Genomic DNA, 72,089 nt, shown 5'->3' with positions numbered 1-72,089 from the left:
TTGTCTAATTTATTAGCAAATGCTTGTTCATATTCTCTTGCACTCATTTGTACTTCTGTGGTGTTGTTATTTCTCCTCTTTCATTTGCGATTTTGTTTGAGTCTTCTCTCTCCCTCCTTCTCTTTCTGTCTCTCTCTCTCTCTCTTGCTGATGAGTCTAATTAGAAGTTTATCAATTTTGTTAACTTTTTCTTTTTTTTTAATTTTTTTAACATTTATTTACTTTTGAGACAGAGAGAGACAGAGCATGAACAGGGGAGGGGCAGAGAGAGAGGGAGACACAGAATCTGAAACAGGCTCCAGGCTCTGAGCTGTCAGCACAGAGCCCGACGCGGGGCTCGAACTCACAGACCGTGAGATCATGACCTGAGCCGAAGTCGGACGCTTAACCGACCAAGCCACCCAGGCGCCCCTCAATTTTGTTAACTTTTTCAAAGAACGTGCTCCTGGTTTCATCGATCTGTTATACTGCTTTTTAGTTTCTATATCTTTATTATTAATAAATCTAAACAAATAATTTCTAATCTTTATTATTTCCTTCTGTTGTTTTTTGGGTTTTGTTTCTTTTTCTAGCTCCTTTAGGTGTAAGGTTAGGTTATTTATTTGGAATTTTTCTTGCTTCTTTTTTTTTAAATCTGATATTTTAGATTTACTTATTTATTTACTTACTTTATTTATTTATTTATTTAAATTCAAGTTAGTTAACATACAGTGTAGTATTGGTTTCAGGAGCAGATCCCAGTGATTCATCACTTACATATAACACACAGTGCTCATCCCAACAAGTGCCCTCCTTAATGCCCATCACCCATTTAGCCCATTCCCCCCCACACCTCCCCTCCAGGAACCCTCAGTTAGTTCTTTGTATTTAAGAGTCTCTTATGGCTTCCACCCCTCTCTGTTTTTATCTTATTTTTTCTGCCCTTACCCTAGGTTCATCTGTTGTGTTTCTTAAATTCCACATATGAGTGAAATAATATGATATTTGTCTTTCTCTGACTGACTTATTTCGCTTAGCTTAATACATTCTAGTTCCAACCATTTTGTTGCAAATGGCAAGATTTCATTCTTGTTGGTTGCCAAGTAATATCATATATATATATATATATATATGCGCCAAGTAATATCATATATATATATATGTATATGCGCCAAGTAATATCATATATATATATATATATATATATATATATATATATATGACATCTTCTTTATCCATTCATCAGTAGACGGACATTTGGGCTATTTCCATAATTTGGCTATTGTTGATAGTGCTGCTATAAACATTGGGGCACATGTGCCCCTTCCAATCAGCATTTTTGTATCCTTTGGATAAACACCTAGTAGTACAATTACTGGGTCGTAAGGTAGTTCTGACATAAGCCTGTATTGCTATAAACTTTCCTCTTGGAACCATTTTTGCTGAATCCCAAAGGTTTTGGACTGTTGTGTTTTCATTTTTGTTTGTTTCCGTGTACTTTTTGATTTCTTCCTTGATTTCTTGGTTGACTCATTCATTGTTTAGTAGCATGCTATTTAACCTCCATGTATTTGTGGTCTTTCCAGATTTTTTCTTGTGGTTGACTTAGTTTCATAGCATTGCAGTCAGAAAAGATGCATGGTATGACTTCAATCTTTTGTGAGCTAATATGTGATCTATTCTGGAACATGTTCCATGTGCACTTGAAAGGAATGTGTATTCTGCTGTTTTAGAATGGAATGTTCTGAATATATGTGTTAAATCCATCTGGTCCAGTGTGCTGTGTAAAGCCACTGCTTCCTTGTTGACTTTTTGTTTGGATGACTTGTCCACTGATGTAAGCGGGGTGTTAATGTTATTATATCACTATTGATTAGTATCTTTACCTTTATTATTAACAGTTTTATGTATTTTGGTGCTTTCATGTTGGGTGCATAAATATTTATGATTGTTACATCTTCTTGGTGGATAGTCCCCTTTATCATATAGTGTCCTTTGTGTCTTTTACAGTCTTTGTTTTATGTCTCTTTTGTCTGATATAAGTATTGCTACTCTGGCTTTATTTTCAAATCCATTTGCATGGCAAATATATCTCTATCCCCTCACTTTCAATGTGCAGGTGTCTTTAAGTCTGAAATGCATCTATTGTAGGCTGGATACCAATGACTCTTGTTTCTTTATCCACTCTGTCACCCTGTGTCTTTTGATTGGAGCATTTACTCTATTTACACTCAAAGTAATTATTGATAGATATATTTATTGTCATCTTGTTACTTGTTTTTTGTTTGTTCTGTGATCCTTTCTTCTCTTTCTTTCATGGTTTGTTAGTTTTCTTTAGTGATATACTTGGATTCCTTTTTCTTTATTCTTTGCCTATCTACTAATGGTTTTTGATTTGTGGTTACTATTAAGTTTGCATATAAAATCTGTATATAGAAGTCTATATTAAGTTGATGGTTGCTTAAGTTCAAACCTCTTCTTTTCTCCTCTCTCCCCCCAAAAAAATTTAGGTATATGGTGTTATATTTTACAAACTTTTATTTTGTGAATCCCTTGAATTATTTTTGTAGAAATACCTATTTTTGTTGATTTTGTGTTTTCTACTTTTCATACTCTGACTTATGGCCTTTCTTTTCCACTCAAAGTGTCCCCTTTAATATTTTTATAGGGGTGGTTTAATGGTCATGAACTATAGTTTTTGTTTATCTGGGAAACTCTTATCTCCCCTTCTATTCTGAATGATAACCTTGCTGGATAGAGCATTCTTGGCTACAGATTTTTTTTCTTTTCAGCACTTTGAATACATCATGCCACTTCTTTCTTGACTGAAAACTTTCTGCTGAAAAATTAGAAACAAGTGTTTGCCTTGTGTATAACTGTCATCTTATCTCTTGCTACTTAAATTACTATGTATCTTGGTGTGGACCTCCTGGGGTTGGTTTTGTTGGGGGATCCCTGTTCCTCCTGGATCTGGATATCTGTTTCCTTCCAAAAACTAGATACATTTTCAGCTATTATTTCTTCAAATAAATTTTGGGCTCCCTTTTCTCTCTTCTTCTTCTGGGATCCCTAAATGTGAACATTATTATGTTTAATGGAATCACTGAGTTAATAGTCCTTAAGTCTATTATCATTTTGCATAATTTTTTTTCTCTCACCTGCTCAGCTTGATTACTTTCCATGAGTCTGTCTTCCAGGTCACTAATTCATTCCTCTGCTTCCTCTAACTTGCTATTTATTCCATCCAATGTATTTTTAATTTCATTTATTGTGCTTTTCATCTCTAATTTGTTCTTTTTGTCTCTTTGTTAAGAGTCTCACTGATGTCCTCCATTTTTTTCCCAAGTCCAGTGAGTGTCTTTATGATCATTGTTTTAAATTCTCTATCAGGCATGTTACTAATATCCATTTCACTTAGGTCTCTTGCTGTGGTTTTGTCCTGTTCTTTCATTTGTGGCATATTCTTCTGTCTCCTCAGTTTGCCTAACTCTCTGTGTTTGTTTCTCAGTATTAGAAAAGGCAGTTCTGTCTCTTGCTTTTGAAAGTAGTGGGCAGAACCTGCACTTTTAATTAGGTGGCACTTGTTCTTCTCCACAGGAAACATGTAGCTCTCAGGGAGACCTGGGCAAGCTTGGGCCACTCCACAAAGCAAGCACAGGTGGGCAGGTGGGAGCATGGTGCTGTAAGCTGTGCATACCAGTACTCCTCTACCAGGGATGCACAGCTGCTGTGAAGACCAGGGTGGTAGAATGAAGCTATTTTAGAGAAAATCTTTCCTGGAGAAAAGTTTTAATGAGTGACTGTATTAAAAGGGAATTCAAACACTTGATCTAGTCTATTCAGTACACACGCGCACACACACACACACCAGATGTCAAACTAAATTCTCAGACCCTTCTTGTAGGATAAAATCTTCTACAATCATGTTAAGTAGATCTATTAATCTACCTATCTAATCTATCTATATATGTAGAGAGAAAGGGAGAGAGAGAGAGAGAGAGAGCGAGCAAGTAGGGGAGAGGGGCAGAGGGAGAGAGAGAATCTTAAGCATTAAACAGACCCCATGCTCAGAATGGGGCCCAATATGGGGCTCAATCCTACTACCCTGAGATCATGACTGGAGCCAAAATCAAAATCAAGAGTCAAACACTCAACTAACTGAGCCACCTAAGTGATATGTGTGTGTGTGTGTGTGTGTGTGTGTGTGTGTGTGTGTATAATATCACATTATTATATATTATATCATTATATTATTATTATATATTTTATTTTATAGAGAGAGAACAAGTAAGGAAGAAGGCTAAATTTTTCTTTTAAATGCTTGTGTGAAGTAGTACTCTTTAGCAATAAAATAAAATGGCTACAGTGACATTTATTCTCACATTCTTTACATCCAGAAAATAATTATTAGCTGGGTGGTAAGATTAGTTCTAAAAGTTAAAAATCTTCTAATGCACACTGTTACTTGTGCAATTACATTTATTTAACTTCATTGTCACTTGAGTGGAGAGAATAGTCTCTAGCTGAAAGAACTCTAGATGAGACCTAAGCTGATATTTCTTAAAGTAAGAGCTACATGGTGCTGTAAAGAGAATGGACAGAACAAAATATAAAAATCAGAGATCAGGAAGACACATGAAACAAGAGGGAATGAGGTGTGGAAATTGTTCCATGACTCCAAACTCCATTGGGTGATTGAGTGATGAATACCAAAATTTGTTCTTCCTTCAACTAATCATAGAAATTAAATTTATGTTATGGAAAACACTTTCCTATAGTTCTCAAGCATTGAGAACCTTCTGAAACTTTCTAGATATTTATGTAGCATAGGAATCATTAAGAGTAATTTTGGCAGAGGTCTGGATACTAAATTATATGGTAGGATGTTGCCTTCAGACGCTCTGTAGACCAAAAAGAAAAGTTGTGTGTGTGTGTGTGTGTGTGTGTGTGTGTGTGTGTGTGATGGTGGTGGGGAGCAGAGAACAAGAAAGAGAATATATGAAGGTGTATACTGAAACAAATATTAGTCATACACAGATATTTTCTGTAAAAGCTTTGTATAGCCTCCTTTCACTTAACTATATATTTGGCAACTTTTCATGTCGATACAAATTTACTTCTATAACATCAATTCCCAATTGATACATTCTATGCTATCATAATGTTATCTATAACTTTTACTGCTTAAACAATTAAGAAATATGTGAATTGTCTTATATTTTAGTTGTAACCCTGATTTGCTATACACTCTGTACTCAGTATTTTTATATATTCTCCACATATATTTTATGTTTGTATATAATTCAAATGCTATATCTATATGTTTATTTTTATGTATTTATTTATTTTTACTTGATCAGGCCTGAGACGGAGACCACAGTAATGTCTTTTTATTTATTTATTTATTTATTTATTTTTATTTATTTATAATATGAAATTTATTGTCAAATTGGTTTCCATACAACACCCAGTGTTCATCCCAACAGGTGCCGTCCTCAATACCCATCACCCACACACCCCTCCCTCCCACCCCCCATAAACCCTCAGTTTGTTCTCAGTTTGTAGGAGTCTCTTATGTTTTGGCTCCCTCCCTCTCTAACCATTATATTTATATGTATATATTTTTATTTAAAACTAAGTCTACTTAGATTCATTTTTATGCCAGTTACATTACTTATATGCCACTAAATTATGTTTTAATGTTCTGATGGCTTTAAGTATATTGTGTTTGATGATAAAATTTTAATTCCCCCATATTATTCTCCCAAAAAGCATATTATATTTCACTGTAAATATAATGAAAGGACCACTGGTAGGCCTTTTTTTTTAAGCATATTTATTTATTTTGAGAGAGACAGAGACAGGACAAGTGGGGGAAGGGCAGAAATAGAAGAGAGAGTGAGAATTCCAAGCAGGCTTTGTGCTGCCAGCACAGAGCCTGATGCGGGGCTCAAACCCACGAAGCCACAAGACCATGACCTGAGCTGAAAGAGTCAGACGCTTAACTGACTGAGTCACCCAGGCACACTGGTATGCTTTTTTTTAAGCTGATTTCTCAGATATGCAAAGATATATTCCTTTGTTTCTTTTTGGCATCTCTGAACTCCCCCTTAGACCTTTTCCACATGCCCCCACCTGCATCTTCTTTCTATTATTTGGGGAGTTGGTAGTTAAAACTTAGTTGAGGCAATAGTGTCCTCCCTGTGGCCAAGTGATTGAAACGCATCATTTCAATCAGTAAAGTAAAAACAATGGAATAGTTAATTACATTAGTGAGGTTCAGTTTACATTTTTTAAATGTGATTAATGAGCCCAATATAACATCACTGGTGTGAGAAGATGAAAATTATGGAAAATGTCTAGCCTACAGCAGGCTTTCATCAATTGTTACTCTGTCATATCCCACCTCCTCTCTCCTGTGAAATAAATTACTTTGGCACTCACTTAGCATTACTGTCATAGAGAGCAATGGTAAGAGTTGGAAAGGAAAGTGCGCGCTCATTGTCATAATGTATGACTGAGATTTGGTGGAATTTTTTGTATTATGACATGTCACCAAATGGAGTTGGGGAATGGGGAAAAAAATTTTTTTTTTCTTACTAGCATTTTTAATTCATACAACCAGGGATACCTTATGTTGATCCTGCTATCAACATAATCCTTGTCTATTTCTTTTTTTTTTTTTTAATATATGAAATTTACTGTCAAATTGGTTTCCATACAACACCCAGTGCTCATCCCAAAAGGTGCCCTCCTCAATACCCATCACCCACCCTGCCCTCCCTCCCACCCCCCATCAACCCTCAGTTTGTTCTCAGTTTTTAACAGTCTCTTATGCTTTGGCTCTCTCCCACTCTAACCTCTTTTTTTTTTTCCTTCCCCTCCCCCATGGGTTTCTGTTACGTTTCTCAGGATCCACATAAGAGTGAAACCATATGGTATCTGTCTTTCTCTGTATGGCTTATTTCACTTAGCATAACACTCTCCAGTTCCATCCATGTTGCTACAAAAGGCCATATTTCATTTTTTCTCATTGCCACGTAGTATTCCATTGTGTATATAAACCACAATTTCTTTATCCATTCATCAGTTGATGGACATTTAGGCTCTTTCCATAATTTGGCTATTGTTGAGAGTGCTGCTATAAACATTGGGGTACAAGTGCCCCTATGCATCAGTACTCCTGTATCCCTTGGATAAATTCCTAGCAGTGCTATTGCTGGGTCATAGGGTAGGTCTATTTTTAATTTTCTGAGGAACCTCCACACCGCTTTCCAGAGCGGCTGCACCAATTTGCATTCCCACCAACAGTGCAAGAGGGTTCCTGTTTCTCCACATCCTCTCCAGCATCTATAGTCCCCTGATTTCTTCATTTTGGCCACTCTGACTGGCGTGAGGTGGTATCTGAGTGTGGTTTTGATTTGTATTTCCCTGATAAGGAGCGACGTTGAACATCTTTTCATGTGCCTGTTGGCCATCCGGATGTCTTCTTTAGAGAAGTGTCTATTCATGTTTTCTGCCCATTTCTTCACTGGGTTATTTGTTTTTTGGGTGTGGAGTTTGATGAGCTCTTTATAGATTTTGGATACTAGCCCTTTGTCCGATATGTCATTTGCAAATATCTTTTCCCATTCCGTTGGTTGCCTTTTAGTTTTGTTGGTTGTTTCCTTTGCTGTGCAGAAGCTTTTTATCTTCATAAGGTCCCAGTAATTCACTTTTGCTTTTAATTCCCTTGCCTTTGGGGATGTGCCGAGTAAGAGATTGCTACGGCTGAGGTCAGAGAGGTCTTTTCCTGCTTTCTCCTCTAGAGTTTTGATGGTTTCCTGTCTCACATTCAGGTCCTTTATCCATTTTGAGTTTATTTTTGTGAATGGTGTGAGAAAGTGGTCTAGTTTCAACCTTCTGCATGTTGCTGTCCAGTTCTCCCAGCACCATTTGTTAAAGAGACTGTCTTTTTTCCATTGGATGTTCTTTCCTGCTTTGTCAAAGATGAGTTGGCCATACGTTTGTGGGTCTAGTTCTGGGGTTTCTATTCTATTCCATTGGTCTATGTGTCTGTTTTTATGCCAATACCATGCTGTCTTGATGATGACAGCTTTGTAGTAGAGGCTAAAGTCTGGGATTGTGATGCCTCCTGCTTTGGTCTTCTTCTTCAAAATGACTTTGGCTATTCGGGGCCTTTTGTGGTTCCATATGAATTTTAGAATTGCTTGTTCTAGCTTCGAGAAGAATGCTGGTGCAATTTTGATTGGGATTGCATTGAATGTGTAGATAGCTTTGGGTAGTTTTGACATTTTGACAATATTTATTCTTCCAATCCATGAGCAGGGAATGTCTTTCCATTTCTTTATATCTTCTTCAATTACCTGCATAAGCTTTCTATAGTTTTCAGCATACAGATCTTTTACATCTTTGGTTAGATTTATTCCTAGGTATTTTATGCTTCCTGGTGCAATTGTGAATGGGATCAGTTTCTTCATTTGTCTTTCTGTTGCTTCATTGTTAGTGTATAAGAATGCAAATGATTTCTGCACATTGATTTTGTATCCTGCAACTTTTCTGAATTCATGTATCAGTTCTAGCAGACTTTTGGTGGAGTCTATCGGATTTTCCATGTATAATATCATGTCATCTGCAAAAAGCGAAAGCTTGACTTCATCTTTGCCAATTTGGATGCCTTTGATTTCCTTTTGTTGTCTGATTGCTGATGCTAGAACTTCCAGCACTATATTACACAACAGCGGTGACAGTGGGCATCCCTGTCGTGTTCCTGATCTCAGGGAAAAAGCTCTCAGTTTTTTCCCATTGAGGATGATGTTAGCTGTGGGCTTTTCATAAATGGCCTTTATGATCTTTAAGTATGTTCCTTCTATCCCGACTTTCTCAAGGGTTTTTATTAAGAAAGGGTGCTGGATTTTGTCAAAGGCCTTTTCTGCATCGATTGACAGGATCATATGGTTCTTCTCTTTTTTTTTGTTAATGTGATGTATCACGTTGATCGATTTGCGAATGTTGAACCAGCCCTGCATCCCAGGAATGAATCCCACTTGATCATGGTGAATAATTCTTTTTATATGCTGTTGAATTCGATTTGCTAGTATCTTATTGAGAATTTTTGCATCCATATTCATCAGAGATATTGGCCTGTAGTTCTCTTTTTTTACTGGGTCTCTGTCTGGTTTAGGAATCAAAGTCATACTGGCTTCATAGAATGAGTCTGGAAGTTTTCCTTCCCTTTCTATTTCTTGGAATAGCTTGAGAAGGATAGGTATTATCTCTGCTTTAAACGTCTGGTAGAACTCCCCTGGGAAGCCATCTGGTCCTGGACTCTTATTTGTTGGGAGATTTTTGATAACCGATTCAATAGCTTCGCTGGTTATGGGTCTGTTCAAGCTTTCTATTTCCTCCTGATTGAGTTTTGGAAGAGTGTGGGTGTTTAGGAATTTGTCCATTTCTTCCAGGTTGTCCAATTTGTTGGCATATAATTTTTCATAGTATTCCCTGATAATTGTTTGTATCTCTGAGGGATTGGTTGTAATAATTCCATTTTCATTCATGATTTTATCTATTTGGGTCATCTCCCTTTTCTTTTTGAGAAGCCTGGCTAGAGGTTTGTCAATTTTGTTTATTTTTTCAAAAAACCAACTCTTGGTTTCGTTGATCTGCTCTACCGTTTTTTTTAGATTCTATATTGTTTATTTCTGCTCTGATCTTTATTATTTCTCTTCTTCTGCTGGGTTTAGGCTGCCTTTGCTGTTCTGCTTCTGTTTCCTTAGGTGTGCTGTTAGATTTTGTATTTGGGATTTTTCTTGTTTCTTGAGATAGGCCTGGATTGCAATGTATTTTCCTCTCAGGACTGCCTTCGTTGCGTCCCAAAGCGTTTGGATTGTTGTATTTTCATTTTCGTTTGTTTCCATATATTTTTTAATTTCTTCTCTAATTGCCTGGTTGACCCACTCCTTCTATAGTAAGGTGTTCTTTAACCTCCATGCTTTTGGAGGTTTTCCAGACTTTTTCCTGTGGTTGATTTCAAGCTTCATAGCATTGTGGTCTGAAAGTATGCATGGTATAATTTCAATTCTTGTAAACTTATGAAGGGCTGTTTTGTGACCCAGTATGTGATCTATCTTGGAGAATGTTCCATGTGCACTCGAGAAGAAAGTATATTCTGTTGCTTTGGGATGCAGAGTTCTAAATATATCTGTCAAGTCCATCTGATCCAATGTATCATTCAGGGCCCTTGTTTCTTTATTGACTGTGTGTCTAGATGATCTATCCATTTCTGTAAGTGGGGTGTTAAAGTCCCCTGCAATGACCACATTCTTATCAATAAGGTTGCTTATGTTTATGAGTAATTGTTTTATATATCTGGGGGCTCCGGTATTCGGCGCATAGACATTTATAATAGTTAGCTCTTCCTGATGGATAGACCCTGTGATTATTATATAATGCCCTTCTTCATCTCTTGTTACAGCCTTTAATTTAAAGTCTAGTTTGTCTGATATAAGTATGGCTACTCCAGCTTTCTTTTGGCTTCCAGGAGCATGATAAATAGTTCTCCATCCCCTCACTCTCAATCTAAAGGTGTCCTCCGATCTAAAATGAGTCTCTTGTAGACAGCAAATAGATGGGTCTTGTTTTTGTATCCATTCTGATACCCTATGTCTTTTAGTTGGTGCATTTAATCCATTTACATTCAGTGTTATTATAGAAAGATACGGGTTTAGAGTAATTGTGATGTCTGTATGTTTTATGCTTGTAGCGATGTCTCTGGTACTTTGTCTCACAGGATCCCCCTCAGGATTTCTTGTAGGGCTGGTTTCGTGGTGACAAATTCCTTCAGTTTTTGTTTGTTTGGGAAGACCTTTATCTCTCCTTCTATTCTAAATGACAGACTTGCTGGATAAAGGATTCTCGGCTGCATATTTTTTCTGTTTAGCACACTGTAGATATCGTGCCAAGCCTTTCTGGCCTGCCAAGTTTCAAAGGAGAGATCAGTCACGAGTCTTATAGGTCTCCCTTTATATGTGAGGGCACGTTTATCCCTTGCTGCTTTCAGAATTTTCTCTTTATCCTTGTATTTTGCCAGTTTCACTATGATATGTCGTGCAGAAGATCGATTCAAGTTACGTCTGAAGGGAGTTCTCTGTGCCTCTTGGATTTCAATGCCTTTTTCCTTCCCCAGTTCAGGGAAGTTCTCAGCTATAATTTCTTCAAGTACCCCTTCAGCACCTTTCCCTCTCTCTTTCTCCTCTGGGATACCAATTATGCGTATATTATTTCTTTTTAGTGTATCACTTAGTTCTCTAATTTTCCCCTCATACTCGTGGATTTTTTTATCTCTCTTTCTTTCAGCTTCCTCTTTCTCCATAACTTTATCTTCTAGTTCGCCTATTCTCTCCTCTGCCTCTTCAAGCCGAGCTGTCGTGGTTTCCATTTTGTTTTGCATTTCGTTTAAAGCGTTTTTCAGCTCCTCGTGACTGGTCCTTAGTCCCTTGATCTCTGTAGCAAGAGATTCTCTGTTGTCTTCTATACTGTTTTCAAGCCCAGCGATTAATTTTATGACTATTATTCTAAATTCACTTTCTGTTATATTATTTAAATCCTTTTTGATCAGTTCATTCGCTGTTGTTATTTCCTGGAGATTCTTCTGAGGGGAATTCTTCCGTTTGTTCATTTTGGATAGTCCCTGGAGTGGTGAGGACCTGCAGGGCACTTCCCCTGTGCTGTGGTGTATAACTGGAGTTGGTGGGCGGGGCCGCAGTCCGACCTGATGTCTGCCCCCAGCCCACCCCTGGGGCCACAGTCAGACTGGTGTGTGCCTTCTCTTCCCCTCTCCTAGGGGCGGGATTCACTGTGGGGTGGCGTGGCCCGTCTGGGCTACTTGCACACTGCCAGGCTTGTGGTGCTGGGGATCTGGCGTATTAGCTGGGGTGGGTAGGCAAGGTGCATGGGGGCAGGAGGGGCAGGCTTAGCTCGCTTCTCCTTAGGTGATTCACTTCAGGAGGGGCCCTGTGGCAGCGGGAGGGAGTCAGATCCGCTGCCGGAGGTTTGGCTCCGCAGAAGCACAGAGTTTGGTGTTTGCCCTGCGCGAGCAAGTTCCCTGGCAGGAACTGGTTCCCTTTGGGATTTTGGCTGGGGGATGGGCGAGGGAGATGGCGCTGGTGAGCGCCTTTGTTCCCCGCCAAGCTGAGCTCTGCCGTCCATCCGGGGGCTCAGCAGCTCTCCCTCCCTTTGTCCTCCAGCCTTCCCGCTTTCTGAGCAGAGCTGTTAACTTATGACCTCCCAGACGCTAAGTCGCGCTTGCTGTCAGAACACAGTCCGTCCGGCCCCTCCGCTTTTGCCAGCCAGACTCGGGGGCTCCGCTTGGCCGGCGAGCCGCCCCTCCGCCCCGGCTCCCTCCCGCCAGTCCGTGGAGTGCGCACCGCCTCGCAGCCCTTCCTACCCTCTTCCGTGGGCCTCTCGTCTGCGCTTGGCTCCGGAGACTCCGTTCTGCTAATCCTCTGGCGGTTTTCTGGGTTCTTTAGGCAGGTGTAGGTGGAATCTAAGTGATCAGCAGGACGCGCGGTGAGCCCAGCATCCTCCTATGCCGCCATCTTCCCGGGGAATGGGGAAAAATTAACTAGCTACTTTTATTTCGTGCATTGTCCTCTCCCCTCTTTTTACTGTTTGATTGACACATAATTTTCCATGGAGCCTAAGAAGAAAGAATTAATTCCAAAATTTAATAAATATTTGTTAATGCACTGCTGGTGGGAATTCAAACTGGTGCAGACACTGTGGAAAGCAGTTTGGAGTTTCCTCAAAAAGTTAAAAATAGAACTACCTTATGATCCAGCAATTGCACTACTGGGTATTTACCCAAAGAATAAAGAGCACTAATTTAAAGTGATACATGCACCTGTATGTTTATAAGAGAATTATTTATAATAGCTAAATATGGAAGGAGCCCAAGTGTCCATTAATGGATGAATGGATAAAGAAGATATGGTAGAGGCACCTGGGTGGCTCAGTCAGTTAAGCATCAGGCTCTTGATTTCAGCTCAGGTCATGATTTCATGGTTTGTGAGTTTGAGTCCCACATTGGGTTCTGCAATGATAGTGCAGAGTCTTCTTGGGATTCACTCTCTCCCTCTCTCTCTCTCTCTGCCCTTCTTCCTCCTCTCTCTCTCTCTCTCTCTCTCTCCCTTTAGTTAAATAAGTAAACTTTAAAAATATGATATATATATATATATATATATATAGGGAGAGAGGGAGAGAGAATGGGAAACTATTTGGCCATAAAAAAGGATGATATCTTACAATTTACAAAGACATGGATGGAGCTAGAGAGTATAATGCTAAACTAAATAAGTCAGTACAATTCATACAATTTGAATTCACTAATATGTGGAATTTGTGACACAAAATAAAACAATAAAGAGAAAAAGAGAGAGAGAGAGAGAGAGAGAGAGAGAGATCAAGAAACAGACTGTTAACTATAGACAACAAACTGATGTCTACCAGAGGCAGATGGCTGGAGGGGATGGGTTAAATAGGTGATGGGGATTAAGGAGTGCACTTGTGATGAGCACAGGGTGATTTATGGAAGTGTTTGATCACTATATTGTACACCTGAAACTAATATAACACTGTAGGTTAACTAACTAGAATTACAATGAAAAATAAATATTTATTCAGTGCTGTAGTCCAAAGACAAGAAATTATAACTACCACGCAGAGGTCAGGGGGCTGCAGAAAACCATTGCTAATCTTACATGTCCTCAGAGCGTTTGGGTGCAAACTTGAGGAAGAATGCTAAAGCCACCACAGAAATTCATGTTTGATATCTTTTGGAATGCATATAAATAATGGGTTTTATCCCTATTTTATTTTGTTTTTTAATATAAACTTTAGTTAGCACACAATGCCATATTGGTTTCAGGAGCAGAATTCAGTGATTCATTACCTACATACAACACCCAGTGCTCATCAAAACAAAAGCCCACCTTTATACCCGTCACCTATCTAGCCCATCTCCCACCCATAACCCTCCCTCAACCCTCAGTTTGTTCTCTATTGTTAAAGAGTCTCTTGTGGTTTGTTTTCCTCTCTTCTCTTTTGTCTCCCCCCTTACCATATGTTCATCTGGTTTGTTTTTTAAATTTGACATATGAGTGAAATCACATGGTATTTGTCTTTCTCTGATTGACTTATCTCACTTAGCATAATACATTCTAGCTCCAACCACTTCATTGAAAATTGCACGGTTTCATTCTCTTTGATGGCTGAGTAATATTCCAGTGTGTGTGTGTGTGTGTGTGTGTGTGTGTGTGTGTGTATACTATATATCTTTTATATCCATTCATCAGTAGATGGACATTTGGGCTCTCTCCATAATTTGGCTATTATTGATAATACTACTATAAACTTTAGGGTGCGTGTACCCCTTCAAATCTGTGTTTTTTAATCATTTGGGTAAATACCTAATAGTACAATTGCTGTATCATGGGGTAGTTCTATTTTTAGTTTTTTGAAAAACCTCCATTCCTTCTCCAGAGGGGGTGCCTGTGTGGCTCAGTTGGTTAAGCATCTGACTCCTGATCTCAGCTCACGTCTTGATCTCAGCTTTGTCAGTTCAAACTCTGCATTGGGCTCCATGGTGGGCATGGAGCCTACTTAAAAATAAATATTTAATTAATTAATTAACTAATTAACTAAATAGAAACCTTTGAGGGAGAAGTAGGAGGACTCGTGGCTTTTCTCATCCCACTCTATTTTTAAATGTCATGCAAATGTGTATCACTGGTAGGACCTAAACCATATACAGATCTCGCTGGCCAAGAAACCTAAGAAATGTAATTGATGGGCTTCCAGCTTCTGCAACACAGGGGAGTGCATAGAAGTGCTAGCTGACAATATCTGGAAACATCCTCTGAGTTCTATTCTTCTAAACTTTCTGATTTTTTAAAACACCAGATTTCCTATATTAAATATTCTGTTTATTTTTTAATTTTTTTTAATGTTTATTTATTTTTGAGACAGGGAGAGACAGCATGAACGGGGGAGGGTCAGAGAGAGAGGCATACACAGAATCTAAAACAGGCTCCAGGCTCTGAGCCATCAGCCCAGAGCCCAACGCGGGGCTCGAACTCACGGACTGCGAGATCATGACCTGAGCTGAAGTCGGATGCTTAACTGACTGAGCCACCCAGGCGCCCCTAAATCTTCTGTTTAAAATACCTAGTGCAGTTTCTCTTTTGCTGTCTAAATCCTGAGTTATGTACACTCCTCAGAGATTCTGACTGAATAGTTCTTATAGAAGTGGACTGTGATCCATATTTTGAGAAGTAATGTTTTTGAGGGATTTCCTCCCCCCTACACACAGTATTGGAAGGAATAAAATTACACCCCCTCTTTATCCTTACCTTGTCCTATTGGCTATTTCAGTGGAACATTTCTTGTGTGTAATCTATCCAGTAATTTCTTTGGTAAGTAAACATTGCACTAACTTCCAGAAGAACAGGATAGAAAATTAGAGAAATAATCCAACAACTCAGGTAATCTTGGGTAAATTACTGAACCACAAAAACAACAAAGATATGTTCCTAAGAGCCCAGCATCCCAAGTCTCCAAATTTGCTATTCAGCTCCAACCAGTTGTTTCCAGTCAGGAATGTACAGCCAATACTACCAAATTTTCAAATGATTTTGAGAGATTTTTTTTGGGGGGGGGTATGAAATGACCTTTTCAAATACTGACAAGGAAGTAAATAAACAAAACATATCTGTGGGCCAGACCTAGGGACTTAAGGATCTAGCCCTAGGAACAACTAGTTTGTGACCTTGGCCATAGGACTAGAGCATGTGCTAGAGCATGAGGATTCAAAATGAAAAATGAAAAATTCAAAAATGAAACAAACTGTATTTTGTATCAAAATGGTCCCAAGCTATGGAGAAGAGAGGCACACAATACACATATGCACAAGATATGGGTGCATCACAGAGGAGGGTGGAATTAAGTCGAAGTTGGACAGAACAGGTCACTGGAGGAAGTGATGTATTATTATCTGGGTTTCAAAGAGTGTGTAAGAGCCCCTAATGTGGGGAAAGTGCATTTCAGGAAGAGGGAGCAATACATACAACATTGCATAATGAAATGACAGTCTTCATAGGAATCTGTAAGAAATTTAATATTGCTGAACCATAAAATAAGAGTGGTGAGGTAGGGGCAAGTGGAAGGGATTGAGATCAGAAGAAGGAAGACCCATAGATCAGAGGCCTTACTTCTAATGAGAGGTAATGAAGACTTGAAATTGGGAAATGGAAGTGAGACTGGAAAGGAGAGCATACACAAGCGAAAGTTTTGCACAGATGCACCAGGACACATATCCATCAACAGGGAAATGAATGGGATATTGCACAGCACTCAAAGTGAATGAACTACATCTACATGGATGAATTTTAGAAACAAATCATTTAGCGAAAGAAACAAGTCCCAAATTACTACATAGAAACAGATACAAAGTGCTGTGAAATTTGAAAACAAAACTAAAAAACATTGTTTAGGCATGCATGTATGTGATAAGAATATATGTAAAAAGATCATGGTAATAAACATAAATCAAGATAATGGTTTCTTCAGCAGGGCAGTTTGGGGAAAATGTTGAGATTTAAATTATCAGTGATATTCTAGTTCTTTGGCTGGGTACCAGATTCACAGGTTTCTACTGAACGAAAATGTCATGAACGAAATGTCATGATTACGTACTCTGCTTATTTCTGCTCTTTGTACTTAGGGCTATGAGAATTAGCATTTTGTAGGTGGAATCAATTGGTGTCCAGTCATTTTGTTTTTTACCTTAAATTGGTTTTAAATCAGTTCCTCTAAGGGAAGAGGCCTCACTATGTGAGGCCCACGTGCTTTTACATCCCGCTCTTTTTACCCTTTGCCCTTGGCCCTGCTTCCCCTCCAAAGGGAAGAGGATGACGCCAAGCAGTTGGTGAAGGGGGAGGGGCAGCCCGTGGATCTAAAGTGTTCCCATTGGTGTGGAGAAGGAGCGAGAACGAGGCTCCAGCTGTAGCGTGGAAAAGAGGGGCGAAGGGGGCGGGGCTAAGCGGGAGGCGGGGCTAAAAGAGCTTAACGGGAGCGAGGCGCAAGTGCAATTGTCCGCGCTTCGCTGCGATGGCGGCGGCGCCGAGCACAGTCACACTGCTGGCGGCGGAGTCTTCCCCTCAGGAAGCTACCGTCCCTGCCGCCTCCTCCTCCTACACCGCCTGCGCGGCGGCGGCGGCAGTGGCGGCAGTGATTGTGCCTGCCTCCTCAGCCACCTCCACCCCTGCCAGCCCGCCTGCCGGTGGCTGTGGCGACGGCGGCGGCGGCTTTGGCGGCTCCACTATGGCGGCGGCGGGGAGGGGGGGCAGTAGTTTTAAAGTAGACACCCGCCCTTGCCTCAGAGAAGGTGAGTTCCCGTCCCGGGGTGTGGGGGCGGCCCCATCTCCTTCGCTGCCTCTCCAGCCCGTCCGCGATCCGACTGGGCGCGGTTCACCACCGCCCCACCCCCCCCCCACCTGCTGTGGCGCAGTAAAGGCCAAGCTCGCCCCGCCCCGCCGTAGTAGCCCCGAGTGTGCAAGACGGACCGAAGCAGAGAGGGTCTTCCCTACTTCTCCCCACACCCCCGAAAAGGATGCGGGGGGGTCCCCAGGAAAAGGAGCTGCAGGTATTCACAAAGCAGGAGTTTGAAGGGAAGAAAAATACCACTTAGTTTCTCTCCCAACCAGGGCGCCTTAGTATGCTCTATAAAGTTGAGGTGTGATTTGGTAGAAGGGAGACAAGGTAGAGGTGCTGTGGAACTGGAGGGTCAGGGAAAGGGAAGGGGGACTGATGGAGAAAGGGGGCAGAGATAAAAGAGAAAACGCTGAAGAAATAAGAGGGGGGAAACCCCCTTTGGTGAAATTCAGCATCCTGCAGTGTAGAAACTTTGAATAGGATATTTAGAGAGGAGATTAGGAATTTGGGGAGGTTAGAGTGTATACATGAGCTTTAAAGTAGGAGCTGTTAGATTTTAGGGTCATAGGGTCCGATGGAGGGGGTTGTGCTAAGAAGAGAGTAAAGGAAGTGTGGGAGAAGCACAGATTTCAGATACCACATTGGAGAGTTTTCTTTGGCTATTTGAGGGTGTGACCTTGTAGAGCAAGGTTTAGGGACCCATCTTTGAGATGGTTTTGATTTTAATAAGTGCTGTTGTACCTACCAACACATACTACTCCTAACATAAAAAGGAGATTTCTTGACTATTTCAGTATAAATGCTATTTAGTTCACACAAATACTATATAGTAGTAAACAGCAAACTGTAAAATTTGCCATTGAGATGCATTTTAAAGCAGTGTTTGGAAATGCTTCTTAGGTAGTAGAGACCAATTCCACTACAGAAGATCTCAGTAAAGCATTTTTCCATCGTAAATTTTGTAATTAATTTCCATTATTTGTGTGTTACCTTATGTGCTAACTTGCCTCCAAAGTGAACGACGTGGGCACCAAAATGGAGTTTAAGTTCCTTTTCCTTAGAACACCCCATTAAAATTAGCCCATAAAAATGATTTTCTCTTCACATTCTTAAGTGATATATCCCTGTGTGCTATTTATTACCTTTCACACCTTTCACTTTGGGGGAATGGCAAAGCAGTAAAAAAATCCTTTACAATATTTGTCATAGACACATGACATAAATGCCACTTACTAAATATGGAAGTTAGAAATACACTGTGATATGGTGATGTCTTTGTATTTATTAACTCTCTTACTGAAGGCAACCTTGGAAAGATTCTACTGTCTTCAGTCAGCCTGGATTTGTACAGTTGTTTCGGGATGAAAATATGAAACCTGGATTTTTTTTTTGTTTGTTTCTGTACCAAACTTTCTGTGTAACCGGAAAGAACGAGAGAACAGTTTTATAGGTGGTCAAGATCACAATTCAGTCTGGCTCTCATGGCCTTTTCACAGTAAGGTTTAGGACCAGTGTCTCATGCAGCAAATGGCTTTTTGCCTGTCTCTGTGACTGGATTGGTTATAGTATTTTTTAATTTATGCAGGTATTAATGGCTTTAAGAGGTATAAATTCATAATGTAGCAACCATACCCTGTCTACACTATTACTAACTGACAAAACGAGGAGAGCTCTAGCATAGAAGTCTGGTGCAGTGAACTTAGGTTCTGTTGTTTATCCATTAGATTTTGTGACCCTGAACAGATCACAAACTTCCTGGGTTTGGGTTTTGACATTTCTGAAATAGAGGTATTGAACCAGCCAGACTCTTAAGATTGATTTCTGGTCTGACAGTATGAGCCATGATTTTGCAGTTCTGCATTGATACATACTCTTAATGACATTTCCATGGCTGCGCACTAGAACAGTAATTCATAAGCCATAAGAAACTTTGACCGTAGTTACCACTTGACATTCAGTGAGTAATTAAATCTGTGTTGTTAGTGTTGAGACAATTTACTAAGCTATGAAAAAAACAAATATAATTGCTACCTAAAAATTATCTCTTACTATTTCATTTTAGGTAAATATCCTTAATTACATGTTCACTCCAAACCAAAACGTTTACCTTTCCACTTAACGAAAGATAAATATGTAATATAGTACACTGTCCAAAGCACTATTACATCGTAAAATATTTTTGTTTGGATATTTCTAAAGACTATAAATGGTTGCCATTTATAAGATACTGGATAAAAGAGAAGAGAGAAAAATGTTTCTTGATGGTGTGCCAGTATCTTTTGCTTTTTTTTTTTTTTTTAAACCCTGGTTAGGAGATTACTCTAAAAGGTGACAAAGAATTGTCAAGATTCCAGTTGTTATAAGTATACTCCAGATAGAACCATTAAAAGTCGTTTAATAAAGCATTTGGTGATCTTTTTTCAACTATAGTCAACACTCCTAAGGATCTCATCTGTCTTGGGGTTGGTAATGAGCAAATGACAGTGGAGATTAAAAATTGCCAAGCAGGGAAGATTAGAAGTTTCAAAAGTTACAACTGGGAAATTGGGCAATAAACTTAAAAACAAAACAACAAACAAAACAAATGCCAGGTGAATGGATATGACAAAACATACCTGCCTAGAATTCATGGTAAAGGGAGTCATGAGATTTTGTAGGACACTTCATGTTTAATGGCTCAAAAAAGGAATTTTCACCCAATATTGATGTTCCAATGTTATCATAGTAAACATCAAAACAAAAATAAAAACCCTCTTGTTTGTTTACCTCTTCATTTAAAAAAATAAATTATTAAGTGAATTCTGTTTTAAATTGGAGGACATGCTGTCTTTTTATTTAGTTAATAATCCATTTGTACAGTAATTACCTAACAATTACCTTTGTCTCCATATTATTCAGTGAAGTTTCAAGTCCATCATAAGAAAACCTAGTTAATGGCCTTTCCTTCATTTATTGGAGAATTGTTTATTGAACTCCTGTGTGTGTGTCACTATGCTCAGTGATGAGGATACAGTTGAATTAGACACAGCTGTATTAAAGAACTCTAGATTAAAGAAGTCAATAGTATTGCTTGATAGTGAAATTATAAAATGAATAAATAAATAATTGGGGAAAATGCAATCTTAAATATCATTTGTCAGACTCTTAAACTATCAGGGCCCTCCCATTGTTTATTATAAATCTGCATTCTACCCATGGTGTCTTATATATTATAGGTACACTAAAACACATTATAAATCTAATGTTGGTATCTAGGAAGGAATAATTAGCAAACTGTTAGAATTAACATTTATTCTTTGCATTTGTTAGGGTAGGAATGTCTGGAGAGAGGTTAATGACCACTTGTTAGTTTCTGATCTTCTGTCTCTATGTGTCTTTAGGTGTCAATATGTGAAAATATTGACTGAGCCTGCCCCTTCATGTATTAATCACATATTTGTTTGGATATGAACCTTGATTCTTTTCCATGTGAAACCAATCTTGGAGATCCATTCACATTTACTAACCTATTGGAATGAATGGCATGGTGACTTTCTGATGCAATGTAGCTGTCATGAGATCAAGTAAATTAGTGGATTTACACAGGACTTGAATTCAGTTTGTAACTTCACAAGCAGGCAGGACTCCGGAGCTAACTAGCCACAGAGTGCTTATAATTATGAAGGTCATATATTTCGTTTAAAGACAAAGTAAATATTAAACTTATAACTACTATTCCCAGTTATTTTATTAATTACATTGCATTTTGTAATTATTAATATGTTATAGGAAATCCTTCATTATTTTTTATTGTGAGAATCTGTGTAAAACACCCAAAACTTGCTAAACTTATAGGTCAGGTACTAATCTTATAAACTGAGAAAATAAAGATACTAGATAGCATTATAACTGTGTGTTCATAATGCTTACAGGTACACATCTGCACTTCTAGCACAAATAATATTTCTGAAAACTCCTTAAATGGATTGTGACATTTAGGGGAAACAGTGTTAAAATACCTTGGCAAGGTTAACATGGTCCATTTTCCACTATAACTTAGTGTTGAGCTCTGTTCATCTTTCCTTTATATGAATGGTATTAAAAGATCACAAAGGTCGGAGCTCCTGGGTGGCTCAGTTGGTTAAGCGTCCAATTTGGGCTCAGGTCATGATCTCACAGCTTGTGGGTTCTAGCCCCGCGTCAGGCTGTGTGCTGACATCTTAGAGCCTGGAGCCTGCTTAGGATTCTGTGTCTCCCTTTATCTCTGCCCCTCTCTCTCTCTTAAAAATAAATAAAATGTTTTAAAAAGTTTAAAAAATTGCAAAGGTCAAGTCAGCTATTTAAAAAATTCTTTTAAATCAAGAACGCTTGAGGGAGGCTATCTCAAAAGGTGCAGTCATGGAGAATAAAGCACGTATGCTCTTTGCAGAATTAAAATGATGATTTCTTGGATTTATTAATAGCTGACTTTAAATCTGTGACTGAGTTTTATATTATTGCAGCCAACTCTTTTGAGTTTTTCATTCTTGTCACTTTATTAAAATAGTATGCAAAGACATGAGAAAATTAAATATGGCCTTTTGTAGCAACGTGGATGGAACTGGAAAGTGCTATGCTAAGTGAAATAAGTCATACAAAGAAAGACAGATACCATATGTTTTCACTCTTATGTGGATCCTGAGAAACTTAACAGAAGACCATGGGGGAGGGGAAGGAAAAAAGAAAAAGAGAGGGAGACAACAAAACCATAAGAGACTCTTAAAAACTGAGAATAAATTGAGGGTTGATGGGGGGTGGGAGGGAGGGGAGGGTGGGTGATGGGTATTGAGGAGGGCACCTGTTGGGATGAGCACTAGATGTTGTATGGAAACCAATTTGACAATAAATTTCATATTTAAAAAATAGGATGCAAAGAGTTTTTTACAATGTTAGATTTTTTTTTTGCATCAAGATCAGTTGGACTATGTAATTCCCACCTCAACAAAGCATTAAAGCAGTTAATAGCTAGTTATTGCCATAAACATCTGATGGGTTATCTTGAGGAATAAATTTGGTGTTTGGTACAACTAAATCTAATTGTCATGCAAGTAAGATTCATTTTATGAAATGTAGCCATTTATAGAGTGATCTAATTTTAATAAGCTTAAATTTATCAGGGTAACCAAGTAACATTTAATTCTAGTGAAAGCAAAGTTCTCTTACTTAGAACTGAAGGATGTTATAATTTTCCTTTCCTCAGAGATCCTGTGTGGTTTTTAATTTCATTAGCAAGGGTGGACCAAATTGTAGGCATAGACTCATCATTTTTGTCTGACTCAAGCCATAATTGTTTTTCTTTTATCACAAAAATGTATTTCATCCTAAGTTGTCTGGTGTTATCTAGTAGTATTAGGAAAAAGTTTCAAATAGGATAATTTTGATTTCACACTCAATTGCACTTTTGTATACAGAGGTTAATGGTATTTTATAAAACTTTAGCATAATAATGCAGCTATTTGGAGTAGACACAATCCAACAATGGGCTCCACGAAAATGAGTTTCTAGGAAGTAAATCCTCTTTGCTTTTTATATCATCAAAGGTAGGTACTCTGGAACAAGCTAAATTGAATATTTTTATATCAACATGGGGGATTTTAATCCATAGAATGTGAATTATTCATCCTTACATTTGTGTTTCACTTACTTAAAAACATCTCTCAGCTATTACTAATGCCTCTCCTCAAACTTCTGGAACTTTTTCATAGTCCAAATCTACCTGAATCTAGAATCATATATTTTAAATTTTAGCTTTCCCAATCCTTTATTTCCTATAATCTCTCTGGGCCTTAGCTTCCTTATTTTGAAATGAGGACATTAGACTAAATCAGCTATAAACTAGAGGCAGTTTTGCCCCACAAGGGATATGTGTTAATGTCTGGAGATATTTTTTGGTTTTGACAACTGGAAAATGCTGCCAATTTCTAGTTGGTAGAGGCTGGGGGATGCTGCTAAATGTCTTACAGTGAATGGAACAACCCCTCATAACAATGAATTATCTGGCCTAAAGTGACAGTAGTGCCAAGAGTGAGAAATGTTGGACTAGATTATCTCTAAAATTACTCTGATCTGAAATAAACTGACTATATATAATACTAAGTAAAAATTTCAGCTTCTGCATTAGTAAACGAGCATATTTTATCAAGTGACTTTGTGTGCCGAACATTTTTTTAAAATTTTTGTTTCATTTATTATTCACCACATCCTGGGAGAGACAGTATATTTATTTACTTTTTAGATGAAAAAACTGGCTCCAAGTGGTTAAATAATTTGCTGAAGGGTATATAGTTAGAGATCGAGATGGGATTTGGATATGTTTGACCAACTCAAAAGCTTATTTTTTTTCCCTACTACCCAGTATTATAGGTCATAGTTTTTCGCCCCATTCCAAATTATTACGAAAGCTTTGCTTTCTCAAGTCATGTAAACACTTCTTGTAGGAAGGAAATAAAAAGACTAAACACTTTCACTAATAGAAATTTAGTTGATTCTCTCACTAAAGGCTAAAGTCATGTATAAATATAGTAAAATTGTAAGAGCACCAAATACATGAACTTTCTTCTCAGATCCTGTTTATAATTTGTCACAAAACCATTCTTTGATTTAAAATAACCCTCATGGGGCGCCTGGGTGGCGCAGTCGGTTAAGCGTCCGACTTCAGCCAGGTCACGATCTCGCGGTCCGTGAGTTCGAGCCCCGCGTCAGGCTCTGGGCTGATGGCTCGGAGCCTGGAGCCTGTTTCGATTCTGTGTCTCCCTCTCTCTCTGCCCCTCCCCCGTTCATGCTCTGTCTCTCGCTGTCCCAAAAATAAATAAAAAACGTTGAAAAAAAAATTTAAAAAATAAATAAATAAATAAAATAACCCTCATAATTGTTATTCAAGAGAGGATCACTTACGTTATAGTAGCAAAACAAAGGTTTATTACTTACGCATTTTCCTCTGAGTGATGGGTTGACTCTGCAGGGGAACTCCCCTTCAGGGAGAAGAAGGTGCTTTTGTCTATTATTTTAACACTTTCAGTATTTTGTTTCTTATTAAACTGCCATTTTAAGCATTTTTAAGTGTGCAACTCAGTGCCATTAGGTACATCCACATTGTTAGGCAACCTTCACCCCTGCCCATCTCCAGAAATCTTTCATCATCCCAAACTAGAACTCTGTACCTGTAGGTTATAGTTTTGTTATATGACCATCTTTCTCCAATCTAAAGAACTTTATGAGGTGTCTAATTTCTGTAAAATAACATATTTATAAGCTATGCTTAATTTTTTAACAGTTGGCAACCTGAAGAAGTGTACCATTTATTGTGACCACAGCATTGCAAAGCAGTTTTACTCTCTTACACTTTGAATATATATTTTTTTTAATTTTTTTCAACGTTTTTTATTTATTTTTGGGACAGAGAGAGACAGAGCATGAACTGGGGAGGGGCAGAGAGAGAGGGAGACACAGAATCGGAAACAGGCTCCAGGCTCCGAGCCATCAGCCCAGAGCCTGACGCGGGGCTCGAACTCACGGACCGCGAGATTGTGACCTGGCTGAAGTCGGACGCTTAACCGACTGCGCCACCCAGGCGCCCCTACACTTTGAATATAAATGGAGCCATGCATTAAACATTGGTTTTATCTTTTCCATATCCTGTCGGTTTAAGCCTTTACTCCTTTATCAGCCTTAGGTTCTCTTCCCATTTTGAACTTAGTTTTTGATAGTACTTTCTTATTCCTCATGGCTTTTTTTTTTAATTTTTTTAACCTTTATTTATTTTTGAGACAGAGAGAGACAGAGCATGAATGGGGGAGGGTCAGAGAGAGGAAGACACAGAATCTGAAACAGGCTCCGGGCTCTGAGCTGGCAGCACAGAGCCCGATGCGGGGCTCGAACTCATGGACTGTGAGATCATGACCTGAGCTGAATGAAGTCAGACGCTTCACTGACTGAGCCACCCAGGCGCCCTCCTCATGGCTTTTTTTAATGTTAAAACACAAAGAAATGTTATCAGCATGAGAAGCTTCTGTATGTTTCAAAGACAGTATATCCCAGTCCATATTTGAGAGCACAGCATTGTATCATTAAGATCTCGCTATCAAGCTACCTAAACCAGGCTTTGATTCTGAGTATAAAATCTTGTTCCCCTATCCATATATTTTTTCCAAGTTTATGATGGCATAAAATCCAAATATGTCAGGTAATAAAGAACAAGTGAGAAGTACTATGCTAGGAATATTAGAACAACATGTCTATGATTAACTGGGAGGGATTTAAGTTCCCATGTTCAAAACTTTATTTGCTGCAGATGAGGGATGAAATCACACATCACAGCATTTAATTTTGTCATTTGATATTCGAATGTGTAATCTATGTTTTTAGCCATAGCTTTCCTAACTTATAACTAAATGAGATTGAAAGATGCAGGACCATTTGCCATGAATTTGTTGTATTCATTGTCAGGAAAGAAAACTGAGCCACTTATACCTATATTATAACAAAAATAATACTATAATTTGCTTAAAGCAATTTGACATTAGCTATGATGACTAAAACATTATATTTGGTAATAGAAATTCTGTGTATGTTTTTACAAAGAAATACTTTGGAGAGAACCAATTTTAGGGTTAGGACAAAGATAAGGAAATGCAGATAATGGAGGAGTAGGGGGAAAATATTAGGACCTTTTGAATTTTTAGGCCCTAAACTCTGTATAACTATGTAGCTGTTTAAAACTTCAAATCATCTTTTGTGTTTCCTGATAGACTTCTTATTTGGAAGCAGCTAAGATATTTGGACCCTTCTATAAAAATACCACCAAAATTTTGCTTCTCTCTGTATTTCTCTCTAAAATATAACATTTTTTTTTTTGGTGACTATCAACCCATATATGGTCAAGTACAAGAGAAACTTTAGAAATAGAAATCTGAAAGGTGGAATATGTTATTAATCATAAGCTAGTTAATAGCAGGGTAAAGACTGTCATGCAGTCTCTCTCATTCTGGTGCTTTTTAAAACTCTTACTGCTTTTGGAATTAAGAATCGGTGTGAAGCCCATATTTAACAACCAACCAATAAAAATATATTTGTTTCAAATTCTAAACAGTTTATGAAGAGAAAAGATGTGAAGAGAGTACAAAGAAGAAAAAAGAAAAAGGGGGAGATACAAATTGCCGAGTTTCTTCAGGTATTCATTCCTACCAGAACCAGTTCAAAAGACCCAGTTTTTTGTGAGAATACTTAACTTTAGTTCCTGGTATTCATTCCTACCAGAACCAGTTCAAAAGACCCAGTTTTTTGTGAGAATACTTAACTTTAGTTCCTGGCATATAGTGAGTACACAATAAGCATTAGTTCCTGTTCCAGTCATCTTCTTCACAGCCAACATCATTTGTTCACATGACTCCTAATTTAACATCTACTCCCTGATGTTTGCCTGCCTTCTAGGTCTTCCACCTAAGACAGGCTGAAAAACATCTGCACTATCTATAACCAGTTACCTCTCCCACTTTCAGAATTTGCTATAGACCATTTACTTCTGAGAGTCCAAAAATCATGTCTCAAAAGTGGGGATAGGGATAGAGCAGGGTCCAAAGGAACATTTATTTAGCATCTCTTGTGAAGTAGACCTGCATTTCTCATATATGCCAGACCTAGAGAGGAAGTTTCTCATCTAAGCTTTGGCCTTTTTAAAAACTAACTCTCCGGGATATCTTGGGCAGACTTAGATTGGAATCCTGGCTCTGATGCTTCCTGTGTAACTTTGGACAAATTGCTTGACCTTTCCAGGCCTCAGGTATTACCTTTAGAAAGTAGAGATCATCACATTCATATCAAATTTAGGGGAAATGCAGTTTGAAGAGAACTTGACAGTGTGGGATGCCCTCTGAAAAATAATATCCCATCATGTATAATTGTTGTCAGTAAGAAGCCACCTTCTACAAACCTCTTGTCTATAGATTCAGGATCTGAAAAGATCTTGAGAGGCCAGAATTATTGGTAGAATCTAACAAAGGAAACTCAAATGAGACAACTCTAAGTGTATATTGGGTCCGGTTGGGGATCCATAAAAATTTCTATCTATATAACTATGTCCTGGAGTGACAGTTTAACAGCTCCAGGTGAAAAAGAAGCTTGTATTTTTTTCTAAATTTTTTAATGCTTACTTATTTTTGAGAGAGAAAGAGAGACAGATTGAGAGTAAGGGAGGGGCAGAGAGAGAGGGAGACAGAATCGGAAGCAGGCTCCAGGCTTTGAGCTGTCAGCGCGGAGCCTGATGTGGGGTTCAAACCCACGAACTGTGAGATCATGACCTGAGCAGAAGTCAGATGCTTAACTGACTCTGCCACCCGGGTGCCCCAAGAAGCTTGTATCTTTTAAATTTTTTTCTTAAAACAATTATCTTTATTCAAGTTAAGCACAAATTTATTATCATTGTGGGGATGGCTTATTTTTATTTTATTTTTTACTTAAATTTTAGTGAACATTCAGTATAATATTGGTTTCAGGAGTAGAATTGTTATTCATCATTTACATACAACACCCAGTAGAAGCTTGTGTTTTACAAAAGTTAGCCTGTCATGAGTCAATAGTATGATGTGCCCACCAAAAAAATTGGTGAGGCTATCTTAGGCTATATTAATAGAAGAGAAATATTCAAAACAGAGAGGTGAATATACTTAACACTACTGAACTCTACACTTAAAAATGGTTACAGTGGTAAGTTTTATATTATGCATTTTTACTACAATAAAAAAATTAGGTGATGATCTCATTTTACTATTTTGTTATTGTGACCCCATTAGGGTGATTGTGCTTATGTTACACTTTATGAATTGCAGGGATTTAGGTAAACAGTGAGAGCACTGGACATTCAGCTGGATGACAGAGCTGGGATCAGTTCACTAAAAGGCTAAGGCGGGGAGCAATAAAGATGTAATGGTTCTACTAAAATATTTGAGGATTGCCATTTTAGAAGAGGGATTATATTTACCATGCCTTCAAGGAATAGAACCACGACTAGTAGAAGCACTAAGACAGCATGGTCTGAGTCTGATCCCTGGATGAATGTTGGAACAGTTTCACCTGTGAACTTGTAAAAAACTGTACATTCTTGGTCCCCAACCCCAGAACAACTGTATAAGAAGTTTGGGGATGGGACCCCAAAATTAATCTTTTAACAGGCTTTCCAGATGATGCTGATGCACACTAAAGTTTGAGACCCCTACTCTCCAGGAAAACAAATTTCCATTCAACGAAAAAACACATGAAAATTTGGCTAGCAGCGATTCTCAACCTTCACTGTGCAACAGAATCACCTGGGAAACTTTAAAAAACAAAACAAACAAGAAAGTATGATGGGAAACCACTCCCAGAGATTCTGGTTAATTGATCTGGAGTGGTGTCTGGGTATTGGTATGTTTTAAAAACAACCTAAGTGACTTTAATGTGTAGCCAGGGTTCAGAACTACCTTGTGGAAGGTTGAACAGGATCACTAGGTAGGCTGTTCAAGAGATTACTTGGGGACCCTACTTAAAATTCAGATTCTTGTGGCACCTGAGTAGCTCAGTCAGTTAAGCGTCCGACTTCGGCCCAGGTCATGATCTCACAGTTCATGGGTTCAAGCCCTGTGTCAGGCTCTGTGCTGACAGCTCAGAGACTGGAGCCTGCTTCAGGTTCTGTGTCTCCCTCTCTGCCCCTCCCCTGCTCATTCTCTGTCTCTCTCAGAAATAAATAAAAACACTAAAAAATAAATAAATAAAACTCAGATTCTTGGATTTCAACTCTGGAGATTTATATAGATAGTGCCAAGGAATACTTCTTTTCTTTCTTTTTTTCCTTTTTTTCCAAAATCTTTTCGGGTTAGACTAAAAGCAGTTAGCTTGATAAGTATCATTGTAGATGATCTGTATACCAATCAGCTTAGTCACCAAATAGGTATTGGACAGCCATTACGTGTAAGGATCTAGCCTGTACTGTAGAGCAGTGATTCCCAACATGACTGATTATCAGAATTATATGGATTGGACTACCCACAGAGATTTTTTAATCCAGCATGTATGATGTTGAAAAACTGTGCATGTGAATTTGATGTGATACCCTGATTGAGAATAATTTTTACATGAAGATTTGTTCCTGAAATTTTGAACGCAAATTTAATAGTATTGAATTGATTGGGAAAGCATGCTGTCTAAAGAAAATTAGCATAAATCCTCCTACGTACATTTTAATGTGCATCAACACACATCTTCTTTTTTAATTTCAGATTTTTCTGCATTTCAGTTTTGACTCACTGAAGTCAGAATATCAGCACACTCATATTACACTCGGAAATAATTTGCCATTGACAAGTAACTGTAGGTGAATTTATTGAATTTAATTAAGGCCAAAACTCCACTTCTTGCATCAGGAATAACATTGTATAAGCTTAAATGTGATAGATCTAAAAGCTTATCATATTCATAGCAAATTCTAATCTCAGGATTTAATGCCCTCTAGTTTTGACAGATATGCCTCTTACATCCATTCCTTCCTTTCTGTGCCTGCTGCCCCTCCTGAGGCTTCAAGCCTCAATGACCCATTCCTGCAACTGATTCCTAATTCATATGCCCATTGTGAGCCACTTCTTTTCCCTTTTTGAATGCAAAATTCAATCCAAATGCCCTAGTGAAGACAATTATGATTTGGCCTCATGGCAACCTTTCAATTACTGTCTTTCATATACTTGCCTCTCGCCAAGAACATTTATTCCAGTTTTTTTTTTACCTGAATTATATACACCTTTTAAATCTTAGTTCAGAACCTGTTCTCTAGAAAGCTTTTCCAAAAGTCCTCAGCAGGAACACACTGTACCTTGTGTTTTATATCACTTCTGACATTTCATATGGGGATCATAGTTTTTTCTATACACTGGCTATACACTTACTAAAATTACTAAATTGTAAATTCCTTGAGATTAGGAATTATTTACTTGCTGTGTCACTTCCAACATGTGGATAGTTATGTACATATAATAGAAAAATTCAAGAGAAACTTCCAGTTTTAGTTCCACCAAATAACAGATGTGACAAGTAATTTTGATTGTACTAAATCCCTATTTTCTAATCTTCAGAATATGTGAAATGCCACTTACCTCGCAGATTTGTTTTAAGGACTATAGGGGTAAGCTGTTGTTTTATTTGACACATAGAAGGCCTTCAATAGATGCTCAATCTTTTTTCTTATCTCTTTCCAGAATCTACCATAGTACTTTGAAACTAACTTCAATAAATATCACAAAGCTAGGGGCGCCTGGGTAGCTCAGTCGGTTAAGCGGCCAACTTCAGCTCAGGTCATGATCTCACAGTTTGTGAGTTCGAGCCCCATGTCAGGCACTGTGCTGACAGCTCAGAGCCTGGAGCCTGCTTCATTCAGATTCTGTGTCTCCCTTTCTCTCTGACCCTCCCCTGCTCACACTAGGTGTCTCTCTCTCTCAAAAATAAACAATCAAAAAATTATTTTAAATAAATAAATAAATAAATAAATATCACAAAGTTAAATGATGCCTAAAGGCACTGATGGCCTAATAAGGGTAGTGTTACGGGAAATGAAAAGGAAGAGATGAATATGAAATAATGTTATAAGCTAAAATTGATATGAAATAGTGTTTTTTTCTGGGGAGAAGAAAGGCTGAGATTTTAAGCCTGGAATATTGTGCCATTTAATAAAGAAAAACAGACCAAGAACTTGTTTGAGGAAATGAGTCAAAGGCAGTACATCTAGGCAATACCATTCTAAAGAAAAAGGTAAAGGGATGCCAGTAACTTCATGGGCTTCATGGAAATGATGTGGGGCACCAGTAATGAAAGTCTAGGTTAAAATACTCAGACTTGGTATTTCCAAATTTGAGTGTCTGTCAGTTTCGAACACTGAGTACTGAAACTTGGGGAAATATGGAATTAAATAGTTCCAGATTTAATTCCATATTTAGGAGAGAAATGAGTGTTAAACTTTAGGAATTATTGAACCTCTAAATTAGTAGTTTCCTTTTGTCTTCTTAAAGGATACATTCTCTCCATAATAAGTTATATTGCTGACAAATGAAATATTTACTAGTGAAAAATTTTAAAGGGAAATTTGAAATCTTACCAGCACACTCAGATTGCATATAATCGTTAATTCTGAAACACGGGAAGTCCTGAAATGCATCTTAACCTCTTTATCTTGCTGAGTTTAGAGTCAGAGTTAGATAAATCATATATATTCTAAAGCAACCTAAAAAATTAAACTCAGAGGGGATGCTATCTATATATTACAGGGATAAATATTTAACTGTCAAGGCATTTCTGACATGTTCCTAATTACAGTTATTCTTTATTTTTTAAAGTAAAATTAACATACAGTGTTATATTAGTTGTAGATGTACTATATAATGATACAACAATTCTTTATGTTTCTCAGTGCTCATCAAAACAAGTGTACTCTTAATGCTTTTTATCTATTTCACTCCTTCCCCCACCCACCTTTCCTCTGGAAACCACCAGTTTTTGAGCTGTATTTAAGTCTGTTTTTTGGTTTGTATCTTTTTTACTTTGTTCATTTGTTTTGTTTCTTAAATTCTATGTATGAGTGAAATGGTATGGTATTTGTCAGTCTCTGACTGACTTATTTAACTTAGCATTCTACTTTCTAGATCTATCCATGTTGTTGCAGATGGCAAGATTTCATTCTTTTTTATGACTGAGTAATATTCCACATTTGAGTAAGATATCACATCTTTTTTATCCACTCATCTATGGATGGACACTTGGGTTGTTTCTATATTTGACTGTTGTAAATAATGCTGCAGTAAACATAGGGGTGCATGTATCTTTTCAAATTAGTGTTTTTGTTTTCTTTGGGTAAATACCCAGTGGTGGAATTAGTAGATCATATGGTAATTGTATGTTTAATTTTTGAGGAAGCTCCATACTGTTTTCCACAGTGACTGCACCAATGTTGCATTCCCACTGATAGCATATGAGGGTTCCTTTTTCTCCACATCCTCACCAACGCTTGTGATTTTTTTGTGTTTTTTATTTTAGCCATTCTGACAGGTATAATGACACTCATTGTGGTTTTAATTTCCATTGCCCTAATGATTAGTGATGTTAATTACAGTTATTCTTATCTTGGACAGTTTTTTAAATAAGCCTTTTTAATGCATACAGTGATACTGAAAATTAAGCTTAGTTGAAGATATCCAAAATAACTGCTAAAATAAGTATATTTAAAAGCTTTTTTAAGTTTATTTATTTTGATAGAGAGAGAGAGAGAAAGAGAGAGAGAATGGGTGAGGGCCAGACAGAGAGGGAGAGAGAATCCCAAGCTGGCTCCATGCTGTCAGCACAGAGCCTGAGGCGGGGCCAATCCCATGAACCAGGAGATCATGACCTAAGCTGAAATCAAGAGCCATATGCTTAACTGACTGAAATAGAAAGGCTTACATGTATTTTGCAAAAATTAAAAGAAGATAATTGAAAAGAATAAAATGTTAAATTTTCTCCCTTTGTTCCTCTTCTAACCCCATTTCCCAAAATTAACAACTTTTAAATTTAATTTATAACTTCTCATATTTTTTTATGTGGTGTATATTTAATTTTTGTTAGTGTTGGGAATTTGATATATTTATTGTTCTACAATTTTTATCTATTTAATGTGTTATTGGCATTTCTCCATAAATATGTGGTATCAGCTTATTCATTTAAATGCCAAATAGCAAGCAAAATTTGATGTTTTGTGATTTATACCCTATAGATAAGCTAATAAACTTTGTCAGAATACATTGCAGCTGTTAAGAACTTTTGGTAGAAGTGTGAACCTCAAGTGTAAATGCAGAAAGTTTCAATATGTGTTATTAATACAGTGAGAAACACTATAGTATAATTTCTAGATGTTATTATATGTACATTATTTTATAGCTTTGAGGGGCTTGTGTGAGACATGTTTGGCCAGATGAACATGCTAGTTTAAAAAAAAAAAAACAATGGAGGATGTTTGCCTACCATCAGCAAAGTTAGTGGTTCCAAATTGTTTTTAGGTAACATTGGAGACATAGCTCTAGACAGGTGATAGTCTTAAAACAATGCTTTTCTAAGAATTATCTGCTGTAAAACAAAATTCCAAGGCTATTTTTTTTTAATCCTGCCTTTCATTATTGGTGCCCTAGATCATTCTACGAATTTCATGAAGTTACTGATACCCCACATAACATAACTTTCCTTTTGGAATGGTATTGCTTAGACTTATCATACTAAATAAGTAACTCTTGCTGTATCAGACATTGGAAGCATACTTAATATACACATTTTATTTAAATTGCATACTCGTTAAGCAAAAAGCTATTACTGTAGCCTCGTAAGTACTCAGATTTGAGGTGACATGTGAAATGAATGAAAATGATAACTTCTAAGTATTAATTAATGTGTCTCACTTCCCTTTATTTTATTCATAGATATGACTTGGAATGAACAGGAAAAGACTGAACTTTTTACAGATAACTTTTGTAATACATGTGGAGTGGTGCTACAGTTTGAATCACAAAGGATTTCACATTATGAGGTAGGTTAAAAATAATGGGAATAGAATCTAATGTAGTCTTTTAAATGTGGCAGATAAACTTCATATTTTATCGTTTTTGGCTCTTATGAAAATCCTGTGAAGTAGGTGGAATTATTTCCCTTTGATGGATGATGAGACGGGCTCAGAGAGGGACAGTAACTTTACTAGCTTAAGTTTGGGGAATTTGAGTTTAAAATCTTTTTGATTCCGAGCTTCTTTTCTTTTATTTACACCATTCTGCCTCCCTTTGTATTCATCAAACCACTGTCTCTTCAAGTGCTTGTAGTAAATATAAGGGAGGCATTTTAAAGCTTGAGTAGGTAACTATTAATGTTAATCAAGGCATATTATAAAACTCCAGAGTCTTTGTGTACAGTAAATGAAGGCTATAAAAACAAAATGAACCTGTCTTGCATTTGACTTAGCCAACAGTTTTTTTTTAATGTTTGTTTTTATTTATTTGAGAGAGATAGAGACAGAGCCCATGCACACACACATGCACACAAGCACAGAAGGGGCAGAGAGGGAGAGAGAGAATCCCAAACATGCTCTGTGCTGTCAGCGCAGAGCCCAACATAGGGCTCGGTCTCAAAGTATGAGATTATGAACTGAGCCAAAATCAAGAGTCAGATACTTAACCGACTAAGCTGCTCAGTTTCCTCTTAACCAACATGTTTTTAAGCACAGAACCATAAAATTCTAAAACTGGAAGAAGGAATGTTTAATGTTCTTACTCCTTTGGTTTACTGATTAGAAAACTGAGTACCAGAGGGATCATGATTTTTCATAGCATCATTGGCATGACTAAGCTTAAAAATGATTCCTTCTTTCATGTCCAGTGTTCTTTTCTCTAATTTGGTGTTACCTCTCATTTCTATACAGTGAGCTATTGGATTTATTTCATATCTAGGGTCTGGGTTACTAAAAGTACTAGATAAATTTACTCTAAAAAATATAATGGCAGCTTTACTTTTTAAAACACATCTTGTCTTAGGGACGCCTGGTTGGCTCAGTCAGTTGAGCGTCTGACTTTGGCCTAGGTCATGATCTTGCTGTTTCCGAATTTGAGCCCTGTGTTGGGCTCTGTGCTGACAGCTCAGAGCCTGGAGCCTGTTTCAAATTCTGTGTCTCCCTCTCTCTCTCTGCCCTTCCCCAACTCACGCTCTGTCTCTCTCTTCCTCAAAAATAAAAATAAACATTAATTTTTTTTTAAAAATGTCTCATTTTGTCCATTGCTAATATTATTGGTAGCTATATTTCCTTCTTACGTTGACTGGGATTCAATTACTGTAATGACAGGGAAATTTTGTTAGATGTGGATTGAGAGGACATACATTCAAGCTTTAACTCCATCACTGCTGTGTAACCCTGGGCAAGTCATTTTACCTCTCTGAGCATGTTCCTTGAACCTGCAAAATAGGAGTGGTAAAATCTCTCTTATTAAACGTGTGAGAATTAAATGAAATCAAATATGTGAAAGTGCCTAGTACATCTTCAGACCCCATAGTTCAAAGATTCAGAGTTAGTAAAGAGAGACACACAATCAAGGGGCTCTGTGATAACTGTGGTTAGAACCATTTGAATTTAAATGTGAAAAAAAACAGCTTTTTATGGGCTTACGAAGTACTATTCAGCGTAGAAAATACACAAAATCATGAGAAAATCACATTCAGTTATAATTCTGTCACTTGTAGGTAACCATCACTTAACTTTTCTTTTGCTGGTATGATTCCAGTATGCTTTCTGCACGTGCATACACACACACACACACACACACACACACACACACACATCTTAACAAAAGAGAATTGTATCTGTTGGTTTTTACTTGTTTTTTCATATAAGAGCATATTCTGGACAATCTGCCCTATCATTACATCTTTTTTATTTTTTCTGTAATATTTTCATGGTGATAAGGCATTATGTAATGTTGTGGCTTTTTTATTAACAAATATTTATTGAGAACTTCCAGTATTTCAGAGCTTGGATTGTTAGGGGGATTAAATTATAAATAATATACTTTCCTTATTTTCATAGACTCTACAAATAATGCAGTCAATAAAAATGCACTGTAAAAAAATGTATTATACTAAAAAGCAAACATAGATAAGTTTACACATTGTATGACTACAAAATGTTTGTTACTAGCCTATAATAAAAAGTTGGCACTTTATAAAATGAGATTGATATTTAAAACATTGCCAATTATAGTACTTTGAAAGTTTATATATTTTCAAAAAGACTGTTTTTTTTTAATAAAAACATTTTACAGAATTCTGAACCTTTGAAAAGCTATTCTACTCTGGAAAGTTTTGGGGAAAGCAAAGCTAAATTTCCTAAGAGCCAGGTTTGCTATTCACTATATTATGAAATAAGTACTTTTGAATGAATTGTTTTTCTTTAAAATTCCAAAATACATTTTTGAAACCCAATATGGTTTTAATAAGAATAGAAAATTGGCTATATATGTCTCTTAAAATTTCATTTATTATCATCAATTTTATTCTAGATTTTATAGGTTACAATTTTTTTCTTTTTTTCAAATTTTTGTTTAACATATAGTGTAGTATTAGTTTCAGGGATAGAATTTAGTGATTTAACATTTACATACAACATTTGGTTGTCATCACAACAAGTGCACGCCTCAGTCCCCATCACCTATTTAACCTGTCCTCAACCCACCTCCCCTCTGGTAACCATTAATTTGATCTCTATAGTTAAGAGATCTCTCTCTCTCTCTCTCTTTTTTCCTTTTGCTTGTTTGTTTTGTTTCTTAAATTCCATATATGAGTGAATTCATATGGTATTTGTCTTTCTCTGACTTACTTATTTCGTTTAAAATTATACTCTCCAGCTTCATCCATGTCATTTCAAATGGCAAGATTTCATTTTTTTAATGGCTGAGTAATATTCCATTGTATATATATACGACTTCTTTTTTATCCATTCATTAGTCAATGGATACTTGGGCTGTTTCCATAATTTAGCTGTTATAGATAATGCTGTTATAAACATCTGGGTGCAGGTATCCCTTTGAATTAGTATTTTTGTATTCTTTGGATATATACCACTAGTGCAATTGTCGGACCACAGGGTACTTCTGTTTTTAACTTTTTGAGGAACTTCCATACTGTTTTCCATAGTGGCTGCACTAATTTTCATTCCCACCAACAGTGCAAGAAGGGTTCCCCTTTCTTCACATCCTTACCAGCATCTATTGTTTCCTGTGCTGTTGATTTTAGCTATTCTGACAGGTGTGAGGTGATATCTCATTGTAGTTATGATTTGTATTTCCCTGATGATGAGTGATATTGAGCATCTTTTCATGTGTTTGCTGGCCATCTGGATATCTTCTTTGGAAAAAGTTCTATTCATGTCATCTGCCTATTTTTAAAAGAAAAGTTTTAATGTTTATTTTTGAGAGAGAGAGAGAGAGCGGGGGGAGGGGCAAAGAAGGAGACACAGAATCCAAAGCAAGCTCCAGGGTCTGAGCTGTCAGCACAGAATCCAACATGGGGCTCAGACTCACAAACTGTGAGATCACGACCTGAGCCGAAGTCAGATGGTTAATCCAACAGGCCACCGAGGCACCCCTCCTCTGCCCATTTTATAATTGAATTACTCATTTTGGGGTATTGAGTTTGATAAGTTCTTAATATATTTTGGATACAAACCATTTATCAGATATGTTATTTGCAAATATCTTCTCCCATTCTGCAGGTTGCCTGCATACTTTTTTTTTGTTGATTGTTGATTGTTTCCTTTGCTGTGCAGAAGCTTTCTGTTTTGATGAATTTCCAATTGTTTATTTTTGCTCTTGTTTACCTTGCCTCAGGAGACGTATCTAGAAAGAAGTAGCTACAGCCCATATCAAAGAGGTTACTGCCTATGTTCTCCTCTAGGATTTTTATGGTTTCAGGTCTCATATTTAGGTGTTTAATCCATTTTGAATTTATTTTTGTGTATCATGTAAGAAAGTGGTCCAGTTTCATTTGCATGTTGCTGTCCAGTTTTCCCAAAGGACTCCACCTAAAAAACTGCTGTAACTGATAAACAAATTCAGTAAAGTCACAGGATACATAATCAACATTCAGAAATCTGTTACTTTTTAAAATTTTTTTAATGTTTACTTATTTTTGAGAGACAGAGAGAGACAGAGTGTGTGCGGGGGAGGTGCAGAGAGAGAGAGAGAGAGACACAGAATCAGAAATAGGCTCCAGGCTCTGAGCTGTCAACACAGAGCCCAATGCAGGGCTCAAACCCACGAACCATGAGATCATGACCTGAGCTGAAGTCAGATGCTTAACTGACTGAGCCACCCAGGCGCCCCAAAATCTGTTACATTTCTATACACCAATAATGAAACAGCAGAAAGAGAAATTAAGGAATAAATTCATTTATAATTACACCAAAACCAGTAAGATACCTAGGAATTAATCTAACCAAAATGGGGAAAGACTTGTACTTTGAAAACTATAAAACACTGCTGAAATGAAGAGGACACAAAGAAATGGAAAGACATTCCATGTTCATGGATTTGAAGAACAAATATTGTTAAATGTCTATACTCCCCAAATCCATCTACACATTTAATGCAATCCTTATCAAAATACCAAAAACATTTTTCACAGAACTAGAACAAACAGTCCTAAAATTTATATGGAACCACAAGATACCTGGTGTGGTGAAAGCAATCTTGAAAAAGAAAAGCAAAGCTGGAGGTATCATCACTATTCCAGACTTCAAGTTATGTTACAAAGCTTTAGTGATCAAAACAGTACTGGGGCGCCTGGGTGGCTCAGTCGGTTAAGTCTCCGACTCTTGGTTTTGGCTCAGGTCATGATCTCACAGTTCATGAGTTTGAGCCCCACGTCAGGTTCTGCGCTGACAGCTGTAGAGCCTGCTTGGGATTCTCCGTCTCCCTCTCTCTTTGCCCCTCCCCTGCTCTCTATCTCTCTCTCAAAATAAATAAATAAATATTAAAAAAGAACAGTATGGTACTGGCACAAAAATGGACACATAGATCAATGGAACAGAATAGAAAACCCAGAAATAAATCTACAATTATACGGCCAACTAACCTTTGACAAAGAAGTTTTGAATTTTAATGATGTTGCAGTTATTAATATTTCCCTTTTTGTATATACTTATTTGTTTAAGCAACCATTTCTTGCACTTTTGTCATATAGATACTTCCCTCCATTTTCTTCTAATACCTTTAAAAGTTTTATTTAATATGTTAAAGTGTTAATCCATCTAGGATTGATTTTTGCATGTGGAGGAGGGTGTTGATGACATTTTTTCCATACAGAGAGCCAGGTGTCTCAGCACTGTTGATTTCACAGTCCATTCTTGCCCCATTGATTTGTAGTGACACTTCTTTCATATTCTAAATTTCATATATATGTTTGTTTTGTGGCTATTATTCTGTGTTATTGTATTGCTTTGTTTGCCTTTCTGTACAAGAGTTTTGCTTCATTGCTATAGCTTTAAAATAAAGATGTAGTCAGGAAAATTTATATGAAAAAAATCATAAAGGTAAAAAACAAATCACATATTGAGTGGTATTTATAGCCCATGTAGGTAACAAAAGATTATTGTCTAGAATATATAAAGGACTATATATCAGTTAGGACAAGAAACAACCCAATAGAAAAATGGGAAAGTAATATGAACAGGCTATAGAAGAGATACTCAGCTTCACTAGTGATCATACAGGAAATGTAAGTTAAAGTGATGAGCTGTGTTATCAAAATCATCATGTCAAAAATTAAAATCTAATAGCACATAACACTTCAGGAGAATATACAAAGACAGAAACCTTTAAATTCATTGCATTTGGAGTTGTGGGCTGCTGCAACATCTTTGGGGACAAATTTTATAATACATATTATAGTTAAAAATCCTCAAATCTTGTAAGTCAAGAGAATTCTACTTCTAGGTATCTACTTTAAAGAAAGCCTTGGACATGTATATTAAGAGATGTGTTTACATGTATTCAATGGAGAAATGCTTTTAATAGCAAAATAAACAAATATAACTGCCTTCAATATATGACTAAATGGGTAACATATAGAGTAGAATATTATGCAGCATGTAGCAGAAATGAATGAGAACTATCTGTACCAATATGGGTAAATCTTAAAAATATAATAGAGAGTTATAAAAAGCAAATTGAAAAGGATATGAATATAATGGTTCTATTTTCATAAAAATTTTAAATGATGATAGTATATAATACCATTTATGGGTACATGCATATGTGGTAAAAAAGGAAAAGCATGAAATAAAATGATATAGATCAACTCTAAGACAGTGGTTACTAATGGGGAGAGAGTGAGGAGGAAGAGATTGTGGGCATGAGGAAGTAGAACTACATATGTGGTGGGTATGGGCTTCAGCTATATTATTTCCTGTGCTTTTCTATAAGATGGATATATTTCATAATTTAAAATTCTGTAGTGATTGTCTCACAGCATGTGCTCAGGAATATTAGTTTCCCTTCTACCACAACACCAATACTTTTGTTATTCTTATATATTTTGTTACACATTTTTAGAGATTTTTCTAATCTCTAATGTGCTTAATTAACCTTGAAGGGTTAAAATCTTCACATAAAAGAATTTGAGAGGTAGCCAGTGCAAAGCTGATATGACAGTTCCATGACATCATCAGGGACCTAGGTATTTTCTGTCTTTCTGTTTTGATGAGCTAGCTTTTGTCCTCAAGATCCCCCATAGTCCCAGATGACTGTTTGAACTCTGACCTTTCCATCTTAATTCCAGAAACAGGAGGGAAGAAGGCTGGAAGACGGGCTCATCTCCCAGCCTGTTAAGGAGATTTCTCAGAAGTTCCACCGAAAAGTTCAGATTATATCTTTTTGGCCAGAATCTAGTCATATGGTTACATTTTGCTGAAAGGGAAGCTGAAACATGCAGTCTTTTATCTGGGTATGTTGCCCAAGATGTGTAAGTAAGCAGAAGAAATTTGATACTGAGAAGCAACCAGGAGCCTGTTAAAAACAAGAACATAAAGTTATTGACCTCTAAATTATAGTATTATTTTTATTTTAACTGAGATTTAGAGATTTGAAAAAGCATGTGAAGCTCTTTCGTAAACTTGGTACACACCACATATATTACAACTCACAAATGCCATCCTGAAATTCAGAGAGGTGTAAATTTGGGGTGCCTCTGTCATTGAATGTACAAAGTCATATTATATCTTTTTTCAGAGTGAGAAACATGCTCAAAATGTTAGGTTTTATTCTCAAATTCATGGGGAACAAAACGAAGTGCCTGGTAAGAAAATGAAGATGGATGTTAAGAAATTTAAGGTAAGTGGCCTATATTGATGTCATAATTCTAAACTTTGAGTTATCAAATCATTCTAACAAGATTGTGCTTATTTCAACATTGTGCTTATTTCAGGTGCATAGGAGTAATGTAGTGGACAGAAACAAATTTTGTGATCTCTGCAACATGATATTTAGCTCTCCAGTTGTTGCTCAGTCTCACTATGTGGGAAAAGTCCATGCTAAAAAACTGAAGCAATTAATGGAGGAGCATGATCAGGTATCTCCATCAGGATTTCAGCCAGAGTTGGGTAAGGTTATATTCACCTCTTTAGCTTCCATACAGGGTCTCCCTGTCATTTTTTCCCAACCTGCTACCCATTTTTTAATTAGAGAGACTTTCACTCTGGAGCAATAACTGGATTCTTGTTCTTCTGCCCAGTAATCTCTTTCTGTGTCTTTGTCATTTAGTATGGAGATTGTAATTGCTAGCTGAATTTTAAGAAATGTTATGACCTTTCCTTTTCAGTTTATTAAATACAAATGAAAATAAGTTATTTGCTATGCTGCTATAAAGAAACAATAAAAAGCAGCCTGAGCTGTCCAGGTTCTAATCAAATCACAAAATCTTAGCTCCTTCTTACTTCTTCCCCTTGCCATCTATCAGTTTTTTTCTTTAGTACTTTCTAAAGCATTCTCTCACATGTTCAGACCAGTGTCTTCATCATAATATAGTTACGGTGTAGCATTTTCTGACTATAACTATAAGCAAAAGAAATACATATCTTATGGACTCTCCTTCAAACTTGATAGTTCACTGCTTTTTTCCTCTGAATATAAAGAAAAAGTACCACCAACATTATCAATCAATAATGAGAACTTATTTTATGCTAGATCCCAAAGATACAGAGAACTATAAAACATTGCCTCTTTCCTCCTTCCAGTGATGTTGAGTCACCAGCACATGAGAAATCTATCACAAAGATCTCACTTCTGGCCTAAAGTGGAAGAGTATACCCTGGAAAAATCAAACTTGTGTTTTGAACAAAAAATGAGAACAAAAAATGAGATGATTAATCCTCTGCAATAAATAAGTTACCACATTCACACTAGCTTCAACACTTTAGGAATAAGGCATGCATAGCATGGAAAATTTAACAAGGTTAATTTCCAACTCATATTGTAGGCCTCATACAGCATTAAAACATACTTTTATCTTAATAAATTAAATCAGAATTATTTTTAAACTTATTCTAGTCTTTCTAATTTTTGCATATTTGTTTTTCTTCCTGTCGGTCCAAAGAGGGTTGGAATCAGTATGTCCTACAATAGAAATTATCGTGTAAAGTCTTATTTTCAGTCCCCACAATTCATCAAATTGAGCTCAGAGAGGTTATGAAATATAAGAGCTCTGAAATAACTGTAATTGTGGAAACATTATTGTATAGCCTTAAATAACTGCATAAATTTTATTTTGATACAAACACCACAAATCTGGACTGAATAGACTTACTGTGCTACTCAGGAAAGGCACCAACTTAGAAGTTGGCACCCTCTGTTTTACCCTCACTAATTTCAAGAATCATCCTAAACTCTCATGCTTTCGTTTATTTTTCAAATTAATGTAATAAGCTAAAAGCTAATGCTGATATTCTTCCTTCCTGTACCTTTGTTGGAGAAACTTGGTGTCAGACTTGCATCCAAATTTTTGTTTTCACAGAAGGAAATTCTTTTTAACCTGAGTACCTTTATCCAACAGCCCTGTGAGGAAAAAGTCCAAAGATAGCAAGTTTTCAAAGAATTCTGAATTTCCCTAATACTTTATAATGAATGGAGATCTGATAGCTGAATACATGTTGATCACTTCTCATTACAATTATTTCAGCAGGTGTGCCTATTACTACTTCTGCAGAATCAACTTTTCTGAAGCCTCTTGCTGTCAAGCTTCCTCCAGGTGGGATTAAAGACAAGACTATGCCTTCCTCTTCCAGCAGTGCTTTGGATTTGAATAATCCAAACAAGTATTGCAAGCTCTGTCCTGCTTCCTTTAATAGTCCATTAATGGCCCAACAACATTATGTTGGGAAAAAACACAAAAGAAATGAAGCTAGGAAGAAGTTTGTAGACAAGATAAGAGAGAAACCTCTTCCAGCAAAATCAGATGCAAATGGTAAACAGTAAAAATATACCAAAACTCTTTCATAGAAAAGTTATATTTTATGAAACATATTGTCTTATGTATATATCATTTTACACATATTGAGTAGTAGGTTGATAGTACTCATGGGATTATAGAATTTTAGATGAGTAAGGACTTCAGGGTCCATCTGTTGGTTTCTAGAAAATGAGACTCAGAAAAGTTTAGATGACCTTCATTAGTTATAAAATCGAATACAGGTATTCCCATGGTCTCATGTTATGTCATAGGTACATAAGGAAGCATTTTTAATTAGTGACACTGTAGTTATATTATTTAGTTACTAAGTATGGTTTAAGTGTCTCGAAGGTACTAGGCTACTTATTCTTGGGAATACAAATGAGGGTATACCATTTTCCCTGAAGGAGCAAGTGTGTAAACTAGTTATGTTAATGATACTTCATTGTAAGAGGCTACAGGCATGAATTTTTGTGTACATATTTTTGGTAACCAGGGGAGTAAAACATCATGGTTCAGAAAATGTTCGTAGAGGAAGTATATGATTTAGATTTGTAGAAGTGGGAAGGAGAGAGTATTAACAAAGGAACTAGAAAGAGTGGCAAGAATTCAGGCACAATAAAGATTCTGATCCTGACTGAAGGAATCCACTTGCTCTTCTAACCATATTTTTTTTTTCATTTTTCCCCCACAGGCACCTTCTCACTACTAGTATATTTTATTCGCGTTTCATATTCTCTCTTCCACCCACTTCTCTTCCTCCACTCACTGTTCTTTTTCAGTTCTTTCCTTACTAGAACTTTTTGCTTCATATGAAAATATTTATCACTCCCTCCTTAAAGCCCTAATCTTTGTCATATGTAACTCCTAAAGCTCTACTCTTCTTGTGTGTTTCTATTTCTTTTCTGTTTTCTTTGGGGGCTCTTTTTTTAATTCATTACCTAAATGTAGGTGTTCCTGTGGCTCCATTTTGCCCTCACTATACAAATATGATCTGATCTGTTACCCTGATTTCATCTTATCTGTATGCTTATGACCTTTCTGTCAAGCTTTGGACTCATATCCAACTGGCAGCTACTGCTTTACCTGAATACTTCATAGCCATTTCAATTCCATTCGTTCAAAGTAGAAACCTGTAGTTGACTGTGACTCCCCCAAAATTACCTTTTTCACTTCTTATATCTAATGAAACACAAAGCTAAGACTGTTTTACCAGTTCCCTTATCTCTAGCCCTGCTTTTCCCACACTAGATCAGGCCCTCAACATCTCTCCTAGAGTTTTGCTACTCAAAGTGTGGTTTGTGACCAGCATCATTAGCATCATTTGCGAGCGTGTTAGAAAAAGAATCTCAGTCCTCACTGAAGACCTACTGAATCAGAAACTGCATTTTGACAAGATCCCTAGATCATTTGTACTCACAATAAATTTTGAGAAGCATTGTTCTAGAACATTGCCACAACCTCCTAACTACTCTCCCTGCCATCAGTTTTGTCTCCCCAAATCTACCCTTAATTTAACCACTAGAGTGTTTCACCTAAAGTGCACATCTTTCCATGCCATTCCTCACTTTAAAACCCTCGATTGTTTCTCTATTTTCTGAGGATAAAAATCTAAGCTTCATAGCTCCTTGCCATCTTGCTCCTTTCTGCCTTCTCCAGGCATATCCCCTCCTACTTCCTGCCATGATCTGTGTTAGGTCAGAACCTGCAAACTGCTTTTGGTTTCCAGAAACTATTACCCTATTTCTCATCTCTCTGCCCTTGTTCATGCTGCCGTTTTGTCTGAAACATCTTCTCTTCAATTCCTACTCATTCATTAACATGCTACTTCCCTGGAAGCCTTTTCACTTCCTTCAAGACTTATCTTCTGTGCTTCCTTAGCCTGTGTGTCTAATTTTCTCTGTATGTGTCTTTATCTCCCACCAGAATGTAAGGTCTTTGAGGGTAAGGACTTCATCTAACTTGTCTGTATTTCAAGTGTTAAAGATAGAAACTGGCACAGATTAGGCCTACCTCAGTAGAGATTAGTTTAATATATGAATCCGTGCACTATTAATTTTGATATGTTGAGTGCTAACCCTATGCTTATAGTATTTAAGTTTCCTAATTAATATGATTCAACATATCCCAAAAAGTTACATAGAGATCTGTGTTTCTATCTAGGATTTTGAAGAATGTTGTCTTAGACAAGTGTAGAAATAGAAGCGGTAGGGCTTCATAAAGTAGTAGATGTTTGGAGAAATGCCAAACTTTTACTTGTTACAGTATTTTTCCTATTGCTGGGGTGATGATATCTGAAATAAGTACCTTCTAATTTAATGGCTAGAATTAGGTAAAATTGGAACTGAGTCAGTTATGAGAAGTGTGTGTACTCTGGTCACTTCTAAAGGGAGTGTCATGTTAGCACTCTCAAATTTCAAGGTAATTAGTATAAGAGAAGAAAGATTTTGGTGAAATTTTCATCTGGCCAGGGAGGGAGTGCTGACCACTAGCATAATAGAACAAATTTTCCTTACTACTTTGACTATTCCATTTTAAGAAGAGTAAATATTTGAGGATTTAAAAACTGGCTGAAGAATTTAAATTAGCTAGTGAGAATTTCAAAGAACAGAACAGAAACCCATATTATAAGCAATCAAGTGGTAAGACAAAAACAACTTGACATGTGACACCTTAATTATTTCACTTATAACCCTTCTTTCTGTCTCTGCCTTATTTTCCATCCACTTTGTATGTGCTCCTACTATACCTAATCTCTGTCTTTTTTCATCATTCTCACTGCTTTCCTCATGTCCCTCATCCAGCCCAGATCTTATTAGCACAGGGATGGCTACCATAACGATATGGAACTAAAGTATGTATGCATTTTTTACTTATTGTATTTGTTTTGTTTATTTTACTAATTTGTAGCCTCGTTATTGCACTTAGATGTCTCACCTTCACCTGTACCTCAACATATCTAAAATGGAATTAATAATCTTCTCTAAAACCAACTTTAATTTCCCAAGATTCCGGCCTTTACCAGTAGTACCACTATTTATTAGTCACCTACATTTGACTCTTTGAGGGCATCTTCGACTACTGAATTTTGCTACATCCTGTCCATCAGCAAGTCTTATCAAGTCTTATTAGAACTGTTTTTCCTTCCTGTACCCTTCCATTGCGTTTGCACTACCATAATTTCACATTCCCAATTCTGTAACAACCTTTTGGAAGGCTTTACTTATACCTCATTGTTATTCTCTCCCTAGTAGCAAGAATTCAACCCTAGATCAGTTCCACAGTCCACCTTTTCTACTTTTATATTCAGAGTACTGGGTGATGCTATGGAAAATTATGTAAAGCTACAGATTGGGTACCTTGAAAGTCTTGGAATCCAACCTCTATGGACTTGAAGTCCTACTTAATCCTTTACCTTCCTCTTCACTCTCCTCTCAGCAGTGGTATTAAAACCTGCCCCACTCTCCAAGACTCTCTTCCACTCTTCTACATTTCCCCTTCTCACACCCTTCAGGTAAACTTATATCCCACATTCAATCAGTCACTAAGTTATGCCAATTTTAATGGTATATTTCACCAATCTCCCTGTTCCATGTGTTCTAGCCCATGCCTTCCTTATCTCTTGCCTGGCCTAGTATATTTACATAAATGTGGTCTCCTTGCTTTAAGGTTTGTTACTCTCAAATTTATCCTCCATATTGCAGCTAGAGGAGAGATTTGTCTAAAACACACAGCTGACTATGTCACTTACTACTTAAAGCATTTCAAGTTATCACAATACACAGGATAAAAAGTCTAGGCCCCTTAGCATAACATATACATCTCTCTGACCTGACACCCTTTTGCCTCTCCATCTTGTCCTGTTCTATTTTATTCTACAACAATTCCAAATTTTAAGAAGCTCCTATAAGCACTTATATGCTTCTTTCATGCTAGTCCCTCTACGCACAATAATCTTCTCAACTCTTTTCATCAAGTTAACTAATTTTCATCCTTCCACGTTTAACTAAGGCATCATCTCTTCCAATAGCCTTCTCCAGACTACCACACTGTGCTTAAGTGCCTCTACTTCTTTGAGCTTCCATACCCCTTAAGCATACTTCTTACCTTTTACCTAATTAGAATGAAATCCTTTATTTAAATATCTGTTTCTCACTTGGGTTTGTGAGAAACCTGCCCATTTTATCCATCTTGTACACCTAGAATCTAGCATGATGGTTGGTGCCATATAGGCCCTCAGTGTTTGTTGAACAGATTATTTGAAATCAACACATCATACTCATTTCTATCTCTGCCATATCTGATACTGTTTCCATCCCCTGGAATGCCCTTTTCTACCTTCCTTATGATTCAAATTCTTCTTGTCCTCCAAGATCCATCATAACTTCCCTCACTACTCTAGCTATTCTCCCCTTGACATTCATCCCCCTGATATTCTCTCCTTCCTGTGATTTTTCACAGATTTCACTGTTCATTGACAATTGCATTAATTATAGCTCCTTAACTGAATTAGCTTCCTTAAGACAAAAGATTATATTTTATTCTGCAATATCCATCTCAGTGCGTTATATGGTAATGAGTATATATTTTTTCTCAATATTTGCTAATTGTTAATTGAGAGGCAGTGTCACATAGAAGGGTAAACATAGATTTGTTTATCCTTAGAAGGAGATATGTTTGAAGTCATTTACCCAATTGTATCTCAGATTCCTCAGGTGTAAAATGAAAATAAGGCTACTTCACAGGATTGACAAAGGATGAAATGAAACAGTATGTGCAGTACCCATCACAGAATAGGTTCTAAACAAAGGTTACTTTTTTTTAAATGTTTTGTTCTCCTGTCATAATTTTAAAATAGGTAAATTAGACATTTTCAATTTTTCCTCATAAACTAAATCCCACATTGAGTTGCATTTTTGCTTACATGCAACTCTCAATTGATTACTTTTCATTTAAGCTATTAGACCAATGGTTCTCACCTTGACTACATGTTAGAATCATGCAGGGAGCTTTTAGAAATCTCAATGCTCAAGCCATCCCTCAAATAAATTAAATTAGAATCCCTAGAACCTATACACTAGTGTTTTGTTTTATATTTTTTAACTCCCCAAGTGATTGGGCTATAGAGCCAAGATTGAGAACCACAACATTAGACTATAAAGACATGAATTTCCCCCAATCTATTCTTTGAAAACAAAGATCTTAGTCTGGGGAGTTATGAGATAGGACTGTGATTCGGAGAAAAGTGGGCCCCACAAGTGTTAGGTTATGGAAGATTCTGAATGGTATGAGATACAGAGAAGCTTGAGTTTCTGGGTAAAGTCAGAAACAAGGAGTCCTAGCAGAGCTGAAGGCAATAAAGCTGGACAGGGCCAAGGAGCAGACTCAGATAGGAGAATAGAAAGTGTAAGAAACACAGTGGATAAATAGGATTTAGAGTACACTTATCTTGATGAGCACTAAGTAATGTATAGAATTGTTTAATCATTATATTGTGTGTCTGAAACTGATATGGCACTATATATTAATTCCACTTCAATTTAAAAGAGGAAAAGAAAAAGAAACAGGGGAGTCAGGTTGCAGAGAATTAGACCAGGAATTCTGATCTTGGAGCCAATAAATAGGCTTCATATCTTCACAGAAAAGGTTTATACCATTTAGTATATTTTTTATGTATTATTTTTTGAGATATATTTTTTGAATATATTATTTTATGAGATGTCTGTATCTAGGAAACAACACAGAATATCAGTGTATGAAAAAGACAAAGGCTAAGGTAATAGTAATCAGACTACAGTTCCAGAACTGCCTCTGTATCTTTTATATGTGACCTGAAGCTTCTCTAAACACCTCTATTACGTATATTATAATCTCCTGATATAATCTGCGAAGAAGCAAAGGAGGAACTGAGGAGAACATTATGAATACTATATTCTTTATAAGCACTAAACAAATATGTAAAATCCCTAAAATATAATCTGAGTTTATAATCATAATGAAGATCATCAGCTTGATAATTTAGGGGAGTGGTGCTCAACAACAGTTGTATAGAAAAATCATCTAAAACACTTTCTATTTTATTTATTTTTGTTGTTGTTGTTTTTGTTTTTAATATATGAAATTTATTGTCAAATTGGTTTCCATACAACACCCAGTGCTCATCCCAAAAGGTGCCCTCCTCAATACCCATCACCCACCCTCCCTTCCTTCCTACCCCCCATCAACCCTCAGTTCTCAGTTTTTAAGAGTCTCTTATGCTTTGGCTCTCTCCCACTCTAACCTCTTTTTTTTCCTTCCCCTCCCTCATGGGTTTCTGTTAAGTTTCTCAGGATCCACATAAGAGTGAAAACATATGGTATCTGTCTTTCTCTGTATGGCTTATTTCACTTAGCATCACACTCTCCAGTTCCATCCACGTTGCTACAAAGGGCCATATTTCATTCTTTCTCATTGCCACGTAGTACTCCATTGTGTATATAAACCACAATTTCTTTATACATTCATCAGTTGATGGACATTTAGGCCCTTTCCATAATTTGGCTATTGTAAAACACTTTCAAAAAGTAAGAAAGCCTGGTTCTGCTCCTGGAGATTCTGATTTAAATGGTCCAATGTGGAGCTGTAACATTAATATTTTTAAAGTTTTCCACATCGTTCTAATGTGTAGCTAACATTGAGCACCATTAACACAGACGAAACCAGGATTCCTGCTTATCTTGCATAACTTGGGTGTTCTCAAAACGTATGGTGTTGGCCAAGCAAATATGAGCTTTAATTTCCACTGTTGTTAAATAAGGGTATTGATAATTTTTTGAAAAGGATTGTTGTGAACATGCAGACTCCTGGATTTAGTCCTTAGCTTTGCAGGAAGTCCAAAATCTTCAGAGTTGACCAGCCTCAAATCAGGGACTGACGAGACCACAAACTTAGAAAACGCTGATAAATAATCAAGGAACTATAAAGGTATTCTCTTAGTGTATTCCCCACACATTCTCTAAGAATAATTACCTGGGGTATTGTTAAAACATAAATCCCCTGTCCCAGAGACAGAGGATCATGTTTTACAGGGAGAGGCTTAGGGATCTATATTTTAATTTTTTAATGTTTATTTATTTTTGAGAGAGAGAGAATGACAGAGCACAAGTGGGGGAAGGGCAGAGAGAGGGAGACACAGAATCTGAAGCAGACTCCAGGCTCCGAGCTGTCAGCACAGAGCCCAACGTGGGGCTAGAACTCATGAACTATGAGATCATGACCTGAGCCGAAGTCGGATGCTCAACCAACTGAGCATGCGCTCCTTAAGGATCTATATTTTAAATAATACTTCAAGTAATTCTGGAGTCTGGGAAACATTGTAATTTAAGTTAATATATTGTCATTCTGGTATTGATTTATGGTAGGAGAGGATAATATCTTTTTTCAGTTCCTAGGGTTTTTAAAACCTGGATATATCATCCAGGGTATTCCTTTTTTGGTATCAAAGAATATGAGAAGCCGAATTATAATCAGAAATAGACTTGATTAGCATGAAATCAGACCACTGGGAGAAAGGATAGTTACAAGGAATCATTCATTCAGTCTTTGGCATAACCTGCTGAGCTCTCCTTGGCCCACTAGAGTTATGTCAGTAGTAAGCAGAGTCCTCATGTTATTCAAAGTTGCATCTTTCTTTCTCATTAACAATAGTCTTCTGTTTCTATGAATAATATTTGCTTGGACAAGACCAGTATCCTTGATTAATTTAGCATCATTTGAATGATTAAGTTGCTGTTTGATTTAAAAGATGAACATGCTTCATCTTAAAATTACTGCATCCACCAATTTATTGCCTCTTCTTTAGGGTGGGATTATTTTATATTTGGCTTATGAAATTTATTAATTTTCTACTTCTGACCAAAGAGAAATTGGAAGGATGATGAGGTTAAGAAAATAAAGATTAATTTATCCTCTGCTTTCAGCTCTACCTAAGAAGCAGAACAGAGAAATAGCTGGAATACCTATTCTATAGTTTTTGACTCTTTTGAAGTAGTAACTAGTAGTTTTGTTTTAGAATTTTTCTTTCAGCTTTTATCCTGAGAGTGGGGCTCACTGAACCTCTCTCTTTTCTAATATCTGTCTGTGGGAATTACTTTTGGTAAATTAATGCACTACAGTGATTTCATGTAAGAGAGTAAAACTTTGCTTTTGTTTAATCTTTTGGAACATTTCATGTTTTTGTTGGATGGCAAGATAATTAGGGGCAAGAAAAAAGAGGTTGATTAAGGGATTAAGAGGCAAAGGTTAATTGGGCATACTAAATTTGAAGTGTCTACTGCACTTCCATGTAGAAACAATAGGCAGGCAGATAATAGTCTCAAGAAAGAGGCCAAGGCTAAAGAAGCAGTGTAGTGTAGTGTAGTGTAGTGTAGTGTGAAGAATTCTGGGCTTTAAATTAAGAAACATGGGCTCTGAGAGGTTAGCTCTATTACTGACCTGCTCTTTTACTTTGACCAAGTCATTTGACCTCTCTGGGCCTTACCTTTAAATTGGGAAAGTTCTGTAGATAATCTCTAGTAAATTCCTGTCCATATTGACCTCCTTAAATTTGACTCTCTCTTTTTTCAGCATTTAGTATGAGGACCTACGTTTGCCATATTTGTAATATCACCTTTACATCTTTAGAAATGTTCCGGTCCCATATGCAAGGAAGTGAACACCAAATTAAGTAAGTATTTTCTGCTAAAATGCTCCTGTGATACCAGAGAGTAGGGTTTCTGTCAAGTACCCTTGCATGTATTTTACAAAACTTTTGTAGGCATTCACTTCCCTATGAAGTGATACAGTTAATGGTATTTGTCACAAAGTGCATGGTAGTGGAATCTCTTAGGGAGTTCTCTAGCCATGATAGTATACTTGCAGAGCTGGATAATTGGCACCTCTTCTGACCAAACAGCATTGTTCTTCTCATTCTCATTGAGCCATGAAAATTCAAATAATTCCTGGAAGGTTGGCTTAGTTCCAGGGATACAGTGATCTGGTCATCATCCTTTCAGCAAGGTATAGTGGTTATGAACAAAGGTCTTGCTGTTAGACCTGGACTAGAATATCAGATTTGTCTTCCTAACAAGTGTATAACTTTAGACAGTTCCAATTTAAAGTGGTTATAATGAAATACAAAAATATATGTAAGTTTCCTGGCCTGGCACACAATAGCACAATAAATATTTATTCCATTCTATTCTATTGTTTCAAGGAGGAGAGGATTAAGTAGACAATTAGGGACTTGATCAGTCAGATAGCAGGACAGAGGGGCACTTGGGTATTGTATTTTTGGTTTGTTGCTTTGAAAATCAAACCATAGTGTTTCTGTTATATTATTTTATTCTAGTTGAAAATATCTACTTTGAGTCTGAATACGTAGGAGCTAAATTGTGCAATTCACCAAATTAACCTTAATTTAGACTCTTTTTTAAAATCTCAGAGTTCCAAGCCACTCTGGAAAACAGTGTGGAGGTTCCCCAAAAAATTAAAAAGACCTACCCTATGACCCAGCAATAGCACTGGTAGGAATTTACCCAAGGGATACAGGAGTCCTGATGCATAGGGGCACTTGTACCCCAATGTTTATAGCAGCACTCTCAACAATAGCCAAATTATGGAAAGCGCCTAAATGTCCATCAACTGATGAATGTATAAAGAAATTGTGGTTTTTTTTGTTTGCTTGTTTAAAAACAATATTTATTTATTTATTTATTTATTTTTTAATTTTTTAATATATGAAATTTACTGTCAAATTGGTTTCCATACAACACCCAGTGCTCATCCCAAAAGGTGCCCTCCTCAATACCCATCACCCACCCTGCCCTCCCTCCGACCCCCCATCAACCCTCAGTTTGTTCTCAGTTTTTAATAGTCTCTTATGCTTTGGCTCTCTCCCACTCTAACCTCTTTTTTTTTTTTCCTTCCCCTCCCCCATGGGTTTCTGTTAAGTTTCTCAGGATCCACATAAGAGTGAAACCATATGGTATCTGTCTTTCCCTGTATGGCTTATTTCACTTAGCATCACACTCTCCAGTTCCATCCACGTTGCTACAAAAGGCCATATTTCATTCTTTCTCATTGCCACGTAGTATTCCATTGTGTATATATACCACAATTTCTTTATCCATTCATCAGTTGATGGACATTTAGGCTCTTTCCATAATTTGGCTATTGTTAAGAGTGCTGCTATAAACATTGGGGTACAAGTGCCCCTATGCATCAGTACTCCTGTATCCCTTGGGTAAATTCCTAGCAGTGCTACTGCTGGGTCATAGGGTAGGTCTATTTTTAATTTTCTGAGGAACCTCCACACTGCTTTCCAGAGCGGCTGCACCAGTTTGCATTCCCACCAACAGTGCAAGAGGGTTCCCGTTTCTCCACATCCTCTCCAGCATCTATAGTCTCCTGATTTGTTCATTTTGGCCACTCTGACTGGCGTGAGGTGATATCTGAGTGTGGTTTTGATTTGTATTTCCCTGATAAGGAGCGACGTTGAACATCTTTTCATGTGCCTGTTGGCCATCCAGATGTCTTCTTTAGAGAAGTGTCTATTCATGTTTTCTGCCCATTTCTTCACTGGGTTATTTGTTTTTCGTGTGTGGAGTTTGATGAGCTCTTTATAGATTTTGGATACTAGCCCTTTGTCCGATATGTCATTTGCAAATATCTTTTCCCATTCCGTTGGTTGCCTTTTAGTTTTGTTGGTTGTTTCCTTTGCTGTGCAGAAGCTTTTTATCTTCATAAGGTCCCAGTAGTTCATTTTTGCTTTTAATTCCCTTGCCTTTGGGGATGTGTCGAGTAAGAGATTGCTACGGTTGAGGTCAGAGAGGTCTTTTCCTGCTTTCTCCTCTAAGGTTTTGATAGTTTCCTGTCTCACATTCAGGTCCTTTATCCATTTTGAGTTTATTTTTGTGAATGGTGTGAGAAAGTGGTCTAGTTTCAACCTTCTGCATGTTGCTGTCCAGTTCTCCCAGCACCATTTGTTAAAGAGACTGTCTTTTTTCCATTGGATGTTCTTTCCTGCTTTGTCAAAGATGAGTTGGCCATACGTTTGTGGGTCTAGTTCTGGGGTTTCTATTCTATTCCATTGGTCTATGTGTCTGTTTTTATGCCAATACCATGCTGTCTTGATGATGACAGCTTTGTAGTAGAGGCTAAAGTCTGGGATTGTGATGCCTCCTGCTTTGGTCTTCTTCTTCAAAATTACTTTGGCTATTCGGGGCCTTTTGTGGTTCCATATGAATTTTAGGATGGCTTGTTCTAGTTTCGAGAAGAATGCTGGTGCAATTTTGATTGGGATTGCATTGAATGTGTAGATAGCTTTGGGTAGTATTGACATTTTGACAATATTTATTCTTCCAATCCATGAGCAGGGAATGTCTTTCCATTTCTTTATATCTTCTTCAATTACCTGCATAAGCTTTCTATAGTTTTCAGCATACAGATCTTTTACATCTTTGGTTAGATTTATTCCTAGGTATTTTATGCTTCTTGGTGCAATTGTGAATGGGATCAGTTTCTTCATTTGTCTTTCTGTTGCTTCATTGTTAGTGTATAAGAATGCAACTGATTTCTGCACATTGATTTTGTATCCTGCAACTTTGCTGAATTCATGTATCAGTTCTAGCAGACTTTTGGTGGAGTCTATCGGATTTTCCATGTATAATATCATGTCATCTGCAAAAAGCGAAAGCTTGACTTCATCTTTGCCAATTTTGATGCCTTTGATTTCCTTTTGTTGTCTGATTGCTGATGCTAGAACTTCCAGCACTATATTAAACAACAGCGGTGACAGTGGGCATCCCTGTCGTGTTCCTGATCTCAGGGAAAAAGCTCTCAGTTTTTCCCCGTTGAGGATGATGTTAGCTGTGGGCTTTTCATAAATGGCCTTTATGATCTTTAAGTATGTTCCTTCTATCCCGACTTTCTCAAGGGTTTTTATTAAGAAAGGGTGCTGGATTTTGTCAAAGGCCTTTTCTGCATCGATTGACAGGATCATATGGTTCTTCTCTTTTTTTTTGTTAATGTGATGTATCACGTTGATCGATTTGCGAATGTTGAACCAGCCCTGCATCCCAGGAATGAATCCCACTTGATCATGGTGAATAATTCTTTTTATATGCCGTTGAATTCGATTTGCTAGTATCTTATTGGGAATTTTTGCATCCATATTCATCAGGGATATTGGCCTGTAGTTCTCTTTTTTTACTGGGTCTCTGTCGGGTTTAGGAATCAAAGTAATACTGGCTTCATAGAATGAGTCTGGATGTTTTCCTTCCCTTTCTATTTCTTGGAATAGCTTGAGAAGGATAGGTATTATCTCTGCTTTAAACGTCTGGTAGAACTCCCCTGGGAAGCCATCTGGTCATGGACTTTTATTTGTTGGGAGATTTTTGATACCGATTCAATATCTTCGCTGGTTATGGGTCTGTTCAAGCTTTCTATTTCCTCCTGATTGAGTTTTGGAAGAGTGTGGGTGTTTAGGAATTTCTCCATTTCTTCCAGGTTGTCCAATTTGTTGGCATATAATTTTTCATAGTATTCCCTGATAATTGTTTGTGTCTCTGAGGGATTGGTTGTCATAATTCCATTTTCATTCATGATTTTATCTATTTGGGTCATCTCCCTTTTCTTTTTGAGAAGCCTGGCTAGAGGTTTGTCAATTTTATTTATTTTTTCAAAAAACCAACTCTTGCTTTCGTTGATCTGCTCTACAGTTTTTTTAGATTCTATATTGTTTATTTCTGCTCTGATCTTTATTATTTCTCTTCTTCTGCTGGGTTTAGGCTGCCTTTGCTGTTCTGCTTCTATTTCCTTTAGGTGTGCTGTTAGGTTTTGTATTTGGGATTTTTCTTGTTTCTTGAGATAGGCCTGGATTGCAATGTATTTTCCTCTCAGGACTGCCTTCACTGCATCCCAAAGCATTTGGATTGTTGTATTTTCATTTTCGTTTGTTTCCATATATTTTTAAATTTCTTCTCTAATTGCCTGGTTGACCCACTCATTCGTTAGTAGGGTGTTCTTTAACCTCCATGCTTTTGGAGGTTTTCCAGACTTTTTCCTGTGGTTGATTTCAAGCTTCATAGCATTGTGGTCTGAAACTATGCATGGTATAATTTCAATTCTTGTAAACTTATGAAGGGCTGTTTTGTGACCCAGTATGTGATCTATCTTGGAGAATGTTCCATGTGCACTCAAGGAGAAAGTATATTCTGTTGCTTTGGGATGCAGAGTTCTAAATATATCTGTCAAGTCCATCTGATCCAATGTATCATTCAGGGCCCTTGTTTCTTTATTGACTGTGTGTCTAGATGATCTATCCATTTCTGTAAGTGGGGTGTTAAAGTCCCCTGCAATGACCACATTCTTATCAATAAGTTTGCTTATGTTTATGAGTAATTGTTTTATATATCTGGGGGCTCCGGTATTCGGTGCATAGACATTTATAATTGTTAGCTCTTCCTGATGGATAGACCCTGTAATTATTAGATAATACCCTTCTTCATCTCTTGTTACAGCCTTTAATTTAAAGTCTAGTTTGTCTGATATAAGTATGGCTACTCCAGCTTTCTTTTGGCTTCCAGGAGCATGATAAATAGTTCTCCATCCCCTCACTCTCAATCTAAAGGTGTCCTCAGGTCTAAAATGAGTCTCTTGTAGACAGCAAATAGATGGGTCTTGTTTTTTTATCCATTCTGATACCCTATGTCTTTTGGTTGGCACATTTAATCCATTTACATTCAGTGTTATTATAGAAAGATACGGGTTTAGAGTCATTGTGATGTCTGTATGTTTTATGCTTGTAGTGATGTCTCTGGTACTTTGTCTCACAGGATCCCCCTTAAGATCTCTTGTAGGGCTGGTTTCGTGGTGACAAATTCCTTCAGTTTCTGTTTGTTTGGGAAGACCTTTATCTCTCCTTCTATTCTAAATGACAGACTTGCTGGATAAAGGATTCTTGGCTGCATATTTTTTCTGTTTAGCACACTGAAGATATCATGCCAAGCCTTTCTGGCCTGTCAAATTTCAAAAGAGAGATCAGTCACGAGTCTTATAGGTCTCCCTTTATATGTGAGGGCACGTTTATCCCTTGCGGCTTTCTGAATTTTCTCTTTATCCTTGTATTTTGCCAGTTTCACTATGATATGTCGTGCAGAAGATCGATTCAAGTTACGTCTGAAGGGAGTTCTCTGTGCCTCTTGGATTTCAATGCCCTTTTTCCTTCCCCAGTTCAGGGAAGTTCTCAGCTATAATTTCTTCAAGTACCCCTTCAGCACCTTTCCCTCTCTCTTTCTCCTCTGGGATACCAATTATGCGTATATTATTTCTTTTTAGTGTATCACTTAGTTCTCTAATTTTCCCCTCATACTCCTGGATTTTTTTGTGTCTCTTTCTCTCAGCTTCCTCTTTTTCCATAACTTTATCTTCTAGTTCACCTATTCTCTCCTCTGCCTCTTCAATCCAAGCTGTCGTTGTTTCCATTTTGTTTTGCATTTCGTTTAAAGGGCTTTTCAGCTCCTCGTGACTGTTCCTTAGTCCTTGATCTCTGTGGCAAGAGATTCTCTGCTGTCCTCTATACTGTTTTCAAGCCCAGCGATTAATTTTATGACTATTATTCTAAATTCACTTTCTGTTATATTATTTAAATCCTTTTTGATCAGTTCATTAGCTGTTGTTATTTCCTGGAGATTCTTCTGAGGGGAATTCTTCCGTTTGGTCATTTTGGATAGTCCCTGGAGTGGTGAGGACCTGCAGGGCACTTCCCCTGTGCTGTGGTGTATAACTGGAGTTGGTGGGCGGGGCCACAGTCAGACCTGATGTCTGCCCCCAGCCCACAGCTGGGGCCACAGTCAGACTGGTATGTGCCTTCTCTTCCCCTCTCCTAGGGGCGGGATTCACTGTGGGGTGGCGTGGCCCGTCTGGCCTACTTGCACATTGCCAGGCTTGTGGTGCTGGGGATCTGGCGTATTAGCTGGGGTGGGTAGGCAAGGTGCATGGGGGCAGGAGGGGCAGGCTTAGCTCGCTTCTCCTTAGGTGATCCACTTCAGGAGGGGCCCTGTGGCAGCGGGAGGGAGTCAGATCCGCTGCCGGAGGTTTGGCTCCGCAGAAGCACAGAGTTGGGTGTTTGCGCGGAGCGAATAAGTTCCCTGGCAGGAACTGGTTCTCTTTGGGATTTCGGCTGGGGGATGGGCGGGGGAGATGGCGCTGGCGAGCGCCTTTGTTCCCCGCCAAGCTGAGCTCTGCCGTCTGGGGGCTCAGCAGCTCTCCCTCCCTTTGTTCTCCACCCTTCCCACTTTCTGAGCAGAGCTGTTAACTTATGACCTCCCAGATGCTAAGTCGCGCTTGCTGTCAGAACACAGTCCGTCAGGCCCCTCCGCTTTTGCCAGCCTGACCCGGGGGCTCTGCTTGGCTGGTGAGCCGCCCCTCCGCCCCGGCTCCCTCCCACCAGTCCGTGGAGAGCGCACCGCCTCGCCGCCCTTCCTACCCTCTTCTGTGGGCCTCTCGTCTGCGCCTGGCTCTGGAGACTCCGTTCTGCTAATCCTCTGGCGGTTTTCTGGGTTATTTAGGCAGGTGTAGGTGGAATCTAAGTGATCAGCAGGACGCGCGGTGAGCCCAGCGTCCTCCTACGCTGCCATCTTCCCTCCCAATCAAGAAATTGTGGTTTATATACACAATGGAGTACTACGTGGCAATGAGAAAGAATGAAATATGGCCATTTGTAGCAACATGGATGGAACTGGAGAGTGTGATGCTAAGTGAAATAAGCCATACAGAGAAAGACAGATACCATATGTTTTCACTCTTATGTGGATCCTGAGAAACTAACAGAAACCCATGGGGGAGGGGAAGGGAAAAAAAAGAGGTTAGAGTGGGAGAGAGCCAAAGCATAAGAGACTCTTAAAAACTGAGAACAAACTGAGGGTTGATGGGGGGTGGGAGGGAGGGGAGGGTGGGTGATGGGTATTGAGGAGGGCACCTTTTGGGATGAGCACTGGGTGTTGTATGGAAACCAATTTGACAATAAACTTCATATATTGAAAAAAATAATAAAAAAATAAAGGAAAAATGAAAATAAAAAAATAAAATAAAATAAAATAAAATAAAATAAAATCTCAGGGTTCCAGAACAAATATCCATTACACTTATAGCTCTATACAAAGAACTAATTAAAACTTTTAAGGGGCGCCTGGGTGGCGCAGTCGGTTAAGTGTCCGACTTCAGCCAGGTCACGATCTCGCCGTCCGTGAGTTCGAGCCCCGCGTCAGGCTCTGGGCTGATGGCTCGGAGCTTGGAGCCTGTTTCCGATTCTGTGTCTCCCTCTCTCTCTGCCCCTCCCCCGTTCATGCTCTGTCTCTCTCTGTCCCAAAAATAAATAAAAAACGTTGAAAAAAAAAATTAAAAAAAAAAAACTTTTAAAATAATGTGACATTCAAATCAGACAATCCTCAGGGCATTAAATATTATTTGTTCTTTCCCACATATCCCAACATGTCTTACATGTTTAGTACTAAGGCAGTATCAGCTATGTCTGCATGTTTGTACCCATCTTCCCTTTCATCTCAGCCCTGAAATTTTTTTTTTTATTTAAAAAATTGTGAGGTGCCTGAGAAATATGACTGTTCCTGCTGCTTCTTTTTAGCATAAAAAGTGATGATTTACAGCGTTTATATTGAAGTAAGCTTTTAATATTTGTTTGGACTTTTGTTGTTGTTTTTTTCCAGACTAATCTTTTTAAAATAAAGAAAGTATTCAGAATAAAATAGCCTAGTAACAAGAACTTTCTACTGTTTTCTTTGCAGAGAATCCATTGTTATCAGTCTAGTGAAGAATCCCAAGAAGACACAAGACTCTTACCAAGATGAATGTGAAGATTACATCAAAATGCAGAAATCCAGAGGACCAGAGCCCAAGATTTGTTTCAGGAAGATGGAAGAGAGTTCTTTGGAAGCCCGTTGGTACAGGGAAGTAGTTGATTCTAGATCCACACATACAATGTTTGAACAGAGACTCCCATGTGAGACTTTCTGGACATACCCAGGATCATACAGTATTTCACAAACAGCAGAAAACCATTTACCTCATTGTTTACCAGCTCATTCAAAGAAGACATATGACTCTTTCCAAGATGAACTGGAAGATTACATCAAAGTGCAGAAAGCGAGAGGACTAGATCCAAAGTTTTGTTTCAGAAAGATAAGAGAGAACTCTATAGAGACCCATGGGTACAGAGAAATTGACTCTGGACCCAGACAACAAATGTTTGAGCAAAGATTTTCACTTGAGACTTCCCAGACTTACCAACAACCATATAATATTTCACCAGTGGAAAGCAAGTTGCATTATTGGTTACCAGTTCATTCAAACAGAACTTATGATTCTTTCCAAGATGAGCTAGAAGATTACATCAAAGTGCAGAAAGCCAGAGGACTAGAGCCAAAGACTTGCTTCAGAAAGGTTAGTGATAGCTCTATAGAAATCCATAAGTACAAAGAAAAGGTTGATTTCAGACCCAAACATAGAATTTTTGAGCAAAAAGTCCCATTTGAGACTTCCCACGCTTATACAGGATCATACAGTATTTCCCAAGTAGTGGAAAACCAGTTACCTCATTGCTTACCAGCTCATGACAGCATACAGAAACTAGACTCTATATCTTCCTGTCAACCCATCAGAGACTGTTTTCCAGAAAAGCCAGTACCCCTGAGCCTTAGTCAGCAAGAAAATAACTTTGGCTCATACAGTGTAGAATCTGAAGTTTACAAGCACCTCTCAGAAAACAATACCAGTGACCATAAAGCAGGTCACAAACGAAGACATCAGAAGAGAAGAAAGCACCTGGAAGAAGGTGAAGACAGGTCAGAGAAAGAGCAATCGAAGCATAAAAGGAAAAAGAGTTATGGTGATACAAATCTAGACAAGGACAAGAGCATCCGACAAAGGAAAAGAAAGGGAGATCAAGTCAGCGTCAGTTCAGGAAAGCTTAAACATCGAAAAAAGAAAAAAAGCCATGGTGTGCCCACTGAGAAAGAAGAACGTAAGCACAAGAAAGGGAAAAAGAAACCTGTTGAAGAAAAGACAGAAGAGGAAATGCTTTGGGATGAATCTATTCTTGGATTTTGAATTTTTAGTTTTGTTTACCCAAGGATGAATTGAAGAAATCAGTTATAGATTTAGACAAAGACAGGAACATCCAGAAGAAAAAGAGCAGTGGATATAGTTAGTGTCAGCTCCAGAAAGCTTAGTTTTTGTGTTTATAATTTGAAATTGAATTGAAAGAAGAAACAAACAAGCTTAAATATACTGAGAAAGAACATAAGAAGAACATAAGAACACAACGAGAACATGAGAGAAAAAAAATTCTGTTGAAGAAAAGACAGAGAGTCAATGTTTTGGGATGAGTCTGTTTTAGGAATTTCATTTTGTTTACCCAAGGATGAAATGAAGAAATCAGTTTAGAAAATGGATTTAGACAAAAACAAGAACAGCCAGTGAAGAAAAGCATAGGTAGATATGATCATTGGCTATTCAGGAAAGCTTAGTTTTAGGGGGTGTAAAAATTGAAATTGAATTGAAAGAAGAAACAAGCATAAATCTAGCCTCTGAGAAAGAAGAACATAAGAACACAAGAACAGAAAAGAAAAGGAAATCTGTTGAAGAAAAACAATGCTTTGGGAGGAGTCTATGCTTGGATTTTGAACTTTTTAGTTTTGTTCCCTTAAAGTTGAATTGAAGAAATAAGTTGAAAAGTCTGATTTCATAAAATTTATGTTACTTGAATGCTTCCTAAGTGAACAGTTAACTTTAACCTCTAACAAAAGCCAAGTGGAGTAAAAGTATTCAATATGCCTTTTCCTCAAGTTAGTTTTTTTCTCATTTTCTTTAAAAAATTACATTTCTTATATAAAATGTAATTTTGCTTAATGAGGTTGTCTCTACTTCTATTCATCAAATTGCTGTAGTGGTGAATTATTTGCCCATGAAAGATTAATTTATTTTAAATGAGAGAATTACCAGGCATTACAAAATCCATTCCTTGTTTGGGTTTGTGTTAGTGTTGGTATTTTATTGTTATTGTGTGTTTGTTTTTTGATTTTCTCTAAGAAAAATGTATGAAGCAATTTAGATCAGTTTTTTTTTGTTTGTTAAATCTAATTTGCAGTGTATTTTTGTATTTTCTAGTTCTAAAAGTGGAAAATGAAACTGTCTGTAATAAGTTTAGATGATATATAGTTTTAAAAAGCTCTCAAAAAGTACTGATACAAAATCAGTCTATATTCTGGAAATGTTTATATTATATTAAAGTGTTTTAATTTCTACAGATTGTTTTATGTAAATGATCATTTCCCAGCCAAAGATGATTTTATTTTGGGAGTGAGAGTGGAAATAATGAAACCTCTCAGGACCTCTCAGGAGATCACAGTGTAAAGTTGTAACAACTCCATTTATTCTACATCTTGCTTATGAGAAGCTGATATTCAGACTGGAGTTCAGTTTTAAGTTTAAAAATGTGACGAACTAAACACTTGAAACTGAAGAAGAAAGAATTTATAAGTGGAAAGGGCTGTGAGGGTGCATTACCTTGAAACTCTTTCATACTTTTTTTTTTTTTTACTCTGGTGCTCCCTTTTATATGATAAGCACTTCCTGTAAGCATTTGAGCATCACCATGGTATAGTAGAAAGAGTAATCCTGGGAATTCAAATCCCAGGATTCTGGTCTCAGTTGTACTGTCAAGTCGACTGTGTGACCTTGTGGCAATACCATCAGAATCCAACATGGAGTCATTAGAAATAGGAAAAATAGGCTATAGTATTCATATCCAAAAAAGGAATCTTATTCAAAAAAGTAAATAAATTTAGACGGTGTTGTATCTGCACATAGGTGGGACTTTTAACAGTGTTTTTTCTTGAGATTTCACTGAAACGTTAAATAGGAGCTGAAGCATAATATGATTGTTTGGGTTTATACCAGGTTGAATGAATAGTCTGAAAGGTAGTTAGATCCCAAACTAACTTTTATTCCATGAGACTGTTGGTATAAGATTATTTGCTACTACTACAATACTACTGCCCTTCTTTTTAACACATCTGGTATACTAGTGAAAGGAGAAGGAAAAGAAGAACCAGAGTAGCAAATAGACTGGAATTAGCCACAAAAAATGGCTAAATTTCTTTTCTGAACATGGCAAAAAAAAATGCAGCTTGTTTTCACAGAAAGTAAAGATCAATTGAATTGTAAGCATTTTTAGAATTGATAAATTCTTTTGCATAAGTCCATTTTGTGTTGAAAGGTGGAGGGTAGGAATTCAAAACTATATAAGAATATTTACTAAGACACAAAATTACCATGATCTTTTCCAAATAACTTAAATAGATAAATGATTTATTAAAATTAGCAGCACCCAATCTCATCAACGCTGTGTAAATCATGCAATATTTTAACATTAAAATCATTTAAATTAGGTGGGGTAGCAAGTTGGGGGATGGATAAGGGTGTGGTGTTAACTACATTCTTGGAGAAGTTACTATTGACTTGCTCTAGAAAGTGGTTTTGCAAATTTTTAAAACAAAAACTATTTTGACAAAACACACTTTTTGTTAACTCTATAATAAAGTTAATTTTCTATTAACTGGGAAGTATTTTCTAGGTGAAGCTGGAGACAAGGACCTAGAATCTGACTTTGGCACATTTGCTATGCTCCCAACTTCTGCCACTGAGCACAAGGAGGTTACAGTATAAGTCAAGATATTTAAATATATATACAGGATCCAAAATTAACTCTACTTCTGGATTTGAGTGCTGAATCTAGTAAGATTAAATTTAATGGTATAAACATTAAATCCTGCATTTGGTTGTAGAAGATAATACAAAAATATATTTGAGGAGACATAGTTTAAGATATTGCATGTGAAAACATTGTTGAGATTTTTATTACATGCTTAGTTTGAAAGACAAATATACCCATCCAGACATAAGATCACATGTGATCTAAGCAAATTACCAGTCAATATTCAGACAAATTAATAGTACCTAGTCTCATAGGTATATCCCCAATTAAATAGAAGATCGAGGCAAATTATGGCTGAATTTGGAAAATAATTTTCAACAATTGCAGTCTTAGGAAAAAAATAGAATTGACTGCCTTTTTATATGCATGCCTTAAACAAATAATAAGAGCTGGCTATCACCATTCAGCCAATAAAGAACCTGAGAAAAAAATGAACAGATTCTATTCCACAAACAACTCACAATCTAACAGAGTAAATAGACCAATAAACAAGAAATTGCAATATAAATTTGATAAAGGCTACAATAGTACTGAAGGATGCTCTGGTTTGGAGGGTAACAAAATTAATGGAATGAGAAGTGGGCATTCAGGAAAGGCTTCCAAAGGAAGTGACATCTAAATAGACCTTTTCCTCTTAATTCAAAGACATTTCTTTGATACATTCACTTGGCTATATAATAGGTCCTTCAAACTTAATATAACCACACAGAGTGCCTGCTTCTGTCATTACCAATCATTCATCTTCCAGTTTTCCCCATTTCTATAAAACCATCCAGTTGCTCAAGCCCAAAACCATTTTTGAGAACCTCTTCACTTTTACATTAGTCCATAAGCAATCCTCCTTGATTGTATCACCAAAATATCTCTCTTAATGTCCAATTCTCTTCATCTTCACTGCCACCACTCTAATCTGAGATATCATTTCTTGATAAAACTAAAAAAAATAGGTTTGAGAGCAACTGAAACATTCAAAGAAGACATCAGAGGTTCTGAATTACAGGTAAGTGGGTAAAACTACACAGAATCAGCAAGAGATCAAAGAGTGCTGTGGTGAACTAGGTCCTTGATTTCAGAATGATCCAGCATAGTGTTTTCCTCCAGAAGAACAAACCCACATACACAAAGAAAACTGCTAGTTTCAGAAACAAAATTGAATAGTACAAAACACTGGGTAAGGGTAAGAGAAAGTAAAAATAGTAGTGGATAGGGGAAGAATCCAGAGAAAGCAGATCCAAGGAAGTCTTATGACAGCAAAATAAACCTCTAAAGGTGTGAGTAGCACCTTGGAAGGCCAGACCTGCAGAATGTGAACACACCAGAAAAATGAAGATAACAAAGTAAGTGAAAACTATCTCAGTATTTTAAAATGAGCTGAAAGAAAGAAAACATTTAAGGGCTTTGATATACAGCATAAATTCACAAAGAGAACCCAGAAATAGACAACAGAAAAATGTGAAACAAAAACTGACAGAACTAAGTAAATAAAAAATAAGCGAAGATTAGATTGCAAGGAATACAAAAGAGAAGAGACACTGTGGTAAAGAGGGAAATAATTGAAAAAATTTTTTTAATTCCATAGATTGATAGAACAGATAAGAGATAGTCAGTGGAGATAAATTTGTTGTAATGGATACTATGTTGGTGCTGCCCAGAACCATTCCTCACCCCTGCCCCAATATCTCAGGACAAAGGCACCCATTTCCCCAACTTTTGGGTATTGACCTTGTCTGAAGGGAACTGTGTTTCCTAAGATCATGCCCTCTTCTAGGGGCAAGCAGCAACCATTTGTGGGTTTATGTAGTTAAATACTAAGGCCAAAGCCTCCCGTTTCAATTTTGGGCAACTGTAAAAGGCCATCTTAGTTTCAGAGCTCCCCACGGGATCAACTGAGACCTTTGTTATAACTGTATCACAGTTCGATTTCTCTGCTAATCCTGCTTCCCTAACTACCTCACAGTGTTATTCTTTTGAGCATGCCCCTATAAATTACCTACAAACAAATCTCCATCTCATAATCATTTTCTCCCAGAACCTTACCTAAGACAAGTGTTATCAGGAGTAGTCCTAGGAAACAGACTCCAAAAACAGGGTTTGGGAAGCAGAAAATGAGGATCCTGTCATTCACTGGTAGTTGGTAAAATACTGGTAGTAGGTAGTCCCTGGCATGCTATAGTAGTACAATTGTTAAAACTTTCACCAGTGATACTAGTGAAAAAGAATGTATGTGCAAATGTAATATCTCGAGTAATTGAGAGGATTTGGGGGACATAGCAATTATCTAGAATCTGCTGATTCTTGCTGAGTACCACTGATGTATGGGAGAGAGAAAATGAAAGGCTAAGAGAATGAGAATTAATTACCAATTTAAAGCAAAATACGAAAGTCAGAAGGCATCCTTGGTAGCATATAAAGGGACTTCTATCTCTGTCTTGAGATCCCATCTCCCCCAATTCCTCTATCTTGAAAAGGTGGACCAATTCTAAGATTTCCAGGAAAAAAAAAACATAGAATGCCTAGATAAACTTGAATTTCAGAAAAAAGAGCTATTTTTGAGTATAAATATGTCCAATGAAATATTTGGAACACAATTACATTAAAACAAAATTTCATTGTTTATCTGAATTTCAAATTTAACTGGATTTTTGTTGTTAAATCTGGCAACCCTACCCATTTCTCCTAACTCCCATCTTGCTTGAAGATGATATTTATCCCTCTGTCTTGCAAGACAAGTCCCCTTCCATAGCATCTATCCCCATGATTCCTACTGGTCACCAGACCAATAACTATAATCAAATCACAACTTAACCTAGCTTGAGAAGTGTTAGTCTGGAAAAAAGTTCTACAGAAAGAAGTAAAGTACTAGGAGGAGGCCTGGTGGGACTGAGCTCAGAGGCCTATTTGTGGCCAGACTTTAAGAGGGCTAGGTGTTTCCAGGAAGAGATCCATAAAGCAGGGAGGTTAGAGATAGAGAGTAAAGACAGAGAACACAGCTCACTTGAGGGTGTATCAGAGAGAATATGCACAGAGAGAGTAAGAGCAGTCCTGGAAAGCTGTACAGAGAAGGTTAAAGTCTTTGCCTGTTAAGTAACAGGAGTCATTGAGGATTTCTAAGCAGGAAATGAGAGGGAGTGGGACTGGGTGGTCTTAAATGAGTCTAACGTGCTCATTAAAAAAAAAAAAAGTTGTTAGTGTGAAGTTGGAAGTGTGGGCAGTGAAGGAGACCAGACACAGAATCTATATGGTAATCCAAATGCGATATCAGGGACTAGGGTAATGTCAGAGAAAACTGGGAGTAAGAGACAGATGGAGAAAGACTATGAAGTTCTCTTGTAAAGACTCTTAAAGACTAGGGCTAGGTCATAGATGTCTGAGAGAAAAGCAAAGCCCAGTTTCAGACAGGCTAATTTCACAATGACTGATACCAAGAAAGTCAACCTATCATCATGATGGCATTAAAGGAAACAGCCTCCAGATTGAAAGAAGTCTATTAATTTAATTACAGGCTCAAGTTTCTTGGGACTTTTTAGTTGAGTCCAGGGGGATTAAAAACTTTAAGTATATAACTGACCCATGGGACTTGTCAGTAAAACTTCACTGTGCACCTTAATTTAAGATAAGCACTCAGAAAACAAATACTTGGGAGTAGCAATAATAAATCACATTCTGGAGAGTTAGAAAATTATTTTCCACAGGTTTGCTATTCTAAAAACAAAATAAAAATTTTAGTATAGCCTTGCTAAAAGTTTGGTCTATTTATGTTCCCTTCCTTTTTTTTTCTTCCTTTTGTATATATATATATATATATATATATATATATATATATATATATATATTAGGTAGATTATAGCAAAATTGAAGAGGGAGAATTCATGATGAAATCTTTAACTGGCTCACTGGGGGTGGAACAGTGTATTAAGGAAATCTAACTGTGTAATTCTTTTGAAAAGATTAGCTGTACATCTATCATACTGCACCTGTTATATATACAGGGCAAGGAGATTTGTTAGAAAAAGGAAGTATAGCTGGTACTCCCCAAAGAGATAGAAAAAGAGGAAGTATGAAGTACTCTTTCCCCTTTGTTTAAGAAATGCTCTAAGCAAGAGGTTTATTTGGTTCCTCGAATTTTCAGCCACCATAAAATGGGTGAATCTATAAATTCTATAAAGGGACAGCTATGGGGAGAAGTGAGGGCCCTGGCTTATAAATCCCTCATTTATCCTGAAATACTGCATGAAGTAACCAAGAAATTTACTTCAATGTACTCTACATTGTGTTTTTCTTTTCCATAGCTGATAGAACCTTTAAGAGGTTGGGTGGAACAGGGCTCATTCCCATCCCAGAAAAGAAGGAAATCCTAGCTTTACAGATGTCCTCAGTGCACACCCAGTGAAGTCAGGAGGTGATCCTCAAGTTTTCCCTGAATTCACTTCAGTGTAACATCTGTTATTCAATAACTGGCAGCAACCTATCAAGTGCCCAACTAGCTTATAGTGCAACAGGAGGAGAAAAATCTTACATATTATGGGAGATGACATGGAGTAGTACATGCATTGTATACAGATTCAGAAGACCTGGGTTTGAAAGACCACTCTCACACTCCTTTGCTTTAAGGTAACTGGAAGCCAGTCATTTAACCACATGCAAACTTACTTTTCCTCATCTGTAAGATAGAGATTTAAAGAAACTCATCTCACAAGGTTGAGGATGAAATTAATGTGTCAATACAGTTTTGACACATATTGAACTCTCAATATATAGTGATTAAATTAGAATATCAGGTAGAGAGTAATAGTTGGGAGACCATGACTAAGTGTTAAATTACAAAGTGGTGACCCCAAGAAAAGTCATTTCCTGTGGTCATAGCCTGAGGGTAAACTGACTAATCTCAAAAGGTACTGAATACTGGCAGTGTTCAAAGACTGGCTGGTGTTTTTTTTTATTATTTTTTAAATTTACATCCAAATTAGTTAGCATGTAGTGCAACAGTGATTTCAGGAGTAGATTACTTAATGCCCCTTACCCATTTAGCCCATCCCCACTCCCACAACCCCTCCAGTAACCCTCTGTTTCTTCTCCATATTTAAGAGTCTCTTATGTTTTGTCCCCCTCCCTGCTTTTATATTATTTTTGCTTCCCTTCCCTTATGTTCATCTGTCTGTGTCTTAAAGTCCTCATGTAGGTGAAGCCATATAATATTTGTCTTTCTCTGACTAATTTTGCTTAGCATAACACCCTCCAGTTCTATCCACGTTGTTTCAAATGGCAAGATTTCATTCTTTTTGATTGCCGAGTAATACTCCATTGTGTGTGTGTGTGTGTGTGTGTGTGTGTGTATATATATATATATGTATGTATATATATATACATATGTATGTATATATGTGTGTATATGTATGTATGTATATATATACATATATATGTATATACACACACCACATTTTCTTTATCTTTTCATCCATCGATGGACATTTGGGCTCTTTCCATACTTGGGCTATCGATAGTGCTGCTGTAAACATTGGGGTAAGGCTGGCTGGTTATTAAGCTAGGTTGTGTGGGGAGCTCACTCTCATTCTTACTCATAATTTCACTCATTTTTTTCTACCTTAATTTCCTTTATTTACAATTTCATCACTTAAAAAAAATCCTGTCATCAAACCTCTATCTTTGTAAGCTGCCTTGGCATTTTTTTTGAAATAAAGCCTGATATAAACCAATTTCACAAAACTTATATGCGGAATTGATAGTAATTAACATTTTTGTGGTTTCATTTTTTGTACTAAAAGAGATTTTGTAGGGAAAGTGTGCCTTCAGGGAAGGTGAGAAGTAAATATAAATCACAAATTCCTTGTATTGACACAGATTTTAGGTTATTGCTTTGTGGGTAGAAGTTTTGCCATTAGTTATGATTTTATAATAGTGGATATATAAATCAATAATTACACTGTCTCCCACTGGTTAAGTTCACGTTTTTAAAATGTTTTCATGCAACACCTAGTGTTCATCACAACAAGTTCACTCCTTAATCCCCATCACGTATTTATACATGTTTTATTTTTTAAATTTGTTGCTTTTGTAAACATAAAGTTATTTAAAAAGTCTCAGATCAAGAATACAGTGATCTTTTTCCTAAAATAAAATAAAATAAAATAATAAAATAATAAAGTTTTTGCATGCCACTTTCATTATCCCAAGTTCACAGATGACCAAAGTAAGGTTTTGAGTGATGTGTCTCAAATCACACAATTCCTTACCTGTAGGTAGTTAATATCTGTATATCCACTGTAGTGTGTCTAATTTGTCAAACATCATATCCTCTGAGGAAGAAGGCACCACTCTGCAAGAGTGGAATACCATCATCTACCAGAGATCTTCCCTTACCAAAAGCACATGCCAATGACCAAACTATCTGAAAAAAGAAAAAATAGTCTCTCTTTCTAAAGTGCTCTTCTCCCAAAAGGAGTGAGACTTTCAATTCCATCAAAAAGGTTTAAATCCTATGGGCTAAAATGTGTCCTTTGTAAAAATGCAAACACTACCCAAGAGGTAATTTTTTCAGCTATTAACAGCCACTAATTTTCCCTGTGGAAAAGTGACAAGAGAAAATAGAAAGCTCAAGGAAAATTTGAAAATGAGAGAAAATTGGAACTAGATTTGAGTACCAGTATTGGGCTAGGCACTTTCACATTTGTTATGTTTGAATTCTAAAATTAGTTCTGAGAACCAAGTGAGAAAAGATAGAAAGTGAATCTCAGAAAAGTTAAGTCTATTGGTCAAGATCATAGTGTTAGGGGCAGAGCTGGGAATTGAATCCTCATTTTTCTGAACTCTGAAGCTGATCTGAGCCAGGAAGTTCACTATCCCTGGAGAAGCACTGACCCAGAATGCCCTCTGGGCATGAAGACCCTAGGTAGGCCCAGGGTGATCTTATCCATTAAGAACAGTAGGCACAATACAGAGAAAGACCGGTACCATATGTTTTCACTCTTATGTGGATCCTGAGAAACTTAACAGAAACCCATGGGGGAGGGGAAGGGAAAAAAAAAAGAGGTTAGAGTGGGAGAGAGCCAAAGCATAAGAGACTGTTAAAAACTGAGAACAAACTGAGGGTTGATGGGGGGTGGGAGGGAGGGGAGGGTGGGTGATGGGTATTGAGGAGGGCACCTTTTGGGATGAGCACTGGGTGTTGTATGGAAACCAATTTGACAATAAATTTCATATATTGAAAAAAAAAAAAAAGAACAGTAGGCACAGTGCTTAGGTATCATGGCCCTTTTAGGGATCCATGGAAATGGCTTAATTTAAGGAAGTGATGTCACTCAAAATGGCAGAGTAGCTGACTCCAGGGCCTGACCCATCTACAAAAACAACTAAGTTGGCAAAGCTCATTAAACTCAACTTTCACAGAATTCTGCAATCTAGTCAAAATCTTAGAAAAACCAGGGGAAAGCTTAATTAAGAAAGAAGCTGTCGTGTTTTAGTAAGAGAGAATAGTGGCATTTTAAATACCTCTTCTACTATTCCCATTCTCTGAATCAGCAGCAGCCATGAAGACTACTGGTACAGATTACTAAGTGGCAGAGGGAACAGTACTGACCTTATTCTCAAAGAATGGTGGTTATGTGTTTTGGCTAGACTTGAAGCTCCTTGAAAGACCATCTCAAAGGCTTATTTTTGTTTCTTATGATTTGAGTTCTGAGTTGGAGTGACTTCCCAGGCAATATTTGTTGACAGCAGTTGTGATGGTTCATTTTAGGTACAAACGTGGCTGAGCCATAGTGCCCAGATA

At 37.3% G+C, this 72,089-nt stretch overlaps 1 protein-coding gene across 1 annotated transcript; it reads left to right on the top strand.

Annotated features, from left to right (window-relative positions):
* Positions 1 to 17,131: 17,131 nt before the first annotated feature.
* On the top strand, positions 17,132 to 62,831 carry ZMAT1 (zinc finger matrin-type 1). The gene is made up of 6 exons (XM_049644103.1): positions 17,132 to 17,419; positions 33,939 to 34,045; positions 41,280 to 41,381; positions 41,476 to 41,650; positions 52,099 to 52,198; positions 60,315 to 62,831. The coding sequence occupies exons 1-6, from the start codon at positions 17,143 to 17,145 to the stop codon at positions 61,633 to 61,635; spliced, it is 2,082 nt and encodes a 693-aa protein (XP_049500060.1). The 5' UTR covers positions 17,132 to 17,142; the 3' UTR covers positions 61,636 to 62,831.
* The last annotated feature ends 9,258 nt before the right edge of the window (positions 62,832 to 72,089 follow it).

The sequence above is a fragment of the Panthera uncia genome, chromosome X (genome assembly GCF_023721935.1).
Source record: "Panthera uncia isolate 11264 chromosome X, Puncia_PCG_1.0, whole genome shotgun sequence".
Taxonomy (NCBI): Eukaryota; Metazoa; Chordata; class Mammalia; order Carnivora; family Felidae; genus Panthera; species Panthera uncia.
This window is presented reverse-complemented; position numbering and strand designations above follow the sequence as displayed.

Bases quoted from the DNA above. Each gene is read 5' to 3' on its own strand.
- ZMAT1 (XM_049644103.1), top strand. From the start codon at position 17,143: ATGGCGGCGGCGCCGAGCACAGTCACACTGCTGGCGGCGGAGTCTTCC. The intron at 17,420-33,938 runs GTGAGTTCCCGT...TTTTATTCATAG, and splicing joins CCGCCCTTGCCTCAGAGAAG to ATATGACTTGGAATGAACAG. The intron at 41,382-41,475 runs GTAAGTGGCCTA...TGCTTATTTCAG, and splicing joins TGGATGTTAAGAAATTTAAG to GTGCATAGGAGTAATGTAGT.